Below are 72,089 nucleotides of genomic sequence, written 5' to 3' on the forward strand. Positions count from 1 at the left end.
TTAGAAATTGGCTACCAGAACCCAAATTCTGTGAAAGGAAGAAGAATGAGCACAGGCAAAATTGTCTGGACCAGTTATGAAGTAGTGCATCCTAAGATGCGCTGAAATTTGACGTAATAGTTCCAGGTTAATATCGTGTAATTGTTAACGCATAAACCGATTGTAACACACCGTTGGTTCGCTTCTTTCTTTTTTTTCCTGTTACCTTTTCCCTTTTTCACATTTCTTCCTTTTTACTTCCTCTGTTTTGTTTTCCTTTTTCTCTTTCAGAAGGATCCAAGAGCATTTGTGTACTATAGACATTCTATTTTTAATATCAGCAGCTTCACGCTCCATGTTGTTGATACTGTTTGTTGGCAACGATCGTTCTTCCTGTTTATAAAGAAGTTAATGATGAATAATATAAATATTTTAAAATGTATTCCATCTTAAATGTAAACTATTTAAATATTGATATTTTTTGCCCGGTATGAAATTGAAACTCACAGCAGATTCTTAACGTACATAAATCAGAATAGCTTTACAAGTATGAGTAGTGTTTTTATATGAATATACAGTTCAAATATAGGCATGAGTGTCTTGCTGTTCTTGTAAAAGTAATATGACAAAATAAACCATATTACATATCTGCATCCAAAAAATACCCTTAGAGCAAGATCTACTTTAAAAAGTTGTTAAGGTTTTCAGGAATTCATGCCTGTGCATTTTTTAACTCAATTGATAGAATCATTGATTTCTATTTGGACTAGCTTCAGAATGTTTAAACTGTTGTTTTCAATGGAAAAATAATACACAAATCTTCTTTTTATTTTAGGAGTATATATTTCATATAGTTGCATTTTTTTAATTGAAGTAACAATATGAAATAAAAATGGAACTTTTAGTACTTTCTTTTCCTAGGCTCATTATAATACTAGTCATAGTGGTATTATTCACACACAGAATTAATGTGGTAAATCTTCATTTCATCAAGATTTTCAAGTGCATTAATTTGCATGAAGTAAGAATAGTAACTGTAATCTCCTTTTCTCAGACAGATTCATCAATATTTGGGACTTCATAAGTGAAACCAGAAAAAGAAGACTGAATCAAAGGGACAAACAGTTTTACTGTAAGTTAATCTTAATAAGAAGTTGTCAATTCCTAATAATGTCATTTCCACTCTATTATTCATGCCTGTAGAGCATACCAAGAGTAAAGGTATTTTCAATTTTTTGTACCAGAATATTTCCTTTAATAGAAAGTAAATAATAATTTGTTGTCCAATGTATATAGTAAACATGCAGTGGCAGATAACTGATAGCTTAATGCTGGACAGAAGGACCTTGAACTAGATGCTTGAATAGCATCTAGTGTAGCTTATGATGTAAATCATTATTTTTTTTGTAGCGCAGTTAGCTTGATAAAAATGGTTAGTTCACAGAGGTATTTATGCATAAGAAAACTCACCTATAATAGATTTGATTAGGATTTGGAGCTGTCTGTTACACAGCATATCTGTAATTACACTTTAATTTGGTCTGAATCTGCCAAATATCATTCAAGACAATTAGATACCAAAACTTAGTTTGATGTTATTCAGCAGCTGTGGTTTGGTTCGGTTTAGTTTTAGTTTAGTTTAAAGTCTGCAGTACCTTTGGCACAGATTTCATTAAAAACTAAGTACAGTTTGGTTTTGTGTATTTGACTAGTATCACTGCGGGTGGTAAAGGAATGACACATTTTAAAATCTTGTCTAAGTGCTTCAACTTAGGACATTTTATGGACCTTTTAATGTAGCAAATAATTGTAATCTATTGCAGAGAACTCTACAAAGGATCTGAGCAAATTTGGTTATCCAACACTGAAAAACCTCATGAGTTTTATGAGTGTGTTGGCTAGTAATTTAGCTAGTATTGTATGACTCTTAATAGTCAATGACTTGCATTAAATATTAAAAGAAAAAAAACACAAAAGAAATTTAAAAGTCTTCTTTACTACTTTGTTTGAGACTTCTGGATGCTTACCTACAGACAGTGGTGCCACATAAATCAGAAGATTTTTTATAATTTTTATCTATTAAAATATTCTCACATCAAATTAAAAGAATTCAATCAACTCCAAAACACAAAACTGTAGGTAAAACATGAACAATGATTTTTTGATCCTTACATGTGTAGCAAGTCTGGTTTTTTTCTAGGGTATTACAACTATTTAAAATTCCAAATGTTTTTCATATGCCGAGTAGATTTCTTCGTAAATTTATACATGGGATTTTTTGATCTAAAAATAGCCATTTGATACTTTTAAAGGAACTTGTTGACTTAGCTCTAAAATGAAGCTTTATTTTCATTGGCATGTCTCTGTAGAACGGTTTAACACAGAATCATATCACTCCTGTATAAAAATAAATCATTCTGAAATTTGCATGTTTTTTTCTTTGATGTTTCTATGTTTGTTAGTGTCTCTTACTGTATGAAGTTTTCTAGGGCTTATGACAGCTCTAATTTGATATTGTTTTAAAGTCTACACGCTTTCACTTTTCAGATTGAAACTTAAGACCTGTAACCCACTCTATTATTCCCAAACTTGTGATGTCATTTATATAACATTCGTATCTCCAGACTCATAGAAACATGATAATAGAAACCAATACTTCATGGTTTCTGGTACACTTCCCAGAAATGAAGTTTTCCAGTACCGGGGACACTAGGTAGCATAGATGAGACTACAGGCATTTCAACTCATTCTAGTCTATTCAGCTCTTCAAGAGCATTCCAGAATCTTTTGTACACTTCTACGTTGCAAAGGTCATTTTTAAAAACTCATTTCTGAAAACTTGTAACAAAGTCTTTGCATCATATCAGGTCTTTTGCATTGAAGGAAACAATACGCAAAGAATACATAAAAATAATATTTTGTTGACTCAAGAGGCCATCCAGGGCTAAAGTGAAGTTGAGAGAAAACTTAGTCGATCTGATTTGGAAGGTGCAGTCAGAGAACAAGTGCATATGTGAATTACTCAGAATAATTTGCTTGTTGGCCACAGGTCAATAGCTTGAAATAGCATAATAAACAGCATAATAAAAGCATAATAAACAGTGTGAACAAAGCATATATTAAGCAAGGCACAGAACAAATATTACTATTATTTTACTTTAAAAGATCTTCAAAATTATTTTAAGAATGTTCTGAGGGCTCATTGCTTTTAACAGAGAAAATATCTTCATTCAACATAAAGAGCTTTATTTTCAGTGAATTTTGGTGAAAAATGTAATAATTTTTTTAATATAAACAGCATTAACGACAAGATATTTCAACTTTTTAGAGGAGTGAAACCCTCTCTTTTGCAACTTAATACCTGCTGGGTCTTTCTAGCTATCTTTTTCAGATGCATGAAAAGTAGTCCACAGATGACTCAATGTCCAAGGCAGTTACGTCTACCTGGAAGGAAAGATAGTATCTCAGGAGAAAGCAAGAAGTTACTGATCTTACATTAAATGATAACTCAAAAGGAACCTGGCCTTGTGACTAAGACAGCCATCTAGCTAGGCTTAAGTTCAAGCTGTGATCTTGCTCTGTAACTGTTCTGAACTGAATAGTTTTAATAATTATCAAATAAATTACAGGAATTTCAGACACAGGATGTCAAACAGAAGAGTTGCCTGGGCAGCCTGGAGAACTATTCAGCTCAGCCTAAAATAGACATAAACCCAAGATTCTGTTGCCTATTTGTGTGAACTATCATATTAGTCACTGTGAAGCCTCTAACTCCTATTCTAGAAGGATTTGTTTCTCAGAGCTCGAAGTCCAGAGTCATGTGTCTCAACCTTCCATATATGTCCTGATTACACTATGGCATGTGCAAATAGACTTAATAACTATTAATGCATAACCCAATCAAGTCCTAAAACTCACTTGAATATAATGGAGACTTAGAAATCTAGCGTACAAGGAGCTGTACACCTCCTTGCAGATATTTCCCCAAGGTTTTTAATCTAAAAATACAACCCAGCATTTTTCTGCTGACTTACTACAGCAAGATTCAGTTCCTAAACATAGGCCTCATAATTTTATGCTCTATGATGTATCCTATTTTTCTTCCAGTGAACGTTCCAGAAAGAAACATAGCCCATATATGACCTACATATAGTCCACTCCCATAAGACAGTCACAGGTGGAACCAACACCAGCCACTCACTCTCTCTCTGAGATCTTATTGTGCTGCATGTACTTTTCCTCAACAGATTAAATTCTCTGCTCGAATCTTCTATGCAATCTTGGACTCTTACTGGGGATTCTGGTCTGACTCCTAACCCTGTGACACAGGTGATTTTTTAAGTGAAACTGTTACTTTACTGGTTTCCTCTCTGGAAATATAACATTGCAGTTTAATGCACTCTCTGGTCAGAATATCAGAATGATACCTTTACTATATGCTATATAGTAAGGTTACTCTTATTTAAAATAAAACATGAAAGAGATCTAACCCTGGAGTTTAGTGTATTTTCTATTCAAGGACAACAATTATATTTGAATCACTTTCAGAGCACGAGAATCTGTACATAATTTCCAAGTACTGTCTCCAACATCGTCAAATTTGAAAGATTACTATGCTAGGGGATCTTTCGAATCTCAGAGACTATCCTTCTGCAAGTGATACTGCAGGAAATGATATCCATACAAGATTTATTCTTGCAATATTCATCAACTTGTCTCTCCCTCTATTCACAATATTTTATATCTACTTTTTTAAAAAAGGTAGATCTAGAAAAAAAAAGTTACCTGTTAACTCAACAGTCATTACTGCATAGTGTTAATAAGGCATCGTAGACTTTCCAGACTGTTAATCCTAAATACAGTAATTTGAGTCAGTTACGATAAAGTTGTGACAAATCTATGAAGACATCTGATGCATTTAAAAAAATACCTTAATTCAACTGGGCAAAAAGCTGAAATGATCAGCATAGGTAAGGCATACAAAGTTGACGGAGTCACTGAGCCAGAATACATTTACCTGGAAAAGATGAACAAAGAAATTTTATAGTCATTATAATCTCACTTTTACTGCTTTACAGGCTATTTTCACCAGGACTCTTTAGTATTACAGGCTGAAGAGGTAGAAATTTCATACATCTCTACTCTCTTTTAGTTCCTTTTTAGCACTATCACAGCCTGTTCTAAATCATACATCACTATCTGTAACAGCTGGCTATCAGTATCCCATGGAATTCCACACAGTACTCTAGCCTGGGGATAGTGAATCTGTTACTAATCTAAAATAGTTTTATTGTTATGTTTCAGGGCACAATGTAGGCATTTTTTGTACTCATCATCTCTCAAGACTCACTATCATTGTGACTAATAGAAATGCTCGTTTGGATGGATGATGAACAAATTCTTTAAGAAAAAAAAATCCTGCACTTTTTAACTGTAGTGCTTAAGAGTCACGATGGCTCAAGAAAGTGCTTCAAAGGCACCCTAAGACATGCATAACTGAATATAGTTTACCAACCAACTCTTATGAGCCCTTAGCTGCAAACAGACAGCAATGGAATGCCAACACGGCAACAAACCCTTTGAGAAGAAGCAGCATGCCTTCTAGTTTTTATTGAAAAATATGCAACATGACAAACCTGCAACAGTAGCAGCAGCCCAGGTCATTTCCCGCGTAGGGCTACACAATATTTCAAAAAAACCAGCTGAATGCACTCAGACTTCCACAGTCCTTCTCACATTTTCTTTGTTTTATTGAGTGTCACTATGGCACAATCATTGCCTGTCATGAGGGACTCATAATGATGACAAAAAATTTTGTCATGTGTGTGAAAACTGTCTTCTACTTCTGTTATGAAGAAAACAAAATTTTCCCGTAAAAGATTTATGCAGTCAATAAATTGACTATGAATAAATGAATGTAATCTCAATACCATTTCATATTTTCCTTCTTTTGTGTTCTTTCTCATCAGGTGATTTCTTCTTTGTGCAAGTGCACTATGAATTAGTGTCTAAAGGGAATATGCATATTCAATATAGTACCTCAACATCAACAGTGAATTTATGTTCAACTTATTTTGCATCTATTTGTCTGATAAATGCCTTCTACATGCTTCACACTTTCAGATATAATAACATATATGGTGTTCAGCTGATGGTTAGGGGTTCTTAGTTTCATTCTTCCAATAAGTGATGTGACACAAGCTTTTTCTTATCCTTAAATTTGTACTGTAATTTCAGACAATGACATTATTAAAAATGGAAAAAATCAAAGTAGTAAGAATCCCAATTATCTTTGAGTTAAGCAAGAAAAGGGAGAGTATACAAACTCATTTCCATACATATAAAAACAGTGGTTCTAGCCACAACTTGGCTAAATGAAAAGCCTCAAAGCACATCATTATTTTTTATTGCTAGTGCAAAGCACTGTTTATGCTCTGTATTTCTTTTATCTTTATGACTATTCTTTATGCAATTTGCATAGGTACTTCCAAAATGAAAAATGGTGCATCTGGTGGTAATTACACCTGGCTAACATTCAGAATGTATTTAAGTAAATTTATGTTCATTTACAATTACTTTCAAGGTATTATATATAGCACACTTACATGTAAACACCTGAAAATATCAGCATAGTTATGATAATAGATAGAAAAATAATTTCTGAAGTACAAGGTCAAACAATAACTACTTTGAATGAAAGGAATTTATTTTAAACATTCATAACCATTATCCTCCTTATTGTGAATAACTAAAAGGGTTGACTGCTGTATCTGATATAATTAGATCACTTTCTGGAGAGGGAGCAGTGAAAAAAACTGCAGTGGAAATTTCATGATTCACTTGTACACTGACACAACCATCTACCAAAACACACAATGGCTGAGTTGTAGTCAGGGTGAGGACCAACACCCCACTGGGGACTCTTTTTGAATAATCTGTTTTCAGTGGTTAAGGAGAAGCTTGATTCTCCTGGCAATGATCTTTTAAAATAGCTGCAGCAACTAAAGGAATAAGTAAGAAAGTGGGGAGTGGGAAACTCCTCTCAGCCTGAACATGTGGTAAATTAGCAAGTAATATTTTTTATCTTTTTTTTTTTAACTCATCATTAAATTAGAGATCATATCTATAAAGTGTAATTTACACATACTTGTATGGAAAGAAATCACTCTCTCAAAGTTTTGCGTTTCAGACTTTTAGTGACCCAATTAATAAAACTAGATGTGAATATATAAATTCTATTACTATTTTAATTATGTCCCATAGTGAATACTGGTATCAATAATGGCTTTATTTATTATATATATTATGGCTCTGATGTTCTGTAGTGGCAAATGTGTTCATGTATAGAGTTCCTTTTAGGTTTATCTTCAAGTGTAACAGGGCATTGTCATGTCTAGCTGCTCAATATAGATAACACCCAGAGACACAATACCAGAATACCTTTCTATAGCTGTAGCTGTATGTGTAATACTTTACAGTTGCTTTTATTATCATGGTCCAATCGAAATATTCCACAAGAAAATACCGGTTTATGTTGTTAAAAAATGTTATGATTAAACAAATATCCCTGATACATACATATACACACATACATATATATATATACACAGAGAAGATAACTGTCTCCAATTATAGTACTTATGTGCACATACACATATACACAAAAATTAAAAGTTGTACATAGGTATCCACTTATGTGTGCATAGTTATAGAATTAAATACATTAAATCATCTACACTTGACCACTACTTTGATTTATGCTGAACAATATATTTTTCTGTGGTACTTCCACTTTATATGAAAATTCATGGTTTATTTTAACTCAAACTGGAAATAGCTGTTTATATGTCATTGAAAACACTGACTTAACCATTTTTCTTCTTTTTTTTTTTTCCTTAATGTATGATAAATACCTACATTTTACATTCTAAATCAGTTAGATAACAAAGAAAATTTCCCTATGTCCGTTTTCAGATCCTCAGGGTTTGGCTAAGTAATGGGAAGAGTAGGCTTATGCCTAGCGCTATAGCTTCTGTAATTGTAACTTTAATAGAACTGTCTTACCTTCGCTGAAAATGTTGTAACATCTTGGGATTGCAAAAGTTTGAACTTCTAGTCAAGTACAGTATCAAAACTGTCTACGAACTGTAATTCATAATGCTTTATGAAAGATGTGCATGGATCAAGCCATTCGGATTCTAAGTCTGTAGCCATGCAACACAGTTCTGGAGAGATAAGCAAACAATTATTTCACCTTAGCTACTATTGGGTTCCCTATTTTTTTTTGGTAGTGGTGTTGTTGTTGAATGAAGTAGTTAAGTAGGGCTGCAGGTCTCCTTTTGATTTATAGGTCTGCAAACTTAAGGAGTACAGCCTACTAAGTGAGTCCTACTTACATAAACACAAATAGTTCTTCCTATTAAGAACCATAATGTATAAGTATTTTCCCAATTATTTTTATATTGATGTCATTTTAATATATATTTCAATATATATTTTACTGTGTGTTAATTCTTGTTCTTTATTTTTACTGAACTGCAAACATACTGCCCCAAATGGCCCTGGCTGCACACTAATTTTCTTACATCCTTTACAGTAATATCACTTCATCTGACCCTGCATAACACCCAAGCTATCCATGCAGCCTGAATCTTCTGTATTTGAGATACTGTCTTCAGAAATTCTGAAAGTAAAAGGATAAGATTTCATTTGGAGTTGTATAGTTACTTATTCTTGCACAAGAATTTAAAGTACTACGTAAATTCCTGTTATAGGCTTCTTTTTATCAGATAAAACTAGAAAAGTTGAATGTATGTGAAATTATATAGCAAAAAGTTGAGTGATACTTATATAGCATAGATTCTTATAACTATGGAACAATTTCTTCAGAATATCACATAGAAATGTTAATTGTATTAATTGGTACTTTTGTCATTTAAGCTTGTTTTATATGTGCTTTAAAGCTTAATGCTGTTAAAGCATGTCAATGTATTCAAACCACTCAAATCTACAATCGTTTTTTGCCTATAACCATAAGAATCCTTACTACCTTGAGTTACCTTGGTCTTCATTAGTGCCACCAAAAACCTTAAAAGACTTTTGGATAGGATTATTACAGAAATTGAACCTTAATTGGAACATAATCTCTGTAATTATGCATAATTAACCATGTTTATTACTCCTAGGATGAGCATGCATTTTTCTTTAGCTGTAAGGCAAAATGAGTTAAAGCTTCTAGAAACATTAGATAATATGATTTGTAAGCACTTCACTGACTTTATTAGGCTGTATAGTTTTAAAATTCAATTAAAAATGTGTTTTCACTCTTTGACTTCAGTAAGGAACATGAGTGGAGAAAAAAAAAGTACAAGTCTTGTTGGTAAGTGACAGCCTTTCATTTCATTTATTCCTTGAAACATGAGCCAAAAAATGATATAATTCTGTCCTTTGCATGACAAATTTCCATTCTGAAACATTCAAATGAACCAACATCCAAATACAAGAGAAAAGAAGGGCACATTTAATCCTACTGTATTATTTTTCAAAGATTAGTGTGTTTAAATCAGATTCACTTAGCTTCAGTCCTCACTTGGGTCTATTTAAACTACAAGCCATGTTGCCTGTCACCCCAGGGAGTAGATTTGTGATAACATAGCACAGTCATTTGTAAAACTATTCTTAATAACTAATGCAGCTTGCTTGGATGAGTTTTACCATTTGTAAAGAAACAGTCACATGCTGTGACTTCTATTTGTGCATTTGGAGTTCAATCTTTTAGAATTCAACAGTTGTGTTAGCAGATTTTATATTCAGTGGTCAACACCACATCAATTCTGTAAAATCACCTATGAGGTTAAATCCATTTACATTTAGAATCACAACTATCATTGTGCCTGCCTCAGAATTACTTACAGATATCCTGCTTGTGGTGCTCCAGGGGTAAGGAAATACTGCTGTGTAAAGTGTTGAAAATGCACTGCTATTCTGATTTCGTAGTAAAAAATTTATACAAGGAGAAACTAAGAGTCTCAAACTTTTTACTCAAATTACTTTAACAAGAAATTACGCTACCATTTATAAATATTAAACAGATGATAGTCCTAATAAGGGTTACAAAGCCAGTATTGTTCTCTTTTGTATGTTCCTATCAAATTAGCTACTGATTACCATTATAAACTCAAGCCTGATTTAACAGATTAAGTTTCATGATGAAAGGTGACAGTAATAAAACTGTATATATGTTATATATAGGTAATTTTTTTGTTACCTTTTACCAAGCTTATTTTTGTATTTTACATTGCTCAATAGTTAGATACAAGAAAATGAGAACAACATTAGAAACAAACATCCAGGATGCTGGATGTTTTTTTTTCCATGTGAAGACTCTCATCATTAAATTACTTGGTTACCATCTCTAGGTCAGACTTTTTATCAATACAGTGCTCAAGAGGAGTTGGGAATTTTCAAGTTTTTCTTGTAATTAGGAAGCTCTTAGGGTAGAAATGTACATGTAAATACTTCAGCCTGAGGAACTCTGGAGTTTGAATTTGCACTTATTTACCACTTCTGTAGCTCCTTAAGCTACAACGTAACAGCAGCTACCACTAAACTAATTACTAACAGAGTCCACTAACTAACAGCAAATCATGGTAACTAGGTCCCTCTAAGCATCTGTTAGAGGTTTCCTTAGTTTCTTCATCCCTACTGGGCTCCAGAAGAAAATGAGCGATGATTTGTAAAGACCTCTAGAAGATCAAGATTAGCTAGAAATCAAGGCCAGGCTAGATGGGGCCTTGGGCAGTCTGGTCTAGTGGGAGGTGCTCCTGCCCATGGCATGGGAGTTGGAACTAGATTATTTTTAATATCCCTTCCAACTCAAACCATTCTATGATTCTATGATCCTATGATACTATGAATTCTGACATTAAAGAAAACATTGTGAATTTTGCCCCAAGGGATTCAGGTGCCTTCTAAATATTTTCAGTTTTCATATAAAAAAATTATGAATTACAATTTCAAACATTTCAGCTTTGCTTTTGTTTTTCTCTTGGGACATTTGCACTTTATTAGGTATAGCCTTACAATTGTAATTAGAACCAAGGATACTGCCTGAGAGCCTGTTATTTGTTAAATAATTTTGTCTTTTTCAGCACATGAAAGTATCATTAATATATTTAACAAAATGAGCTATTACAAAATATTTAATGAAAACACTGTGCATATGAATAACCATCTGGGCAAAAGTATCGCTGGTTCTGTTAATTAACAACATTCACTGCAACCACTATGTAAAAAAAAAAGACAATTTTGTAGCATACATGATTACAAGTATCAGGTTGATTCATTAATATGAAGGCTATGGTAATAATTGCAAAGGTCTCCAGAATCTTACCTGGTGGTTACTGGGGGAGGAGGAAGTACAACACACACAAAAAAAAAAAAAAAAAAAAAAACTGATAAAAGAAAACAATCAAAAAAATCCCTTGTTTCTTTAATCTTTTTGTTTTCAAAACATGAGTTTCACTTTCGCTAACTTCCATAACAGATAAAAAAGGCTAGCTGCATTGACAGATAAAGAATATGGAAACGGTGTAAGAGCAAGATAAGTAGCAAAAAAAAAAAAAAATCTATCCAAAAGGACCTCTAAAACCCTATATGAGGACAATTCATGGTCTCAACTTCGTTTTGTTTCACCTTCACAACATGCACTAACATTATATTCAAATTTTCAGTCCGCAGCTAGGGATAAAAGATCTGATATTTATAATAGAAGCAATAATGGCTTACATGCAGCTCTGACTATGTGCTCATAATAATGACTTTTTCACTTCTGGAAAAAAAAAGTCCTCAGAGAACAAGGATCTTAGACACATAGAAGAAATGACTACATTAAAATTTCTTCCTATATAGTGGAATGACAAACAATCAAATTGACACAGCATTTAAGGTCCAGGGAATTAGGCAATCAAAGTGAGATTTAAATAGTTTTTCAATTAAATTCCTTTCATTGCATGTTATACCAAACACTTCTTATTCTTTCTTACTCAGAATTATGAGGTTTAAAACTCATCCAGCTTTCCATAGCTGTCAATTCTGTCAGCTCTGATATAAAAGACTTCATAATAACTTTCTTAAACATTTTTAGTGGGATTCATACAGAAGATACTTCTGTTTCAAAGCTCTTTATCTGTACAATGATGAATTTATTTTAAAAATTAATTTTTTTTTAAATAGTGGAGTAATATAATGGATAGATTCATAAATGAGGATGTTTATTTCTATGTTTCTACATGAGATAGCAAAATTAGTCTCAGAATTAGAACAAACCTAATGGCAATCTGTAGAATCTATGTAAGCATGTTGAATCATTTTTTAACTCTGGCTAATGTAAAAAGAACAATGCACTATTTGTGTTTTTCAAAAGTTTTATGTAAAAAAAAATTCACTAATACTGTTTTGGCAAAAATGTAATATATACTTTGTTTATGATACCTTAGCAATTAAATAACAGTTTTTCTTAAGGTTATTATATAATATAACTACCTAAGAGCTGATATAAAGAATCAGGAAATTATCATACCTTAGCTCCTCATAAAGCTATTTTTAATTATTATGTTATTTAAGTAAACAAATCAATTAGGATTCACAACATCCACTTTCCCAGTCTTCACTGTTTTCTTTCACAAGTTTTAAAAAAGTCAGCATACTAAAATTATTGAAGCCACACAAATTTACATGCAAATCTATTTCTACTGCCTGATAGCAGTTCAAAGCTGTAAGGAAAGATAAATAGCTTATCTAATTGCATTCTATTTCATGTTGATGATTTCACGATGCTGATTGGTTGGGTTTGTGTCATTAGAATCAAAAGATATGCATGACATATTTTTATTATCCTCATTAATGATATTAAGCTCAAGAAATACAGATATTAAGTTGCTATGGTGTAGCTTGCATATTAAGATTGGCAAAACCACATTCCTGTAGTGCTAACACTTTAAAATTTTAAGACATGCTATCAAAAGCAATAAAATCTAAGTCTGGTTCTTATGCTTTAATTATTATAATGTAACTGTAAGTAGTAGAACTGGAGATAAACTATATTTTCAGCTTTTTAATTTCATTTGACATATATGTGATATAGTTAATGTACAAAGTAGACTAATAGCTTGCAAGATTCATTTAGAAAAAAAGAAGTTCCAAATTTAGAATGTGATATACTGCAAGTTGCCCTCATGTACTCATGACCAGAAAGTGGATAGACGCTGTAAGTTTGTGCTATTGATGACTTCTTGTTTCCTACTTTTCAGTAGATATCAGTCTAATATTTGTAAAAGATCATAAATTTTTCCTCAAATGTTATAAATTTGTAAGCTTCTAGTCTTCAGAAAGCTATTTTAATTGTATGTTCTATTCAAGAAACAACAACAAAACATCATGCAGAATATCTACAATGAAATGTCAATAAATGGCTATTCTAAATATCCTTAGGAGTTACATATGTTATTGTTGGGCATGTCACAAACTGAATCAAGGCATCATCATACTGGAGAATGTGCATTATGGGAAATGATTATCCTTGCTTAGTTTTAATTTCAGGAGTGCTGCAAATAGCATACAAACAAATTCTCATGAGGAAAACTAGATTATTTGTATTAGAGGGGATTCTTGCGTGGTTATCTTTTAAGTTATCTTTTCCAAACGTTTCCACTTACAGTACTTAGTAAGTTAACTCAAATCACTCAGTTCCCAAAATCAGAGCACAACTAAAAATAAGCCATCTTTTAATGTATCTAGGAACTCTCTTAAATTTATCCTCAAGTCTTTACTAATTTTGCCACTGAGCTGTGTGGTTTCTAGTGCTACTAAAATTTCAAGAACAGGAGAGCATTTGGATTGAAATAATCTCAAAAGATTTGGGGCATCTGTAATATACATTCTTGAGCAAGATTATGCTTACAACTACCTAGACTAGGCTGGGAGCATTAAAGATGAGTTACTTCAAGTATAGGTACTAAGCAGTCCTAGTTTATATTGAAAAGAGTTGAATCCTCAAGCTCACTTCAATTTTCTCCAAAACTGTGTAGTGACTGAAAACATAGCACTGAAAATCACAGAAAAGTAATGGTGTAAAATCATAATTCGGCACAGTTATGATTTCATTAGTAATTTTACTTGGTTTTGGAATTCTATAAGTAAAAGTAGGCAAACACTTCACCAAATATTGTAAAAACTTTGCAGATATTCTCAAGGGTAACCTATTTAGCAAGTAATTCACCTGGAGAGGAATAATGACATTCATTGTAATAACTTTACTCAATAGAAAGATTTAACAGCTTCTGTCTCTCAATAATATTTTACATTCTGTCTCTCTCTAAGGAGAGGTAGAAAATTACTAGTAATTACGTGCATATAAACATTTCCTCTGGATGCTATTGAAAATCTCCAGAGAAACTCTATTAAGAGCTATGCTTAAAGAAGCAAATAGAAGTATTTCATAGGATAAGAAGATAATTTGGCTTGGGAGAGATCTAGGCCAATCTCTTGCTCAAACAAAGCAGGTTCATCTGTGAAGTCAAATTGACTTAGTCAAGTCAAGAACACCTCCAGAGTTGGAGACTGCGCAATCACTATGGACTGCATGAACCACTGCCTGACTGTGCTCTTAGGAAAAAAACCCTTTCTTCTTATACTCAGTCTAACTGCCTCTTGTTTCGACTTATGCTTGTTGCCTCTAATCCTCACATTATGCATGATGTGAAGAGCTTGAATGCAGCTCTTCTGTCAACTCCTTGTAGTTACAGGGGAGCTGTTGTTAGGTCCCCTCGAAGCTGTCTTTTCTCTATGCTGAATGAGTCCTTGTCAGTCACCCTCTGGATACGTTCTCCACACCTGGCAATCCTGGTAGCGTTCTGCTGAATTTAGTCCAGTTTTTTTATGATATTTCTGTATTCATCAGGCCTGAAGTTGAATGATTTTTTACAAATGTAGCCTAGTGAGTGCTGTGTAGTGTATGACTGTCATTTGGTCTGCTGGCTGTAATCCAGTTAACACAGTTCTAGATGCTGTTGACCATCTCTGCTGACATGACACAGTGGTTTTCCCTTTTCAGCTCTCGGTTCCCAAACACCCTAGTAGTTTTCCTGAGAGCTGTGCCCCAGTTCCTCAGGCTGTAAAAATGCCACCTGTCCCTTCCTAGGGGCAAGGACATTTGTCCTTGTTGGTTTTCCTTAATATCAGCTTATTTATTCAGTGTGTCAGTACAGACCCATGTGTGCAGACCTAGCACCTCTCTGCTAACGTAGTTGACTGCAGGTAGAGAGAATGATCTGTTAAGCACAGCCTTCTGAGCCTGATCATCCAACTCCTGTTTATATGGTTGTTTGCCCACACAGTCTTTAATTTAAACTTTTAATCATATAGGATAGTCAGGATGATTAGACATGATTTATACTTTACAAGGACTTCTACTGGACACACACACACAGAAGACAGAATTCTTCTGGAGAGATGTTTTCTCATTTTTATGTAGATTATGTAGCCTTTCAGAAGTCAGAAGTGAAATTACCATTGATCTGACATGGTCAAGGTTTCATCTGCATATCTATTCCTAGAATGTTAAAAAATACCTCAAATGGAAATATATATTGATTTTCTACAGGAAAGTTTGCTACAACAGAAAGATTTTGCAAAAATACAGGCATGTGTTTTCATAATTTATAGATGATCCCTCATACTTGGACAGGGGCTTGAGTTACTGCAAAGTCAAGTTATTACATTTCAAATATAGCACTAATGAACTGGGATTTTTCTTCCATCAATTCACCAGTTATTTAGAATGGCAAGTTACTATTCTGAACAAGCAGGAACACTGGGACTTGATAACTATTTGAAAATTAAATATAGCCTGCAATAATTACCTAGAGTATGAATAATTTATTATAATTTCAAAAACATAGAAAATAATTATCTAAGTCCAAATTCTCATAATCAAATTTTTTTATAGCAGTTAAATACATTTTTCCAGGATCCGATCCATCTCTTCTTAAACTAGTATGTAACATAAACAAGACTCTCACTCTCTGGTAGTGATTTTTTATTTCCACTGATTTTAAAGAAAGCATAAGGAGCTTAATTGTCTATGTTAGATGAGACTAATTCCTCCATTAGACTACTTGTATAATAAATGAAAAGAAGATATTCAATTCCAGAGGACAAGTCATAGTGTTTGTTATATATAGGCTATGATAATTTTTCCCATGGTGTTGCTCCTGTCCAGATTAAAAAGTGTGAGAAACCTGGTATGCTGGGGGCTAATGGGGTCCATCTATCAGAGAAGAGGAAGAGAGTCTTTGATTATAGGTTTGCCAAGCTGGTGAAACAGGCTTTAAAGTAAAGTTTCCAGAGGGAAAGCCCCAATCCACTGTCCTGGGTGGAGGTCAGCAGAAGAGCACCTGAAGAGAAGCACAAAGGAGTTCTGGTCACTCCAGCCAGTAAGTCATCTTCATCAGGGGCCCAATGTCTCAGTGCCTCTATGCATGGGGGCTAAACAAGAGGAGTTAGAGATATACTTACATCTGTAGGTCTGCGATCTTATCGGCATCATAGAGACATGGTGTTTGTGGTTGGCTGCTGTGACTGGAGTACTGAAGTACTGGAATGGAAGGAAAGACAAGCAGTAAACATGAGGAAGGGGTGTCGCCCTCTGTGTCAATGACTAGATGGAATACATAGAGATCAGCCCGGGGACGGATGAGGAGCCAGCCAAGGGCTCCATAACCTTGAGCAACCTCGTCTACTGGAAGGTAACCCTGTCTGTGGCAGGGGATTGGAACTAGATGATCTTTGATGTCCTTTCCAACCCAAACCATTCTGTGATTCTATGATGACAAAGCTACCTAAGCCTCCACATGCCACTAAAACAATGAGGTTGGAATTTCATTCTTATCATAGCCAACTCTGCAGCTCTGTCCTCTGTGATTCATGCTTACTATTTCCTCTCATTCGAATTCAACACAAGTGCATTGGGTCTGGCTAAAATGGAGTTAACTTTTTCAGAGTAACCGATGTGGCGCTGTGTGTTAGGTTTATGGCTTATCCCACTCTGTACCCTCAGCAAATAGGGCAGGGATGAGCAAGAATTTGGGAGGAGACCTAACTGAAACAGCTAACCCCAACTGGCCAAAAGGACATTTCATGCTTCACAATTTCTGGGATGCTTTTCATTTGGTTTCTTTCAGTGTGTCAGTGTGAAATACCAACATGTTAAAGTGCAGCTAGACATTATCTGGAACTTTTTGGAAATTTACTGCATAAATGATGAAGTAATTGCACACAAATATAAAATTCCTGCAATAATTTCAGCTGGCACTTCTCTGCTTTTACCCTGCACATTATCCATTCTACACAACAGAGAGGGTTTTTACAGTGGATTTAGATCTAAAATTCGGTGCATGAATGGATTCTTATAAAGGTACTATAGAAATACATGTGTATAATTATTAACATCATTTGAAAGCTGACACTAATATAATTAAAACCATAGTAACATACATCATAAAGTTCTACTTCCTTTTTTTTGGATGAAGTAGAAAAGATTTATGGAAACACCTTATCAATCTGATAGCATATATGTTAAACTAATACGCTCCCCTGTTTCATTTTGTCATAATAATTTTTAAACCTTATCTTTGCAAACCTAGAAGATTAAAATCAAGACATACCTACTGAATTTCAGATAATTTCCTTTCTGAATAACAGGTATTTAAGATGAAGGAAAAAATGAATACTGTGAATTATTTTATGCAGATGAAAACCATGTTTTCATTGAATTGCTAATATCTAAAATAAGAGAGATTTTTAAAGGAAATTCTACAGAAACAGATCATGCATTTTATTAATGCAGAACTAATCTGTTAAACATTCCCAAAACCATGAAATTAAGATGATCTAGATCTTGCCCCATTGCTTGGGACTTCAGATGAAAAGGCTGGTCAGAATCACACTACCCAAATCCTATCTTTTCCATCTTCATACAATTTCTAGATTGAATACAGAGTTTTCAGTAGACATGTAGTCATAGGTTCATGGCTTTACACCAAATATTGTGGTGCAATTTGTTCTAAATTTATAATGATCGTACTACTACTGTTAATCTACATATTGAAAATATGTATAATCCATACCAGCTTTCCTTAATGCTTTATATAGTCTTTATATTATGCAGCACTGTACATTGCAATATTATAAAGAAAAATGAAGAACATCTAATGGATTTTAATTAATTTGTATATTATGTTTTGAAAAAAATCCATATTACTATTAAAAAAAATATTACCCATTTTCTGCTTCTCTTGCTGGTAGTGAATGCTGCACTATGTCACACTTTAAAAACTGTATAACAGCAACTTAATTATCCTCAGAAGTATATGGTTTCAATATGGAAAACTCCAAGGGTAGGATTGAACTCCAGAATGTATCTACCTAAATCTGCACGTGTAAATGCCAGATTTACATCAAAGATAGATATCTGAGCTGCAATTATTGCCAACAGAACCTAAGAGGATTTTATCTAAAACAAAAGCCATATGGAATACCATAGGATTAAAAAAGCCATATAGAATACCATAGGAGACTTCTGCTTGAGGCTGTCAGATCTTTAGATGATCCCCATCTCCCTGCAGTGGCACCTGAAGAACAGTCCAGATACCATAAACTATTTCAAAAGTCACGTGTCTAAGGCTTAGGACCTGAATCAGTCCCTGTGTTTAGTCAGCAGAGGAGGTCTTAAAATTCCCCAAGGCTTGATTCAGTTGCACATGTTTAGACAACATTTTAGTACTGTTTGAACCATCATAAAGTGCTGTTCAGTTGCCTGAGCTTAGAAATCTAGTGTTATTTTAAAAGCATTAGACTGAACCACCTAACACCAGCTAGTTTGTTAAAACATTCATGTCTTCCATAAGTCCTGTTCTGTACTCTGCAGACTCATGAAGTGTGGACTCCATATTTTAAGATTTCTTAGAAGTCTTATGTTTCAGCAACTAAATAGTGACTTCTTGTCTATCTGCTCTATTTGCCTCCTTAGCACCTAAAATATCCTAGCAGAACTGATAGTTATGGCTAAGGACTTGTAAAAGACCAGTCTCCATCTCGAACATTTTAGGGAATCAAGCTGATATCCTAGGGCATGTGTGTAGCCATATTTAGATGTCACTATTCAACATATATAGTCTCAAGTTAAAAATGGCTTTTCTGAACATGAAAGTGAATAAAATTATTTCCTATTTCTTTATTTCTCAGAAAACTGAAGGATTCAAATAGCATGTAGCAGTAAAACAATAAATTGAGACTTTATAACGTATATGTTTACATGTGGGACTTTGACTTACTGGATGTTTGCTGGAAATACAACGCAGAAGAGAGGAAAGAGTCTAGGAGGTTTCTGGAGTTTATGGAAGGCAACTTGCTTATGCAGCTGGTAAGTGAACCTACCAGGGGAGGTGCCTCACTTTACTTGCATGACCCGAGGAATTGGTTGGGTAACCATCCGTGGAGGTGTTCAAAAGAAATTGTAGATGTGGCACTCCAGGACATGGTTTCATAGACATGGTGGTGTTGAGCTGAGGATTGGACTTGAACTTAGTTCTTTTCCAACTTTAGTGATTCTGTGACTCTATATACATTCATATTCCATATAATTTCGAGTTTAAGACCAAATAATGTCAGTAAGATGGCTCATGTTGCTGTAACTTTGAAAAGGAAATAGAATCTTAAACTAATTTTTAATTTACATAATTCATGGGGGGGAAAGACAAGTGAGGTAATGAATGATAGATTCATTAAGTTATATTTCTTTTCATGTAATTTTTCTTAGTTTACCACAAGGAAATCATAATTACACATGCATAATGATGCGTATGACACACAAAAGTATCTGATTCAATGGAAGTCTGCTGTAACATTAGACTGTTTGACAGAGGTTGTGTTGTGTTTTACGAATTAACCAGTGATATAGACTTGACAGTCTCAAGAATTATTCTACTGAACACTATTCAATTCTTTTATTCTATAGATTTCTGTGTGGAAACAGAAGTAAAACATTTGCAAAACTGTCACAATCACTCTTGTACTATACAAATATCACACTAAAGTCCTTCAATTATATTAATGTCCATTTTAAAAAGCAACTCTTTTTACCCACTACTGTGATTTAAAGTCTATTTCAGACCTAAGAAATTCTGAAGCTTGCTGAATATACACTTAAAATAAAATTAAACACTGGATTCTTTCTAAATTTTTCACCTAAGTTCGGTTTGTAAAGCCCCAGGAACCTACTGTCATAACTGAGGAGGCAATTTGCTGTGAGAACACAATTGCTTGTTGTTGAAGTGCAGGCAAAAGAAAATGTAAATTACTTTACTACTTAGAGATCCTAAGTCTAAAGGAAAAATATTCTGTGAGGAAAATTAAATGGAAGGAAGTAAAGATCAGGATGCATAAGAGCCTACAAATGATTAAAGCTTTCTGAGATGAAGTACCTTTATAAGGAAAACAACAACTACATGAACGTCTTAATTAGATTATCATCATTGCTTGGCTAGGGTTTTAACGAAAACAACTACAGCTAAGGAAAGCAATCAGAAGAATAAATTAAAATTAGAAGCAATTAAAAAACCTCAAAATATAGTTCATGAAATCCATGACAGAGATGGTTAAAAGTAAATTCTGTTTTTAATTCAGACAACAACGGTAAACTCAAAATTTTGTGCAAGATGCTGAGTCTCAAGCTTGTATTACCCATATTAATGGTTGGACTCGATGATCCAGTGGGTCCTTTCCAACCTGGTGATTCTGTGATACCCCACCGAACACTATAGTCATGTTGTTTTATATCACTGGTGGATGTGCCTTTAAACATATTTAGAAAGGAATGTATCTGCAAATATGAAGCTTAATCATTTTAACTGAGGTATGGCTTAGAAAATTTAGAACTGGTCAAAGATCACATATGTAATCTCTGTAACACTGCCTAAAGTATTTTACCATGAAAAAAACACTAAACAATTTACATGGAAGCTGACTGCATCACTTTTGAGGGTTTTTTGTTTTTTTTTTTTTTTTATATCAAGGAAATCATGCTTGCAATTTTCCAGCTTTTTTTTTTCTTTCAAAAAAATTAAAATACTACTATAAGTAATACTTAGAGGTAAATTATTTTTTCTTGCATAGCTTCCTCAGATTTATTCTTAGTTTTAATCTGGTTGTCTTAAGGTTCTGAAGTTAGTTATGTCAGACTAATTGCCCTGGATCAATTGCTTAAAACACATTACAGTGTGCTTTAGCACATTTAGTGTTTTACATTTCACCTTTCCTAAATAACAGGTCCTTAATTTTGCAATGCATTTACTTAGTTAGTCTACTAGGATATGAATTTGTTGAGTTTCAAAATAGTTCATCAAGCCTTCAGTGTAGCCAGCCTGAGGATGCAGATTTTATTTTCATCTTTTTGAATGATTCATTTAATCTTTTCCTTTGTATTAGGTATTTTTATTTCCACACCATTTAGTAGATGAGCAAATTTCAAATATATAATTTTATTTTTGTTTTTCAATGCTGGTAGAGGATATAAAAGCAGTTCTTGAAGTGGATGAAACGTTAATAAAATGCTTTGAAGTACTGCCTTACATAATTGCTGCACTTTATTATTCTCAGCATTTTGTATTTTTGAGCCATGAAAAGGCTCATTGCTATAGTTAATTTTGTAGAAGAACAGACTGTTTTCCGAGTCATTTGTGATTTCATAGTTTTAGCAAAGAAATATAATAATTTCAAAATTAACAAAGAGTCCTTTTGTTCTTTGGAACTGATAAACTCATGGTACTTCCCTGCTGCTGTCTTGGAATACCTTCAGGATCTCTGGTCTTTTCTGAGTTCATGGCCTGACCTTCTGGGGTGAGACATAGGTGTGCATCAAGACTCCTTCCTCTTTCTCCTGAAGTCTTGAATTGAGCACAAAAGAGTCTGGAACCTTATAAGATTTACCATCAGCTTCAGCTCATCTCTTTATCTGGAGTGTCCAGTCATATTCTGCATTTTCCTAAAAACATGTATGCACTTCCTTATAAAAAATGTCCAAATGTACAGTTATCTTCAGAAAACAGTTGTCAGACCTTGAAACTTACAATATTGTTATATGCTTCAAAATAAAACTTCTGGTTTTCTGTGTTTAAAAGTGACTCCAGTAGAAGCGTGGGATTGAAAAAGAAGAATTTGGAACCATTTTCCAGATTTTCTAGAGATCTCCACAAATCAATGTTTAATCATGCTTAAGTTCCTGTTGAAGGGACTTATTTATGTGAATTTTTTTTTTCTTGGTCTTTCATGACAGTAAGACACTTGAGTAGCACCATTAGGTCAAACAGGACATCATCTAATATCTCTGTTTTAAAAGAAAATAAAGACCACCTGATGAAAACAAGTTACTTTTACAGTTTGATTCTTCTTATTTTGAGTGGAATGCACTGCAATGAAAGAAACCCCAAATTACTTACCCCACCAATTTCCTGTGAAAGCATATTGCTGATCACCCCAGCATACTGATAACCTTATAGTCAACAGAGCTGATCTATAGTTATTAATTTTTTTCGTTGTTATTTTCTATGCCTGCTAGTAGAATTGTAACAATGCCTGCTGGCTGAAAAATTAATCTGCTGAACCCTTTCACATCTGTTTCTCAGTAAGCTAATGAGAAAATGGGTCTGACATCCTCACATCTCTTTTCTTGCTAAGCAGTCCCAGCAGTGGGAGAACAAGAAAATACAACCCTCTGTAGTCATTTCATTCCATTTTCCTTAACTTTGTTAGAGACGTATGGCAAGATAAAATAGATATTACTTCTAATTACACAAAATAATGCATTCATTTGAATGGAAGCTCCTGCTTCTAGAAGAATTTATGGAAACAAATTGAAAATTGACAATATAATAACCAGTGCTAACAATAAAAGTACATCTCTCTGTTGGCTTCTCTTTATATAATATAACAAATTGGAATGAATACTAGTCTTTTATTACTATTCTCTCCTTCATAAGTCATAAAAAAAATGACTTTTTCTATATCAGTGATTCCAACTGTTATTTTTCACTTAGATTATAAGCAGCATCCACAGCTTTCTTTTTATGCTGCCCTTAACAGTAAAGGAAGTACCTTGTAAACATCTAGCATGACCTCACTCCTTTGAGATACAAAATAAAAAAAAATCTACAATCTACTGTTTAGTATTATATCAAAATTTCCTTTCCATTTTTCATGAAATTCTAGCTTGTCTTTTTGTGTCTCCTTCTTCTCACATTTAAGTTCATGATACTCTGCAATTAAATACTGTCTGTTGTTGCTTTCCATTTACTGAGCACAAATCGCAGTAGTGGTTACTTGTAGACAGTGTTATTTGGTGCTAATAAAGTTAGTTATACGTAACAGAAAATTATGGAAATTCTAAATAAGCAGTAAACATATTTCATTTATTACTCACAAATACTTATTAAAATACTGAGTGCCATCTGTCAATTATATGCATACTTATTTCTGTACCCATGCTGAAGAAAATGCAATATATTTACTATACATTTAGGATTAACGGGTTCATGTGTTCTGCATTGCTGAACTAGAAGCGAAGACGAATTTTGGTTAAGAACATTTAAACAAGATTGCCACATTGTTTCAAGCTCTAACTCAGTCAAGAATGTTTTAAAATAGACTGCACTATTTAGAGCTTCCTCATAAGAATGGATAAAGCAGAAGTAAAAAGTATTCCAGGGCTCACTCAGGACGTTTTGGAGGGTCTTATTTTATACTCAATTGGTTTTTTTATTCACTGGGAAAAAGTGAGATAGTCTACTGATTGCTTCTGGCCTTAAAGTCTATCTACTTAAAAACCTAAAAGGTGATTTATGATCCAGAATAACACACATTTTGGAGTATACTTGGTTTCTAAGGGTAGATATTTGTGTGGTTAAATATACGTGAAAATGCATTTCATGTGGTTCATGATTGTGACACAAATAAGTATCTAAAGTCTTTTCAACAGTAATGCCTATATCACCTATAAATGCAAATGGAGTTTCCAGTATCACTAGATCAATATTTTAAAATATGCTTGGAAAAGAAAAATAGAACTAATTTCAATTACAAATATGCAATTTTTCCCCTTAAAAATCTTCCAATATAAATAACTTATAATTGTTTTTTCAGGAAAAAATAGTTCAGCAAAACTGCTGTAAACTCCCTACATTTTGTTTCAATCTTATAACAAAAAAAAGAAAAAAAGAAAGAAAGAGAATGCAATTCATACTATAGGCTATTCAATCTTTCCAATTATGTTTCATAAAAGAGACTCCTCCAGCTACTGCTTTTGTGTGAAACATATTCTCCCGGAAGACATGTAAATACACACAAAAATAATCAATAGAATGTGCATGATCATACCATATAAACTCATACAAATGTAAACAATACAGTGAACATAACTGATTTGACAGGCATACAATTTCAGATTCAACACCAATTAGGAGATTCAGACGAAATATGTAAACAAAGAAAATAAGATGTAGAGAAGAATCTCAATGCCAAACCTCAATTTTGTTACGGTAGTGATGAGTAAGACAACCGTCTAATGCTCATGTTCATCACATAACCGTATATTAGGATGCAGCAGTAAATATTTCATCACATTGCAATGATTTGGAACAACTGATACTTAATCTCTCTTAAAATTGAAAAAAAATCTAAGTGTTTTCACTGGGATCCCTGAATACAACAAAGACCTCAGTTACCACAAGTCTCAGAACACCCAATTTGCTTTACTGGTTTCTTACATTGGGACCGATATTCCTACTTGTCTTCCACAATATACATTGGGACTCACCTCTGTCCTACCTTCAGCTGCTGCTACCAAATTTTAAACTTAACCTCAGCACAGGGAAGATAAAAAAGGCTGTAACCTTTTTACTGCCTAACCTAGTATAAAAATTCCTGCCTGTCTTGTTGGATTGACTGATCTGGGACAGAGGAATGGAAGTTGAAAAATCTGTTCTAGCAGTTGCAATGATGCTTTCTCTAGCACTCTAACTTGTGGCAATTAAGTGTTTCTAAATATTATAAAGTCCTCATATACTGTAAAATCTTTCTCTTTATTTAATCTCTTAGTATATGAATTTATTTCCTGTTTCTCTCATGCAATTTTTCTGTAAATCATTATCATCTCCCTTAGTTCCTTAAATGGTTCTGCTTCTAACTTTGATTTGACCTAGTTGTAAGCTGGAACTAAATTCTCACATACTTAATGTTAGCTTTGTGCCTTATTCAATTAGTTTCTGGATCAATTTTTAACAAAGTGGAAAAGCAGTTCTCCTCACTGTTTCCTGAAAGATAGCTGAGACAGTAGATCGGTTTTTATCTGGAAAGGCTGCCATCAAGTGACAACTGCAGGTGAGCCATAGCTACATAAGTTAGACAAATTTAAAAGATCAACCTGGGAAAGGCTTCCTATGAAAATTGTTTCAGAATCTGTGGAATAAAATAGAATTTTCAAGTAATTTACTGTAGACAGATCTACTTAGCCACAAGAAAAACAATCCCTTGCATATGCAATTTTATGTCAGGAGAAGAGAAGAATCTAGGCTGGATGTTTAATGAAGCAGTTTTTTTAATGGAAATTACAAGGCAAACTCCCATGAATATTCTTTAGCCAGTAAACAGAAACATTGCAGAAAAAAAACCAAAATAGAAATGTTTAATTTTTTTCTTCTATTTTCAACATTTATAAACCGTTCAATATTTAACTGGCATCTTGGTGACATAATGTTCTGCCGCATTTGAGACTTGCAGAGGTAAAGACTTGGATTTATAATGCTAGTTATGTGTATAGCTCCCATCAGTTCAGAGGATGATTCTTCCCCTACGTAATTTGTTCTAAATGAGTAAGGAAATGAGCTACAGGTCTCTGCTTGGTCTTGCATCATTTCAGGATGAGACAACTGAAGATCAAAGAAAAAGTAGTATACTGTCATCTTCCAGCTAGAGGTTGTAGAAAAATGCTCAAGAAACCTACACAGTAGGTACAGGAATGGTCTTTGTTGGTTTAGAATCTTTGTAGTGAGCAAAGAATGTCAAAGAGTACAAAACATCTCAGGATGGCCTGACATGAGGAAATGTCTAGAAACAACTTCTTTCTAAGGGCAAGTCCTATGAATATATTTAGAGTCAGAATAAAAATATTTCCTATACAGACACTTTTTTTGATACTTGTTTTTTTTTTTTTTTACTGGCAAACGACTCATTAGTCGCACAAGACTTCAGACAAGTTTATTGACAAAAAAAAGCCTAGATTCATTCATAGAACTGGAGATTATATTGGTCACTCCTTTTGTCGGTGTGCTGATAGCAACGCTGAAATTACTGTTGTATCACTGTGCCTCTTTTTAATGATAGGTTGCACGCACTTTTGTCACCTTATCTGCAGTTTCACATTCGATGATTGTCAGATATCTCAAGCAGATGACGTACAACCCTGATGACTTACTGCCATCTGAATTATCTGTTTGATCAAATGCTTTCTACATAATTCAAACTGATGTAATTTCTCTGACCTATCTTCTAGAAAGGGTATAACCTCTATGGGAATATACATAAGACAAATCCAAAGAGCCTACAGAGCCTTCCTTCTACAGACTTCTGATCTCCAATTGTCACTTCTACAGTACAGCAACTGGTCTATTACTCATAAGCTATTATGAACTGCTGTTCAATACAAATTGAAATTACTTTTAAACTTGGAAAATTGACCATACCTGAGCTCTATTTTTTTTCATGTTTGCTTGTTTCTTTGTTTTTAATTTAGAAAAAAAAATAAAATTGCAAGTACTCTTTAAACATATCTGAGAGCTTCAACTTTTGAAAACGGAACTCTAGTGCCATTCCTTTACTCATTAGCCATGCAAATTTATCTCCTTTTGAATGACACATTATGAAGATGCTTACACTAATCTTCAAAAAAGCCCAGCAAAACGGTTTGCAGAGGTGAAGACAAGACTATACAAATATTACAGTAATTTAAAGAACAGAAACTTTATTTGCTATTACAATTTCCTTACCACTATGAATTTGATTGCTAATTATTATTTAATTATAGTGCATCGTTACTGACTGAAAAAAAAAAAAGAGAAGCTGTTTTTCTGTGAGAACTGTGATTAATATTTAACTGTTATCGATAGAGTTCTTGCAATACTGATATATCTGAAAGGACTCCAAATCTTGGTATTTACTTTTTCTCATTTCTTTTTTCTTTCTTTCTTTTTTTTTTTTTGATGACAGTTTTGTAATGTGACAGAAGGAAGTTAATATATTTGCTTTAGAAACTCCTTCCATTGTGATAAGAAGTATAATAATGTACTTGGGCTCTTGCCTATACTGTTGAGCTGCTGAGTAAGTTGAATAACACTGGCCAAAGCCATTCCTCTCTTCCCATCTCTAAAAGACTGGACAGTTACTGTCTGTTTTTGTAAGGCATACAGATACTTACTGATAGAAATTGCTGTCAGTAGTGCATAGAAGACATTTTAAATCCTTAGCACAAAGGGCAGTGAAAACAACAGTTTCTTGTAAAAAAGACACATCAGATATACCAGGACAGGTTTTATGTATACATTTTATTTCTCTGTGAGTGATTCAGGGGACTTTGGCATTGTCTCCATTTGTTTGAAAGAGAAGTAGCTGGGATTGGTGGGAGCTTTACTCTAAGGGAAAACTAAGAATTCTAAGTGTAACAGTTAGACAGAACAGTAGCAATTCATTGCGTGATGAGACCTGCACTTTTAGTTGTCCAAGAAAAAGGGAATTAATGTTGTTTTAAATCATTCTATCATTTCCAGTACCCAAATGAGGCTTCATGCAAGCGTAAATTAGACTTATAAACCCGTCTCTCTTGCTCCAGCAATACATCTGAAAAGTTTCATAAAATATTGGAAGACCAACTTCAACTCAGAAAGAAATCAAAACCTGCATTTCATCTATCAAAGGTGAATTTAATGTATATTCTATTTAGGGTATGGCTCACCTCATCATGGCTGAACAACTCATTTCCTCCTGTCAGATCCTCTGTTTCACAGGGAAACAGTGGATAGCAGTCTGGCAACGTACTGCAGTGCAGCATTCTGAATAGAGTGCTTTGTCTTTTCACCCACAGCATACCGGGATATAACTCCATACTGGTATTCTTCTTGACAGAACAGCACAGTTCAATGAGTTTGGGTGTTACTAGTTTGTCTTCAGTTAGGTTTTTTCCACACATTGGATGGAGTCTCAAACTGCCCGTACTTAGAAGAATGCTTGTGTTTTAAAACGAGTTATTTTAAGCAGAGCTGGAAGGATGTGATGTGATGCACAGCGAAGAAGCTAATCTGCTGTGGTCCTAAGTTTGGCAGCTTTTATATTGAGTAAGAAAATAAGTGCAAACAATGGTGTAATACACACATCGAACTTTTATACTTGGGTTAATTTTACTTTATTTTAAGCAATTACCATTGGAATCTTTCTGGATTTCTAGAGTTCAATCTCCTCACTACATTCCAGCCTCCTGAAAGCTATTAACGTACAACCCCTTATTATATCGTCATTTTCACAAATATGATACTGATATGTTTATTGGGAAATGTACTGTATGGCACATGCATCTGACTCAGATGGATGAGAACCAGTTGCGTGGGGGGAAGCCAAACAAATGTAGACACTGTCTGATTTCCAAATATTTGAACTGTTTCCCCAAAGTTTTTGACCTCTTTGGTCAAACAGAGGACAAAGGACAAACAGAGCCTGACAAAAAGAGGATCTCAGCTTTTCCTAGGATAAAGCGCTCAGTGTCCTAATGTAAGGGCATGAATTAATTCCTTATATATTTTGCTTTCTTTAGATGGTACTTATGTCAGGCATCGCCTCTTTTTTCAGACAAATAAGAAAGACTTCTCCAAAGGGTAATTCGTGTTGTAGTTAGACAGAGTCACTAGAAGTTGTGTTTCTGCCTGTGACTCTTAAGGGAGTAAACTAGTGATATAAATTTTGGCCAATTTGAGCATGTAGTTCCTAATATGAAATTATTTTCCTACTCCCTTCTCAAAATGATGGAACTTTATTGTTGCTTTCAGTTCATGGTTCCACATTTTCTTTTTGTTCCTAAGGTCTACATTTCAAAAGACAACACGGAGTGTAAAGGAATAGAGAGATTTGTGAACTAGTATCAGACATGAAGATAAAGATCTTAAAGCATGAGTTGAAGAGAAAAAATAACATCAATAATTTTTTAATTATTTTTCAAATGGACAAGTTTTCACCGTTTAAAGTAATCTGATGCTTTCTGTGAATATTGTGAATTTAACTAGAATTTAACTACAGTCCTATCCTGAACCTAGAATTTAACCAATAAATACACTGACACTGTTTCTCAGGTGGTAGTTCAAACAGCAGAATTTTCAGAAGGCGACCAAAATATTTTGTAAATGCTGTTCCTCTAGAGACCTTAGAGACTTTTATCAAGTTAAGACTTAATGTCCCCAAGCTACATACTCCCTGTCATGCCCTGGGTAGACAACTATGACTACTGTCTGAAAGAAGAGCAGGGCAGTGGTGAATGAGCAGACTAACAACATTCGTATTTTGTTTTCAAGGTTAGTTGTAGAATCTTTGACTTTTTGATGTAATGGCCTAATTAGGCACTGGATGGGATTTGGTCCTCTTAACTTTAGGGACCTATAACACAAAAGTCTATGTGTAAGCAGTGCCATTAAACTTGCTGGAGATCAAAGGCTTTTTTTCAGTTACCTTTACAGCAGTGTCTAACCTCACCTCTGGCATTGATAATTGTGAATGTCTGGGGAAAAATTTGCCTTCTTAAGTAATAGCTTGCATTGACTACAGATGACAAGTTTTTTTGGGGGAGGGGAGACTGCTAGGGCAGTCTCCGTGAGAAAAGGCCTGGGCTGCCCCATGCCAGACACAGCTGGTTCCAGTCATCTCCAAAGGATCCACTGCAGGGCACAGCTGAGCCCCTCAGCTGAGATGTCACCTCTGAAGAAATCAGAAGATTATGTCATCCCTTTTACCTCTTGTGATAATTGCTAAGCAATCTTTCTGTCTTTATCTCAACCCAAGAGATTTTTTTTTTTCTTGTTCTTCCTATTTTTTGTCCCTCTCCCCATTCCAGTGTGGAAAGGGAGTAACCAAGTGGATGGTAAACTACCACACAGCCCAGGGTAGAGGCAGGACAGGACAGCCTACGACACTTCAAAAGATGCTAGATACCCCTTGTGAGAGACTAAATTAATGTTTTAATTGTTACAATCAGTGATGTCTATAGATTTGCTTAGATTACCAAATAACATCAAGTTTAAACTGGGATTATTTTAGAGCATTACATTCAGGCAACTGAATCACACTCTTACACTGTATAAACCTAAAATTAGTGGAACAAAATCCTGTCTTCCATGTGATTTAGTATAGTAATGAATGTCAGTCTTATCCCAGATGACTGAGCTTGATTTCACTCTGTTGGGTATTCTGGAATAAGATATTTTCAGTGTCTGCTTCTAAACCTGTCCTTTTTGTATTAGTTAATTTGAATATCAATTACATCCAATTGTGCAGAACAGAGAGAAAAAGATTAACTTTAAATCCTATTAGGATGGTTGTCCTATAGCAGATCTGTGTTCAAATCTACTGGCGTAAGAAAGTGAAATGACAGATTTCTACTTCCCAAAAATATTGTATATTTAATTAGCTACAACAAATTATGTTTTCAATTTTCTTCATGATAAAATATAGCCTAAGGTTTAGTGTCTGGGTACAAGAGAATATTTTTGGCTGGTAGACTCAAAAATTTAATTATTACTTGTGTATCACCCTGATTTTTCCACTTCTTTCCATTTCTCATTTTTTTTCTTATTCAGTTCTCCACTCAGTAACTGTTTCTGTGAATTCCTTCTTTTCAGTCTGTGTCATGCAAACACTGAAGGAAACAGTACAATCATATCTTTCTGTGCTGTCTGCTGCTTCCATGTGTTTACAGCTATTAAATAAGCAAGTGAAGTCAGTTACTGATCCTTGTAAATGCTTGTAGAATAGCAGTCCTCAAAGACTTCAGGACAGGAAAGTTGTTGCAGAAGAATCTAGTTGACAGAAGAGATAAAAATGATCCTCTTTATTCTTACTACCTCTTAAATTGTCATAACGTCAGGAGTTCACAGTGCATAAGGGATCGTTACCATAACTCCGTATCTGTAAGATTCTTTTCATTTTTAGATGCAGAAGTTTATTGTTAAAAAATAAAAAGCATATTCATATTTCCATTATAAGATATGAACAAATATTATTCATTTACTCATGGTCTTCAGAGAGAATTTAGGAGTAAAGCAAGTTTCTAATTTGTTGAGATTATTTTCTAGCAATTTCTCACAATTCTCTTTTCCAAGTCCTTCTACAGTATAGAACAACCAAGAGCGTGGGACTGTAATTAAACAGTGTTTCATGCTTTCCATTTAAACATTGATTAAGAAAAAGAAGTTTGGTTAATGTTACTGTATAGCTCCCTTCAGTTATAACTAAAGTAGAAGATACTATTTGTGACTGAATTTAGATAACCATAACCTTATATTGCACTCTCTAGAGTGGAACAACATTATTGGAGTTTACAATATAAGCAATTTAATTTTATTCTCCCTTTGTGAGTGGTTGACCTTGGCCAGCTGCTAGATAACTAGTCAGCTGCTCTGTCACTCCTCATCCCAGACAGGACAGGAGGGAAAAATACAATGAAAGCACTAATGGGCCAAGATAAAAACAGGCACATGATTTGCCACTTATGATCACAAGAAAAACAGACTCAGTTTTGAGAAAAATATTTTTATTGATTGCAAATTAAAATAGGGTTGGATGATGAGAAACAAAGAAAGAAAAATAAAATGTCTTCATCTTATCACACTCCTTTTTTCTTTAAACTCAATTTCACTCTTTCCCTCCTGAGTCTTTGTCCATCTTTAGCCCCAGCTCAGCTCAACTGGCAGCTAAATTTGAGATGTGGTGGTCCCAGTTCCCTTCTCACCATCAAGCCATGAGAAAGGGGAAAGGGAAATCAGAGGAAAAGACTTGTGGATTGGAAACTGAAACTAAAACTTAAAGAGCTTTAATAAAGCAACAACAATAATAAGGACAATACTATTAATAAGAAAAATAATAAAATATCTACAAATGCACCAAATTGCCCCCTTCCTCAATGATTACATAGCCACAGATGCTGCAGCATAAGCAAGGCACAGGGAAAAGTTCCCAGGCTGGAATCAGTGGCAGGAAGGAGCTAGAATCAGGAACTGGGTTCAGGAATGCACGGATCTGGGATTAGGCAAAAGAGACAGATTAGGTGCCCACTGGAGGCTGACCATCAAAGAAGAGAGATTGACCCTTGTGATACCTTAGTTTTATACCAGGTATGATGTATATGGGATGGAATACTCATGGTCAGTTTTTGGTCACCTATCCTGTCTCCTCCTCCCTGCGGGTAAGACCTTTTTTTGCCCCTTTGACTTATGTCATTCCACCGGCACGAGGACGGCCTTGGTTTAGGTAGGAATAAGTATAAATGATGGACTTTCTGCATACCAATGACCTGTGTTATCACTTTAGAGAGAATTGCTGCCTGAAAATCATGTAGTTAACTTTTGGAAAATTAAGTTACTTAAATGAAGTTTAGCTGAAGTTAGAAAACTGGTTCTACTTCAGTTCAAACCAGAACAGTCCTCTATCTCTTCTCCCCCCATCAGTACAGGAGGGATGGGGAATGGGGATTGTGGTGAGACCATAATGCTTCATCTCAGCTGTTCCTTATTGTCACATTTTACTCTCCTCCAGCATAGATCATTCTCACAGGCTGCAATTCCTTCAGGAAAAAATATCTTTCAGCATGGGCTCACCATGTGCCACAATTCTGTCAGGGCATATCCATCTGCTCCAGTGTAGTGCCCTCCAGAAGCTGCAGGGAAATCCTTGCAGAGGCACCTGTATACTGCCTTTTTCTCTCACCTCGGTGTCTGTTTCTTGGCTGTTTCTTGGCTTCTTCTCTCACCTTGGCTGTTTCTTACAATTTTTTTCTTCACTCATCACTGCCCAAGTGATATTTTCTCCCCTTTTTAACCTATTTTCCCCAAGACATTTCTGTCTTATCTGAGGGGCTCAGCCATTCCCTGTGGTGGGTCAGTTGGAGCTGGCTGGAACCAACTGTGTTTGGCACAGGGCAGCTCTAGCCTTTCCTCAATAAGGTTGTCCCTGAAGCTCCCCCCCACTACCAATGCCTGGATATGTACCTCAAATGTATCTTTTTTAAAAAAGAATTTGAATTAATACAGTTTTTCCAAAAGTAGCTAAAAAGGTGAACAGTTCAGGAAGGCACATTATACTTTAACAGGAAATTGTCAAAATAGGTGTTTACATGTAAAACACAGTGTAATTTGACATTAATGAAATGTGAACCCAAGCCACCTAAAAAACCTTCACTGTTTCATTATTATTTCTGTAAATCTAACACTCTTTAAGATCTATATAATTTTTTTAAAAAAAAATCTTTTCATGTGTTTAATTTCCTGTCAATATCTACAAAAGAATATAATTCTACTTAACATATTTATTGATGGGAAAACTTTAAATGGATTTTGAGTTTCAGCTGAATAACCTTACCAAACCAAGGATGGCTATGAAAATTGTTGAAACCTACTTAGCCTAAGTGCACTGTGACAACCAAATGAGAACTAGTAGTTACTATTTTAAAGTAAACACATTGAAAAGATTTTTCTAGGCCAAGACGAGAAGAAAGTGATAAAGTAATCCTCCTTGATCACCTTATGGATTATATTAGCTGTCCAAGCAGGTGTTTTCACTTTGAAGAAATTATGGGGGTTTTTATAGTGCTATGTGTTTGAGCACTCCTTTGTTACGTGGTTTGTACTCTACAAAATTAGACAGCATTAAATAAAGTTATTCCCTGAAATAACATAATGGTAAAGTTCTTTTATGATCTCGACTAAGTAGCTTCTGGCACAGAAAAAAAGGTTATTAACCTCTCTAAGGCATGTATGCCAGGTATGTCATGTATCATCAAACAATCTCAAGCCCTTGACATCAATGGGAAATTCTGGAACAAGAGAGACTTACCCTCAAAGGAGGAGGATCAGATTAGGGAGTATTTAAACAAACTGAACATATATAAACCCACTAGACCTGCAAGTGCTAAGGGAGCTGGCTGATGTCACTGTGAGGACTCTCGATTATCTTTGAAAGGTCATAGCAATCAGAGGAACCTCCTGAGGAGTGAAAGAAAGCAAACATCATTTCTATAATAGAGAAGGTCAAGAAGGAGGATTCAGGAAGGTACAGTCAGCCGCAGCTTGCTCTCTTTACAGATGATGGAAGAACTAATAAAAAGGGAAAGAATTTCTGGCCAATCTGGTAGCCTTCTAAAAGAAACTGGCTTGCTTGGTGGTGAAGGAACAGCAGTAGATGTTGCGTATCTTGACATTAGTAAGTCTTTTGTCAACATGACCTGGACGTTGTACTCATACAATATGACCTCATCAAGTACACAGATGAGATACAAAGCTGAGAGAGGTATTTGGTACAGCATATGGCTGTGGAAGATGCTGCCATTCACATGGACCTCAGCAGGCCAGAGAGGAATTTAATGAAGTTGAAGAAAAGGAAATGCCAAGCCCTGCTCCTGAGGAGTTGTCATGTCAACCTCCTGGTAAGCAACTTTACTGAAAAAGCAAGGGAATCCTGAAGGAAAATAAGTAAGACAGCAAGGAAAGGCTGAGGAGGGATCTTCTACGTGTATACATGAGGGAGTAAAGAAGACAGAGCCAAAGTCTTTTTCATTTGTGCCTGATGAAAAGACAGGGGGCAACAAGTACAAACTGAAACACAGTAAAATCCATTGAAAAATAGAAAAATTAAAATCCATTGAAAAAAATCCATTTTTAATTAAAATCCATTGTAAAAAAATCCATTTTTAATTAAAACCCATTGAAAAGTAAGAAAAAATTATTTTACTTTGAAGATTATCACATACAGGAACAGATTACTAAGAGAGATGCTGAAGTCTCCATCCCTGGAGATATTCAAATCCTGACTGGACACGGGTCTAAGCAAAGTTCTGACCTGACCTTGTTCTGACCATATGTTTAGACTAGACGATCATGTGAAGTAGCTTCCTACTTCAGCCATACTGATATTCTGTGTGACTTTTTGTTCACGAACCTGTTCCATCGTACCTTTAACATATATGTTATCATTAAAACCACAGAGACTAACAATTTCTTGTAGAGTTGTGAGATGCCTAACTTAATATTCCGATTTCCTTGGTGCCTCATGATAAAACAACAGATTAAAGGATAACATTAATGTTAGTGTTAGTTAACATTTGAAACAATACTACTGTGCTTTCCCCATTACCAGAGAATACATGACCTTTTGTATCACCTTTAAAATCTTTAATTTATCCACATATTACTGTGTTTTCTTCAGAAAAGTAGACTATATGGCATCTAGACTACATAGATGACACTAAACTGGGAGGAAGTGTCAATCTGCTTGAGGGTAAGGAGATTCTGCAAAGGGATCTGAACAGACTGGATTGATGGAGTGAGGCCAACAGGATGAGGTTTGACAAGGCCAAGTGCATAGTCCTCCACTATTGGGACATAATAACCCCATGCAGTGCTACAGGCTTGGGGAGGAGTGGCTAGAAAGATGCCTGGTGGAGAAGGAGCTGGGACTGTTGGTTGACAGAGACTGAACATGAGCCCACAGTGTGCCCAGGTGCCCAAGAAGGCCAATAGCATCTTGGCCCGTATCAGAAACAGTGTTTCCAGCAGGACCAAGGAAGTGATTTTACCCCGTACTCTTCATTGGTTAAGCCACATCTTGAATACTGAGTTCAGTTTTGAGTCCCTCACTACAAGAAAGACTTTGAAGTCCTGGAGTGTGTCCAGAGAAGGGTAACAAAGCTGCTGAAGGGGTTAGAGCACAAGTCTTATCAGGAGTGGCTGAGGGAACTGGAGTTGTTTGGCCTGGAGAAGAGGAGGCTGAGGACAGAACTTATCAATGTCTAGAACTACCTGAAAGGCGGTTTTAGCAAGGTGGGTGTTGGTCTCTTCTCACAAGTGACAGGCAACAGGACAAGAAGGAACAGTATCAAGCTACACCAGGGAAGATTTAGATTGGACATTAGGGAAAACTTCACTGAAAAGGTTATCAAGCACAGGAACAGGCTCCCCGGGTTGCTGATAGAGTCACCATCCCTGGAGGTATTTAGAAGATGGGTAGATGAGGTGCTTAGTGATATGATTTAGTAATGGACAAGTATGGTTGGACTCGATGATTTCAAAGGTCTTTTCCAACCTAGTGATTCTATGATATACTTCATGACTCAAGTAACAGTGGAAGAATTTGAAACAATGATTTTGAAATGAATCCATAAAAATATATATATTTACGTATTATTAGTTTGGTTTCTTTCAGAAGTAACAGTCTCTGCTTCTTTGTTTGAATGTATGTCTATGTAGTTAATAATTTTTAATTTTTTTCACTGAACTAACTTAGATAATTCCACTGGATAGTTCTGTGTTGTACAGTGGTAAATTTTAGGGTTTGTGTATAACATCTAAATTTGAGAGAGATGTAGAAGTCTTAAAATTATTACAGTCCTACAAGCTTAATTAAAATAAATTTTGGCTAGATAAGTGTCCCGTTCAATATTCCAGCTGTGCACTATATGATTATATCTAGTTAAATATTAGATAAAACACAAGGAAAAGAGGCATTTTAGCCAGACTTCCTGCAAAGCAAGACTAATATTATTGGCTCTCTGTGAATGCAAGTATCTCATTCTTAATCACAGGTTTTGGGTCCACTAAATGATTTCAGTCTAATGTAGCAAAACAATTGATGTCTCTGAGATATTCACATTTCTGGAAGTTTTACAGCAGATGACTAGAAAAGGAGAAAAAGCACTAATAACTTACCTTGCTGGTTTCACAGTGGAACACAGCAGTCTGCATGGCTCTGACAGGATACGCAGCAGACAGAGACTGTGGGTATATGCAGAGCTAACAGTAAATAATAATCTAATTCAGTTAAGAGATCAATCAGCCAAGAGATGGAAATGATGTTAAACTAGCCTTTAGTAGATTCAGATTAAAAAGCGACTCATTTAGTATATGAAATAAAATATTTTTGTAACATTCACTACATATTTAATAAAGGAATCGTCATTTTCTCATGGATTAATCAACATGTTAAATCTACTGTAGATACTATTATTTTGTGAGAGAATTTGGGAACAAATGTTTTTATAATATTAGAGTTTTTTATTTCAGAAGTTGTGCATGACATCTAAATTACATTTTAGTATTCTTTATTTATCTCACAAGGAATTAAACTATTCAAGCTGTTTTTTTTATTATTTAAGGACAAAGAATGGACAATAGAGGAAAAATGGACCTTTGGATACATATATTTGATTCTCATTTCTGTCATCCTACTTGGTCTTATGTAAGTTATCTTATTCACTATACTTATGGGTACAGCTTCACAGAAATGCAAATCAAACAGACTGTGAATGTGACCTAACTAAAAATAGGAAGCAATGAAATAAAGAATAAAATAATTTGGGTAGAGCTACCAAATTTCTAGATCCAAATTGGTGTTAAAAAAACGAAGGATTACTTGCTTTGTCTATAGTGCTAAATGACGTCTTTGGGGGCAATAGGCAATCTTGAAACTAAGTGTATAAACTAGACCACTTGTTTGTTTTCGTCAATTTTTATACCTGTCCAATATGTTTGATGACTCTTTTTATATTTTATCTTATTTTATTTTTTTTTGTAGCTCATTAGGGCAGTTAACTCATTAGGGGGTCTTTCTGCAACATCAACTTAAGGGATATATTGAATACTCTGGTGTGTGACAGGAGGGTCCATGATTGTCCTTGAAGATACAAGATTGGAGACTAGTAAGTACTAGAGGATTTCCCAGGACAGAGAGAATCATCTAGACGTGTTCTCATTCACAGTGCCTTCTGAGAGCTGGTTCACTGAAGAACTTTCTCCAGGATAGCACTTGCATTTTGTATCAGTTAGAGGAGGTAAAACAGGACCAAGAAAAGAGTTAACATACAAACAAGGTGGAAAGTCAAGGGTCCATCTTTTATTTAGCAAGTTAGGCGGATTTTAAAGCCTGGTGAGATTAGTGGAAATGAGTAACTTGGCTTCAGAAATAGTGAAAAGCCCTAAGAGTCCATGGAAGGGACTGCAAACCGATTAATTGAATTGAATCCTGGAACAAAACAGCTGCCTTCCAAGAACATGTTGTCCAGAGAAGCCGTGGAGTTTCCGTTCCTGCAGATATTCAAAAACTGTCTGGAAATAGTCCTGGACAAACAGGATTTGTGTCCCTGCTTGAGCAGGGAATCGGGACCAGACAATCTCCAGAGTTCCAATCCAGCCTCAAGCATTCCATGAGTCTAGCATAAGGTTAGTTATTAGAGCTTCTTCCCACCCGTCCTCTACATTTTCTGTGATTAATCATTCTGAATTATCTCTTAAAATTTAATTATTCATGTTCATGCTCTAATATATGCATGATCCCTATATAATAAAAAATTTTAATAGTCTCTTTTTTAGAATGTATAGTTGTGGAGAAAATTCACTACGCTTTATTTTTTTCTTAGAAGCATGTTTAAATGTTTGAATATTTCTGGATGCCTAAATTTTTTTCTTAGAAGCATGTTTAAATGTTTGAATATTTCTGGATGCCTAAAAGAAGTGTACTGATTTTTTCTTTTTTTTTTTTTTTTTCTGAGCCAATCTAATGAATTTAAGATAAGAAGTTAAAAATATATATCCAAAAGTATGTTTTGCCTCATGGATAGATTATATTTGACTAGATAACAAGTTCTTAATTCAACTCTATTTCCTTCAGCTCCTTAATACTTCTTTATAGTCTTAATTTTAACTGATCTATGTGACTGTGATCAGTTTTAGAATTTTATCAGTTGGCTAGTTACTCTGTTTATTCCATGTGGTCTCCTATCTCTTCATCATTTTCTGTGTTAAAACTGTACGTTACTTCTTGTTACATAAATGACTTCCCTACTAACATCTTTTGAGGGAAAAGGAGTAAACTGCCATTTGTAAAAATGAGTCCTCTGATCCATTTCTTCTTAATGCAGTATTCAATTATTTTTATCTTCATTTTTTTATATAACTTTGTCTCCAAAGACTTTGGTGACTTGATGATATTTGGAAGTTTAAAAAACAATAAAAATGTGTATTTTCTTTGATTTGCTAAATTTAAAATATTATTTATTAAAAAAATTAATTTTTATGTATATATTTATAAACTATCAGTATTTGAATATAGAATAATTCTGTATTTTTTCCAATATTTTTTCAATTCTTGGCCAGTTTCATCTGAATTTCACAAAAACTTCTATGATATTAAGTACAATAGTATTGGTACCATCAAAAAATATGAGAAATAGTGACACAAGTAAAAAATGTGAAGAGGGCATTGGAAACACAGTTAGGTTTCCAGTCAAACAGCAATCTTCTGTTGAAATGTTGTATGTAAAAGCTTCTCCAGAATATACTTATTTTAAAGAAATTTCAAATAATAACTAGAATGTACACCAACATACACAAACAAACACAATACTGTGAAATTCTTAGCACTCATATATGCTGCTGTATTTCACACTATAACTCACATTTACTTAGGAATTTCCAAACTAGAAATACATAGATAAATAGATAAATAGATAAATATCCCCTTTTTTTACACTCTGTGACTCTCTGGTTAACAACACTAATCTGCAATTATGTTATATTCAGGGTCAAATTCAAAATTTCCATTTTACAGTATATAAATAAATGTGTGCTTCTCTTTTGTCATCTTACAAAAATAATTTCTTAAACAACATTGTCTTGTTGCCAGTGACTCCTTTACAGTGTTCTGCCAAATGTCTTGCAAGTATAGAGTTCACTAAATAGAAATTACCTGCAAGGATTAGGTAATGCAGTCTGAGGACTCACATGTAAAAAATGTTATTCTTACATTAATGAAGCTGAATTATATTTTATTTTGCTATGACTTTTTGAATACACTAGGAGGTTTCTACGCCTTTATTAAAGACTAGCAAATAAAGAGGGTGTGAGAGGAAAGTATATTGTACGGTGCCTAGAATCTTTATCCTGTTAAGAAAGAAGAAAACACAAAGGCAAAATATACCTTCAAAATGAAAGAAGTCGAACTATGTTCAGTTCATTTCTTCACATCTCAAATCCTTTCACCTAGTGCATTAACATTTGTGGGTTGCTATTGCAGTCCTGTGTTTTTCTGGACACCATGAAAAACAGAATTTGTTAGCATATTTCCAGAATGGACAGGCAATATAATATGAATGCTACATTGCAAAACTATCTCTGAAGAGACAATTTTCTTCATAGGGCAGAGTTAAAGCAGGTGCATAGGTAAAATGAGTATAGGAGTACTTTCTGCATGTCATCTAGTGGTTCATTTCCACTAACAGAGATGTGCACTTGTCACAAATTCAAAATTTGAAGAAATTATGAGACTTCAAAAGGGGAGTTTACAAATCCGTTTAGTCTTTTAACCAACAGTGTCCCAAGGGCAAAAATACCTATATCACCCAGCCTGTCATCCATAGTAATTAATGAGCAACAATGCGAGGATAATCACCACCCAGTTTGCTCTACAAACCTTTTCACTTTAGATCCTTATCAACTATTCTGCAGAGACAATCAGTTTTGTCTAGCTTGTTGAGTTTGAATCAGAGACTCCCTTTAAGACCCTCCTGACAACTACAAAAGACAGCTGTGACTTGTAAAAACAAGGCAATTTTATTAAGAATAATTGATTATAACAACTTGTGGCTTAATAAGGTTCAATGGTGACCATTGATAGATACCATTTGTGAAACTGCATCAAAAAAAACCCAATATAAACCCCCAACAAATGGACACATACAAGAACACAACAAGCAATGATGTGTGTATAACAATAAGAGCTATACGTAAGTAAATGTAACATGTAGATTGAAGAAATGTACTTAAGGTTAAAGTACAGAAAGATAGTGATAGCTAGCATGAGATTAGGAATTAGTGCACATGTACTGCATATGTACTGGAGGCATCCCCAATTGAGAGGATAAACAGATGAATTCATCAGTTGATCCCAGGAAAGGATTCTCCCAACAACTCCCATTTTCCATTGGATTTGTATAATAATTGGTGAAATTTTAGGTGGAGTTTGAGTGGCTGAAGTCATTACATCAAACCCTGCTGATTGGTGGGAAAGGAATTCTTGCTTGGTGTGCTAAAACTTAAATGCACATGACCAGTAGGCATGGTTTTGTGAGTGGTTTGCCTCAGAAGAGAGGGTGGGTAGCCTCAGGTGTGAAGGTGTGTTTTAGTATTATAACGATATCACAGTGATATTACAGGTCAACCGGAGGGCTAGATTATCAGCAACAGCTGCAACATATCTTCCTGTAAAAACAACTGATTTCTGCCCTTGCAGGTGTCATGCTGATTAGCCAGAGTGGACTATACCTGCTCCTAGACATCTCATCCCCTGCATTCAGACAGCAAGTTGCCCTTGGTGCTTATCTGCTCCTGTACGTGCTGCTTTCTTCACTGACGTTGCTTTTGAAATCCTTGTACTGAGCCCATGGCTGGGTGGGGTGGAGGAAGGAGAAGCACTCAGTCCCGTTTCTCCCCACATTCAGCCCCATCCCTGCATTAAGATTTATTCCCACAACAATAGATATTAAGAAAATATTTTATTAGATAAATTTAAACCACAAGCAACACCTATTCAGAGGTTTTCTTAAATATTTTCTCCAAGCCTACTTCTAGATGGCTCTAGTGTCCAAAGTATGATTTTTCTTTTAAGATCTAAACAAGATTACTGTCTGAGCAATGCATATCTCTTTCCAAAGTAAATTTTGTGCAGCAGAGGAAAAGAGAGTAAATATAAATTACCTTCTGGGATCCATCTAGACAGAACATATATACTGTTTTTAATGTATTGCCCTGTGCATTCTACAATATTTAATATAACCCAGATAAAAGAAGCAGAGTTCAACCAATAGTAGTTGCTTTTAATCAAGGTTCATGAAAAGAACATTTGCATTTCCTGTTCCTTTACACAGAAGTGACTGTCTTCGGATGGAGAGTATGTCTTTACATTTCTTCTCTTCTTTCACTGCTTTTACTCAATGTAGGTATCTGCAGTGTCATATTAACTCACTTTTCTCCCAAGAATTTCCAAATAAAAATATAAGCACACTAGATTTTCAGTCACGTGAATATATAATTTAACACATCCACAAGAATAATTGCTGGTTTAGTCTTAACAGAGGACAAGGCAGCACTGGAACAAAGAGCCTACATAGCCTTTCAGGTGGGGTTAAATGCTTCCTTCTCCTCTGAAGTGCTGGAAGCCTACTGACACTGCTCAGCATAGCCACGTGCAGTGAGCAAGGGGAAATGTTCAGTCAGAGAATGTTTGTGGCTATCTTGAGTATCATAGCAATGCAGAAGAGCAGGAGATACAAGACTGCTACTTCCCTGAGGCTATAGAAGAACTTTTAGATTAGCTTGTACACATATTTCTTGGTGTTTACTGAATACCCAGAGGAGCTAATGAATTTGAGGACGGGAATAACCTCACTTCTTCAATTACTCTGTTCTGCTAAATTCTTGTGATATGTAGCCATACATCTGCCCATACATAGGGCTTTTAGATGTCTTAATTTCTTCCAGAATATTTGTCTTCAAAAAGGCACTTCCACCCACAGAAATGTAGTGTCTTTTATCTGTTAAGTTTGTCTTTTATTTCTAATCTAAATCTCTGACCACTCAATATCATAGGCAGTGTCTTTTCTTCCCAATCTATAGTACATTTTGCTCAAATTGGGCACACTGTGCTTTAAATTTCAGTTCTAAATGATCTGTCTATGTATTAAAGTTGCATTTAAGCACTTTGTAGTGCTGGATAATTGATGCCTTAAGTTCTGACTGCCTTTTTACCAGTAGCTTCATAGGGTTCATTTGAAGGTAAAGCACCATCCGTGAGAGGTAATTGGGGTGTGTTGGCTAAGAGTTGAGCCTAATGTAATTCACAAAATCTATTGCTCTAAAATTCTGAATACATTCCCAGGAGGTTCTGCCAGAGTAACTAATATGTAGTCTTACTATGGGTGCTAAGAAGTTCAGCTCTTATGTTAAAATTTCCATAAATATAAAGAACATACATACATAATTCAGGAATAGTAACTATTTCTCAATTAAATAAATGCTAGGAGTTGCAATTTCCACATACTGTGGCCACAGGAAACCAACAAGAAAACATTAATCCTTTTAAGCAATTAGTGATAGAAAGATGTTGACATTTGTTGTATAGTAGCACTGAAAGCCTGTTTAAGATACGTGTGTATCTTAAAATGCATCTTAGATTGACATTCTGTAGCTATAACCATTAAGCATCATTATAACATAGGAATTGCTACAGTACTGTATAAATTACTATACAGTTACATTGGGGCTGCAATCTCTTTCTATTAATAAGAGAAGCCTGATGAAGTTCAAATGTTTCCTGCTACCTTCTGTAGACAATAAATAAATCTCCTGGTAATAATCAAAGAGAAAAAAAAAATGTCTCTCTGGAAGTGATACAATTCTCCAAACTTAAACCTCTAGTTTCTTTCCAGATCTGAGATATCCATGTCAGGTTAACAACTATGATTCAAGGTCCCTGACTTTCTAGAGTGGCAGATAAAGGCCAGGCTGTTGTATTCTGGGGTATCTCAAATGACAGCACTTTGTCTGCTAGTGGAACTTGATACACCTGAGATATCCACAGGTTTCTGTGTGCAGTGATCATCAGGCTAATGCACTATGTTCCTCAGGCTTTATTGGTGACTCCATCCATCCAATGACAGTTCAACCTGATTTTTTTGTAATTTAGCTGGTTTCTAAATATTTATTTAAGAAAGAAATGTGTATTTTTAACACTATAGAAGCCCTAGTGGACTACTGCAAGAAGAATATCCAGTAGGAAAAGGCAAATCTTGTTTTATTGATTTTGTAATCCTATATATATCTCATTGTCCATCTGGTAATGCTTAATTAGGTAAATTTACTTGCTTTAAATTTATCAATGAGAGTTTTTAAATATTATTTTTTTTTTAAAAAAAAAAAATCTACTGTCCCCCTGCATAATCCCACATGGAGAAGAACTACATGACATAATGACAAAATGCCTGTTTCCATTATGCACTCTTGGCATTCTGACTATCAGAACAGCTGCATTAGCAAATCATTGGTGAAAAAGCTTTATTAAAATCCCCCAAGCACAAGGCCTAATCTCCTGTTTTAGTGTGTGATTGTTTGTTTGTCTTTTAAATTAAGTTGGAACAGTAGATGGTAGATGGAAAAACAGAGGAATCACAAGAAGTATTTTCTTCACAGCTCATCTCAGAGATGAAAACCTGATCTTAGAAATGTGTAGAAATATTCACATTTTAAGTATTCTATTAAATTGTTTGAGAGAAATTTACTAACTGCTTACGTGCAAAAGTAGAGATAGAGATCACATTTAACTGAATGAGTGGAAATACTGATTTGTTAAAATCAACAGAGTCTGGTTCAGTTTTGAAATCTGAACTGATCTTCTTCCATGCTTGGAACAGTGGAAATCTGCTTGTGTATTAAACGTCTTAACAGCCATTTTATAGTAGTTAACCCATTACATAATTTAAACATATTCCCAATTCTATCCTGAAATTCCATTCAGGTGTCCTGTCTTGATTTTTTTTTTCCTTACTGAGACTACTAATAACATTAAAATCATATCACAAAAACAGAGAAAAGGCAAAGAAATTGGCTAACAGCAAATGTAATAAAGATTAAGTGCTCAGCAGTATTCCCCTTCAGGTTTTCTGTTAGCAAGCATGTACATGCAATAGGCATAAAACCCCAAGTTTCCTTGTGTTGCACCCCTTATTTTGGCTGAAAAAAAATGCAGTGAGAGAGATCTGAGAAACTATGCAGATGCCGATTTCTGCAGCATCTGTCATCGGCTGTTTTCTAAGTCTGGCAAGACCAGCAGATGCAAATTGTAGAGAATTTGTTCTACATAGTCACACAGGATAGGCAACCAGCCCTTTAACTGATAGACAGATGGCTAGAGAGGGTACTAATCCAGCAAAGACCTTCACGATGAATAGCTGTGCCTAGGATTGTGTGGCAAATTTTTCAGTAACTCCTCATGCCTTTTTCTTTACATTAATAATAAAAGAGCCATTTGATATAAAGGAGAAAAAAGTAGATTGACTCATAGAACTTCTAATTCAGACACGAGTTCCACAGTTATGGAAAAAAAAGGCTATGTAGGCTTTCTAAACTGGTTTGTTTAAGTTCTCATATAGTGAAATGTTCCAGAAATTTTCTGGAAATTGTATGTCTAAGAAAAATTCAATTTCCTCAATTTCCATTGTATATTTGTTAGTGCTTTATGATGTTGTATGCATGTATTTTTGCTATACCCATACCTTTTAACAGCATTTTTGCTTATGAATTTGTTCCATTGTACACATTATCCTGTTGTTACTCTGTAGCTGAAGAGTACAGAAAGATGTATATTTTAGACTCATGTTCTCCACAGTGTGTTAACTTAGATATCACTTTTTCATTGTGCTATTACAGAACATTGTTTTAATGAAAATGTTGCTTCCTTAAACATTTTAGTCATAACCCAGACACTGAAAAGCTGAGGGTAACCTTCTGCTAAACCTTTGCAAAGATCAAACAAGGAAAGGGTCAGAAAAAAATCTCTGTAATGTTCACCTAGGGAAAAAATAAACCTTTACTATGAGAGTTGTGGTTAGTAACTGTATGAATGCAATGAATCCATTGTATTTAAAATTACAATTATGGCACCATTGAGCTAATGCTGTGTGTGGTATTTTATAGTGGATTTTATTACATTTCTTAAATATAGAATCAAAGAATGGTCTGGATTAGAAAGGATCTTTAAAGATAATCTAGTCCACAGTGCTTGTTATAAACATAGATACCTTGCAACAGACTGGGTTGCTCAAAGTCCCATCCAACTTCACCTTGAACACTTCTAGGAATGGGACATTCTCAGCTTCTCTGGACCACGTCTGGGCAATAAAAATCTAAACCTATCCTGCATGTGATTGGGAAAAAACAACATGGATTCACTAGGGGCAGATCACGCTTGACAAATCTGATTGTCTTCCACAGCAAAGTGATCCAATGTGTTGATGTGAGTGAGCAGTGGATACTGCCTACCTGAAGTTCTCCAAGGCTTTGACACAGATCCTCAAAGCCTCCTCTCAGAGAAACTAATACAGTATGGCCCAGACAAGTGATCTGTGCAGTAGGTGAAGAACGGAGTGACAGGCTGTACCCAGAGGGTGGTGATAAAAATCTTTTTCTCAAACTGGCAACCAGTCAGAAGTGGGGCCCTACAGGGACTGGTACTGGGCCCAATGCTGTTTAATAGCTTAAGTGACCTGGATGTTGGGATCAAGAGCATTCTGATGAAATTTGCAGATGACACCAAGTTCAGTGGGGAGGTTGACACTAAAGGGAAGAGCTACCCTCCAGGAAGACCTGGACAAGCTGGAGGAGTTGACTAGCAGGAACTTTATGAAGTTCAATGGAGATAAGCATAAGGTCTTGCACCTGGGAATAAATAACCTTGGACAGCAGCTCAGTCTGGGTTCCATCTGGCTGGAGAGCATCTGGCTGGAGAACCACCCGGGGATCTTGATAGACAACAGACTCAACATGAGTGAATAGCATACTGCAGCAGCAAAGAAGACCAATAGGATTATGGAGTACATCAAAAAGCCATCATCAGAAAAAGAGAAGTCATTATCCCATTTACTCAGTATTTGTCAGGCTGCACTTGGAGTACTGTGTCCAGTTTTGGTCCCTGCTATAAAAAAAGATGCAGACAGGCTGGAGAGGGTCCAGAGAAGGGGTCACTAGGATGATCAAAGGACTAGGAAACCTACTGTACAAAGTAAGGTTGAGAGAAGTGAGTTTGTTCAGCTTTGAGAGGAGAAAGCTTAGGGGAGGCTCTATTACCATGTACCAGTACATAAAGGGTGTCTACCAAGATGATGGAGACACCCTTTTTACCAGAGGTCACATAGAAGATACAAGGGGTAATTGGTGTAAATTGCTCTTGGGGAGATTCCGATTGGATTCCAGAAGAAAATTTTTCACCATGAGAATAGTTAAATGATGGAATAATCTTCCCAGGGAGGTGGTAGATTCCTATACACTGGACACTTTTAAGGCTCAACTTGACAGGGTGCTGGGCAATCTCATTTAAACTATACATCACCTAAAAAGGTTGGACCAGATAACCCTAGATGTGTCTTCCAACCTAGCATTCTATGATTCTGTGATTCAATGCAATGGAGACAATAGAGGATATTGTGGGAATAAATTAAAAGTCTAATACAAATCAATAACTCCCCAAACTTATAGTGATAGTTTATGCATTTAATTGAATATATAACTCTGAATACAGGTCTATATATTACACTGGCTGAATATGAACCAGTACTGTGCCTAAGTGGCCAAGGCCGATGGCATCTTGGCCTGTGTCAGAAACAACACAGTCAGCAGGAACAGGGAAGTAATTTTGCCCCTGTACTAAGCATTAGTAAGGCCACATCCTGAATACTGTGTGCAGTTTTAGGCCCCTCACTACAAGAAAGACATTGAGATTCTGGAGTGCATCCGGAGAAGGGCAACAAAGCTGGTGAAGGTGCTGGAGAACAAGTCTTATCAGGAGCGACTAAGGGAACTGGAGTTGTTTAGCCTGGAGAAGAGGAGGCTGAGGGGAGACCTTATCTCTGTCTACAACTACCTGAAAGGAGGTTGTAGTGAGGTGGGTGTTGGTCTCTTTTCCTGAGTCACAGGCAATAGGATGAGGGGAAATGACCTCAAGTTACACCAAGGGAAGTTCAGATTAGATGTTAGGAAAAATTTCTTCACCAAAATAGTTATTGGGCACTGCAACAGGCTGCCCAGGGAAGTGGCTGAGTTACCATCCTTGAAGGTATTTAAAAGATGGGTAGATGGCTCAGGAATGTGCTTTAGTAGTGGACAGGTACAGTTGAACTCAATGATCTTGAAGGTCTTTTCCAAACAAACAATGCTGTGACTCAGGCTAGATCTCTGACATTTAAATATCTAATGGTAGACAAGATGATTCTTACTCTCAGGAAACATGTAAGGATGAAAAATAAACAGATCGCACAGCATGATTTCCTTGCACAGTGTACCCCTTCTAATAGCTATTCAAGTTAATTAGTGGATTTGTTTTGACTTTGATAGGAATTACAAGAAATCTGACCTCTGAAAAAAATCCTTAAAGAAAAAGATAATGAACATATAATGAACAGCAGTATGAATGCTGCAGCATGGTTCACCATATGCTATGACAGATTGAGAAAAAAACATTGTTAAAGGGAAAAGAAAAACCAAAAAGCAAAAAACCCTACAGTATTAAAACCTGTTGTCTTCCATGCTCTTTAATCACCTCATCAGATTTAATTGAAATTTTGGTAAAAGCAGGTGACAAGCAAAGCAAGCAGCATTAATTCTTGTTAGTACAGACATGACTTTCAGAACTGCAACAGTATAAAAAATTATTGAAACACTCATGAAAAACAGAACAATTTATTTTCCTCATCAATATTTGTCTTTTAAGTGATAATATTATTTCATTTGATGCAATAATTTCCCACACTTCGTTCTCCTTTGGAAACACCAGAAGTTTTTATTATCCTGTGTTATACACTGGAAAGTATTGTTTCTAATAATCTATGGAAAGATTAGGTTTTGTCTGTCTTTAATTTAGGTTTCTCTGAAGTCCAATTTTATTCTATGTTACTGAATGCTTATAGACTTACAAGTGTGACACTAATTGCCTCTACAGCCAAAAGCAACTGTGTCTTTCTGCTATACTCACTAGAGTTGCAATATATGTGCTAAAAGAAATGTCTTAATCCTAAACAGTAATAGGTTAACTTTATTATTAATATGCAGTTCTACCTCCGTTACTAGGGAATTTCCACTGATATTTAGGTGATAGATATTATCTATGCATCATATCTCTGATAAAGTTTAAACTTTCAGTTCCTGTAGCTCCTGGATTAATTTAAAATCATATTTCAACAAGAGGTTTGCACAAAGAAGGGTAAATTCATGTAGCAAGTCATATAAAAATCTGTGAAAGTGTACAGAAATATATATACTGGGCGGAAAGCAGTACCTGGGAATAATTCAAAGTATCTCAGAGTCTGTTAGAAAATCAATGTTAGATGTCATAAATAAAGATGAAAAAGGATTCTATGATGTAAAGATTCCTTCTTATTGGGGTGGGCATAGCACTGCTGGATGATGATATTTTCAGCTAAATTTAACTTTTTTAATGTGGTGAAGAGGATCAAGATTAATTCAGATAAGAAAGAATAAGGATGATTTTTGGAACCAAAACACACGCAAGAGTAGTCTGATTATGAAGTTCGGTCTCTGGTAAAGAGCTTTAAGATACCACAGTACAAGAGTCATGTGTTTCTGACACTTTGAGACAAAAATGAGATAAAAATTAACCATGCAGAGGCATGGTCATGCCCTAAGAGAGTAGTAGCAGTGCTGGAAATGAGAAAATATCGGAGGAAGAGGGGGTATATCTTATTACAAAGAATAGACAACATAACAAAAATATAAAACTAATGATCCTGTAACATAACTGGAAATGTATTTCTGCTAGAAACTGCCTGTTTGACGGAAAGGTAATGAGTTCTCACCTGGAGCATAAAGTCTGTTTTAGTTACACTGTTGTGTTATCTTAAGCTGTTTTAGTTTCAGAAGCAAGATATTAATAGTATAAACACCATCCAGGTTCTTCATGGAGCCCATGGAAGTAGCTTAGTAAGATTAATAAATCACAAAATTTTGATCATAAAAATAGCCCACTACCCTATCTTAGATACCTAACATTCACTGACTAAATGTAAATGACATAAATGATCATAATTAAGATAGATTAACTCAAATAGCTGAAAAAAAAACCAAAAAACCTCACCCAAATCTAAAAAAAAGAAAAAATCATAATAAAAGAAAATATATAGGGATTAAAAAAAACAAATCCAACAAACGACCACCACCACCACCAAAAAATATCTCAGTCCAAAGTTTTTATCAAAATAGTTGTTTAGTTAGGTCACCTAACTCTAACACCCCTGCCATGGGCAGCTACAACTTCCAGTAGATCAGGTTGTTCAAAGCCTCAAGGAATCTGGCCTTGAACATCTCCAGATCTGTTTTCCTTTTTTTTTTTGTTTTTTAAAAAAGATATATTTTCATGTCATATTGTTTTTCTTGTTACAAGAAAATGAGGAAACATTAAGTAGGATCTAAATTAGAGGAAAATAAATTAAAAAAATAATTTAAGAAATCCTCTGGTTTTCTTGATTTGTCTTGGTTTATTTTTCAAGGCTTTGTTAGTCAAAAATTCTCTGTATACTCAGAACAGTCCCATACTTGTCTCTTACATGGCAGGATAGTCATTATTGGCATAGTGGAGAAACAACTGAACCCAGCCAAGATATAGGTTTTCAGTGCATTGAAACTTAACATTTGGTGCAACACTTGAAAAGTATAAGGAAAAATTGTGCTGTCTGTAAAATCATCAATGACCTATTTTCTGCTACAGAAATTATGGAAGGTCAGTGTGCAGAGGTGAACTGATTCACTGAAGGAATTAGATCAGTGCTGTGTAATTTCTTGTATGGCCCTCTGTTGAAGAGAGAATAGATGGGATATTGGAAAAGTAACGAGGAAACATGAATACATCCTTTAACACTGCATGCACCTAGACTCAGAAAGGAGAAGATGCACCTGAGTTAGATGGTAGGAAAGACAAACTCTGGAAAGACTGTTGAAAAGAACAGAGAAGAGGCTGGAGACAAGCAAGGAGGAATAAAGGAGAGAGAAATCAGTAAGTCTAACATGGAGAAAACCCAGTCAGGATTGGAAGACAAAAAGATTGGACTGGGAACCCAAATAAGGAACAACATAACCTTGATACCTTATCATTCTGATATGATATTTAATTTCAGACCTTTTTCATGCCTCACCCTCATCTCATTCGGATAGGAAGGACAGCGACTCAGGGTACTTCAGCTATTCAATGATTTGTTTCATCCTCGTTGTTCTGTGTGTGTCCCTAGGCATTATTAACTGCATGCTATTGAAACCGCTCTCTGTTTACAGAATTATTAATTTCCTTATAGATTCACTCCAACCTTCACTTCAGCTGATTCAGCTCTTAGTGATATTCTGTCCCTGCCCATTAACTAAAATGTACCTACTAATTTACTCTTTTCCCAGCTCTCCCCCTCAAATCATTCTTTCAGCCCCACTAAATAGTTCACAGAGACTAGAGCTGCTGACTCCTGGGGCTCCAAAGGAGTGAGCCTTTTTATTTAGTTAATGTTCACTAATGGGTTTATTAATGCTCAGTAGGTATTCCATTTCATTGGTTTATGTTTCCTCTTAAGAGCACACACTGTCCTCCTGCACTGTGCTTTATTTTGTATTGGCTGGCTAGTGAAGAATTTCATTTGTCCTGTGCCGTTACTGCCATCTGCCTTGTCAGGCCTTTCTTGAAAATGAAATTGTGTCTCCACCACTTTGCCCTTGGTTAAATAAACAAGCCATAACTGCAGCTGTAACATCATTATCTGAGTATGCATCTGAAGGTCTTAGGATTTATTAGGGTGATGCAGCCATTACCATTGCAACTTGGCTTTATTGTATTCACCTTGCTGCATAACAGCATACGTGCAGCACTTCTGCTATTACTGGGAAAAGGCTCTACAACTCCAACTCTATTCTAAGAAGATTCTCTCCCATCCGTACTTACATAAAAATACCCCTTTAGTGCTCCTTTTTTTCTAATCTTTGTCCTTGGATTATTTCTTTTGTCTATTCAAGCTCTTTTCAGCTCTCTGACTTTCAAAGAGAAAACAGTGAAAGATGCTAAATGTGGTGTATGCAATGACAACACAGATGGTATTTCTGAAAACAGAAATTAAGGATGCAGGACTTTATAACAGTCATCTAGTGCTAGCATCACTTGGAAGAAGAGGAAATACATTCTCAATTGATAGAATTATGATAGTTTGTTTCATGTCAATGAGTCTTTAAAACAATTATTATATCATCTGCATTGTCAAGTTTAACTGTAGGACTCAAAGCCCTCAAGAAGGAACGGCAAACATTGATAATAACTACTTTGCATTTAATTTCCATGCACTATATGTTGACCTAACATTGTACAATACAGATATAGTGAGATTCCTTGCCTTGAATGCAATACATTTCTAATTCTGTGCATGAACTGTTTTATTCATAGTTTAGCTTCTGCATTAAAACAAAAATAATCTACAAAAAATACTGTCTGTGTAAAATGAAAGTAAAACTGTAAATCCTTTGGGGAACTTGCGTCTAGAGAAAAAATCAAACTCTGAAAATAAGGGAGTCCAGAGTTATGTACATGGTAACTTAAGCCTAGTTGTGGTCTTTGAGCAAAGTCCCAGTGCGTACATTACACACATTCAGCTCTTGAAGATTCCATGAACCCTACGGGACTAACTCACATTTCTGCCAGAACAGTTTTTCCACCTTCCTTTTGCTAGCTGGAATTTGTGTTGAGGTGAGAGCATTTTTATACTAAGCAAGTGGTGTAGACTTCTGGTATGTGTTGAAACATTGGATTTACTTTATGGGAAAAAAAAAAAAAAAGAAATTTACAGTATGTTTTAATGAATGTTATGAAGCAATTTAGTTTTGTTCTGGTTTTATTCTTTTTCATTAGTCCTATGAAACATGTTTTAAATTATAAATCAAAATATTAATTCCTTATCAGAAACTCTAGATAATACTCACAAAGCTTTAACAGAAACATTATACATTTGTATAATTAAGCAAAGTAAAAAACTAAACAACCATGATATTTGAAAAGTCATGGCAGTCAGAAGTCCCTGGTGACTGGAAGAAGGGTAACATTATGCCCATTTTTAAAAGATTTAAAAAGACGACCCTGAGGACTACCAACCTGTCAGCCCCACCTCTGTGCCTGGGAAGATCATGGAACAGATCCTCCTAGAAGCTACGCTAAAGCACATGAAGGACAGGGAGATGATTAATGGCAGTCAGCATGGCTTCACCAGGGGCAAATCCTGTCTGACTGACCTAGTGGCTCTCTGTGATGGGGTAACTGCAGCATTGGACGTGGGTAAACCAATGGATGCGATCTACTGGACTTCTGTAAAGCCTTTGACACAGTCCCCCACAACATCCTTCTCTCTAAATTGAAGAGATATGCATTTGATGAGTGGACGGTACAGTGGATAAGGAACTGGTTGGATGATCATATTCAAAGAGTAATGGTCAATGGCTCAAAGTCCGGATGGAGATCCATGACTAGTGGTGTCCCTCAAGAGTCTGTACTAGGACCAGTGCTGTTTAATATCTTCATCAATGATATTGATAGTGAGATTGAATGCACCCTCAGCAAGTTTGCGGATGACACAAAGCTGAGTGGTGTAGTTGCCACAGTGGAAAGACGGGATGATGTGATTGAGAGCAGCCCTGCAGAGAAGGACTCAAGGGTGCTGGTCGATGAGAAGCTCAACATGAGCCAGCAATGTGCACTCGCAGCCCAGAAGGCCAACTGTATCCTGGGTTGCATCAAAAGAAGCGTGGCCAGCAGGTCGAGGGAAGTGATTCTGCCCCTCTATTCCTCTCTTGTGAGACCTCATCTGGAACACTGCATCTGGTTCTGGAATCCTCAACCTATGAAGGATATGGAGCTGTTGGAACGGGTCCAGAGGAGGGCTACAGAGATGATCGGAGGACTGGAGCTTGTTCCATGCAAGGACAGGATGAAAGAGTTGGGCTTGTTCAGCCTGGAGAAGAGGAGGCTCTGAGGATACCTTATAGCGACCTTCCAGTACCTGAAGGGGCCTACAGGAAAGCTGGGGAGGGGCTAGTCACAAAAGCTTGTGGGGATATGACGAGGGGGAAAGGGTATAAACTGGAGAGGGTCAGATTTAGACTAGACATTAGGAAGAATTTTTTCACCATGAGAGTGGTGAGACACTGGAACAGGTTGCCAAGGGAAGCTGGGTCTCCCTATCCCTGGAGGTGTTCAAGGCCAGGTTGGATGAGGCCTTGAGCAGCCTGGTTTAGTGGGATGTTCCTGCCCATGGCAGAGGGATTGGAACTAGATGATCTTTAAGGTTCCTTCCAACCCTAACTATTCTATGATTCTATTATTCTGTGATTCTGTGATTCTATGATTCTATGATTCTATGAGTAGAGGAAATATTAGTGGAATGTGACCATAGATAATTTTTAGACATACTCCTTTTATGAGGTTTGAAAATTCTGTGCCCTTATGTGAATATGATTTAATATTGAACCCTATGGTTTCTCAATCCACACGAATCATCCAGCTAGTCTTCTAAATTCTAAAAACTTTATGGAAATCTCTTTAAACTAAATCGTATTATAAAGAGCATATCTGTTAGAAATTATAAAACCAGGCTGCATTTGTTTTCTTATTCCTCACGGAAATTTTTTCTCACAATATTCCTGCTTCTCTAACCTAACAAAATCATGTTCCAGCTCCTGCTTTGTTTTTCAGACTCAGATGTCCTTTGCCTTTCCTTTTCCACATATATTTATTCTTTTAAGTATGCAATAAATATTGTGACTATATTTTCTTCTTTAATTCATCTATTTGCCTTCTAGAATTTTCTTCCCCTGATGATTCAGATGAAGGTATTTTTTATAATCAGTTGCCCCTGTCTTTACCACTTGCTTGGTCCAATGAGTCTTTCTTCTCAAATTGAAAATAAATTATACTCTTTGCAATCTTAGAAAATTACATCTATATTCTTTTTCTATTTCAATTCTTTTTTTTTCATAACTGAATGCTTTGTCGTAGTGTCCATGCTAGAGTTTCTTTTGTTCAGTCATATCTGCTTTCTTCCCAGAAGAAAATTCTATACCTTACATTTTAATCAAGTTATGCTGTCCACTGTAATTTTTCATTTAGTTATTGCTTTCTAATTTCAAGTACTCTATCCTTCCCTTTCCTGGCTACTGGCCTTCAACCTTGTTAAATTTGCTTTTATTGAAATATAGCCCCTGTTTTTGTTTCCATGACTGTATTTCTTCCTGTTTCTTCCACTGCCTAATTGTTCTTTAAACTTGTTCTTCAGAGAATCCTCTTCTTTCTCTCCATCCATTAAACAATTATCTCTTTCTTATCCTACAAATATGTTTTCCACATTCATGCATATATTTATGCATCAATCCAAATTCCTCATTGTTTAAACAGAGACCTTAATAACTCTTTCTCTATTCATACCATTGTAATGTTTTCTGCTGACCTACTGATGGATTATCTTCTGATGCTTAGGTTGTTGATAATGACGGTAAGAAGCGTCAGTTCCAATATTAATGTCTAAAGAATGTCCAGGTGCTGATGTTAGGCTGATTGACTACCCTAGATTCCTTTTTTGTTACTCTTGGAGATGTGTGCAACATTTTCATTTTTCAAGTCACCAGGATGCTTTTTCAAAGATTACAGAGAATGGTCTTGCAATGATTTTAGAAAAGTCTTCTCTCAGAACCCATGGCTTTACCCTATTAGATGCACGTCAGAGCATAAGGTCTCATTTAGATGTCAAATTTATTTACAATTCCAACGTTTATATTTGCATTTCTTTATTGTCAGCTCTTCGTATTCAAATCATAGTAGTTAATCTTAGTTTTCTGGGTTTTTTTTCTTAATGATCTGGCAGTTATTTATGTATTTATTTTTCATAATTAAAAGTGAATTGAGCAATTAAATAATTTTCTGATACTGCTAGACTTAGCTTCTTAGGCAAGAACAGGTTTTATGCTCTAGATCAAACACAATAACTTAATAGAAACAACATATGCTTTTCACAGTGATGGCCCTGCTGTTTGTAACATATTTTTATATTCAGTGTTTAGCTAAACCGAGAGAATGGTCACTTGAAGTTTTTCCTATAATCAGTGGAAAACAGTGGAAATTTTAAAAGGTTAATTTAGTGGGCAGAATCATCCTCTGGATTGCTTGTGTATCTTCATTGATTGCAAATGACATTGAGAACACCAGGCCCTCTTGTTTAAAGCGTTTCATTTGAAAAATTAAGAAATTTTAGGTGTCAAAACTATGACTGAGGGATCTAAATATCATCACAATAGTTAAATCTTTTGGACCTATCTTTTTGGCAAAGCCACTTATATAGCAATAAATAAATAAAAAGGTAGGAAATATTTCTTGTACCTTTATTTAACTGATTATTAATTTTAGAGCTAATGAAATTTTATGTATTTGGATGAATTCCATGTTTGCAATGCCACTTTTTAATGCATCTTTATGTGTTCTAAAATTAAAATATTTATATCACATCTGTTATTTTATTTCATAAATATGTTAAATATTGAATGACTCTATAGCACAGAAACTCCTTGAACACATTCTGTCCACATGCACAAGGAATTTATCACATAGATATTCATATTAAATAGCTAAACAAATAAAGAATTGCCCCAGAGACACATATCATAACACTGAATTGCCATAGTTCATTTGTTGTTATATAATTACAGAGAATGTTTATCTATTCTTGCTCTATTTTTCTAACACCATCTTCTGTAATGTTTGGGGTCACAGAGGGAGAACTGTGTTTCTAGAATATTTTTCATGTTAACTGAGGAAAATGGCCTTTCCGAACTGATTTTTTTTTAAAAAAGTTCCCTTGTAAAGTGGAAATTACATTCCAAGTGGAGGTGTTAGTACATGTACTATTATCACTAATGGGATGACTTTTACTTTCTATGAATCACAGTTAGGATTTTTGGCATGAATTAAATTCTATTTAGCATCAGTTTTCTTATTAGTTTAAGTTCTGTTTTAATATTACCAATGTCATATTTACTCCCTTTTTAATCTTCACATGTAAGTATTTCAAAGGTATGTGAAATGTCTGAAGTTATATTCATTTTCTTGGAGCAACTTCCACAAGAACAATAAATTTACTTTTCATATTTTTCAGAACAGAATATGTGTAGTAATTATGATACAGAATAGTTTTAATTTCTTAAGAACTTTAAAAAGGGTAGGACTGAAGGTCCATTTAGTCTAGCATTTTGTCTTTGATGTGGCAGCTAAAACCAAATACCTAAGTAAGAGTACAAGAAAAGGACAAGGTTCTATGACCCTTCTGTATAAATGCCCTCTTAAATTCCAGCCATTTCTAGATGGTGTTTTCATATAACTATCAGTAACTTTAGCATCTCACTACTGGGTAGCAGCTTAGAGTTAGTATTTTTTAAAGAGGTGTGAAGTTTAAATATGACATTGGGAATCCCTCTTGCCATGCACTTCACTTTACACGTGGTAATAACTTCACTTGTTATTAAGTCTACCACAACATTGTCAACAAATGCAGTCTGAGCAAGAGCAGTGCATGTATCTTCATTCTGCTTTTGGATCATATTTCAGGGAATAGGTATCAAGTAAGTACCATGCCCATTTGTTTTTTGACCTTTCTGCCTGAAAGAATATTGTATATTACATGGATGACTATTACATTTAATAATGGTTTGGGTTGTTTGTTTATTTTTTTTCCTTTTGATATGTTTTTCTGTACAGTGACAACAGAACTGAGATGAAAATTTATATATATACATATATAGAGAGTGACCATTTGTAGTATTTTATACATATAGAAAATCTGTATCTCTTCATATACCTTGTTGGTGAGGTGTTTAGTGCCACCTGATGTGTCATTGTTAGTGTGAGCACACAGGATAAGGCAACTAAAGATCCTATAGTATATCTCATTAAACTGGTTCCTGCTGTCATAGCTTCATTCCAGCATGGGTAATTGTGTTCTGCCTACCCACATTTCCTGGAGTTTCAGTAGGTCATATTATTCTTCTAGACCTGGTGCTTTAATTTGTTATGCAATGTTCATGTGTGTTGTTGAGTACTTTCTGCGTTTCAGTGGTATTACTAATTTGATTAGCTCCTACCACTCTCACAGGCTGAATGAACAAGTCCTGTACAGCGCTTAGAGTTCCAATGATGAGAGATGCTATAGAAGTGAAGAGCATATATCATTATCTTGTCCTTGATCTTGATCTCTGTCAGTGTTCAAAGTTCATAGTGGAAGTATGTGAGTCATACGATGTTAAATATTTTCTTTTCAATAAAATACTTTGACATGCTGTAAAGGGCCTGTAAATTAAGTAAATAATATGTGGTCCGACACCAAAAAAAATCCAAGACTAATCCTATAGCTCAGAAATCAAGAGTGGGAAAGGAGAGACAAAGAAATAGTTATAGAGCTTCTTCTAATCTCTTAGAGTAAGACAAGGCTCAACTCTATCGCTTCACCCAGTACAAGTGGATGTGTGTTCAAACATAGATGTTTTCTTACTGTTGGCTGGGAAACGTCAATGTGCAGGAGGGAACAGCGAGTTAACAGCAAGTTTCACATGAAAGTGAAGAAATCCGTGACAAAAACATTTCAATTATTGACTGAAGCTTACAGTGAAGAGATCCCAAGGATCAAGTCGGTGCTCAAAGGAACCTATTTTTTGTCAGTAAGTGATGTGAAAGCAAAAATGAGGGATATCCTCAATAGCCTTTCGAAGAATGATGTGCAGCATTACTTTCAACGTTGACAGCATTGCCAGCAGCTGTGTGTCAACTCTGAATGGAATGGAGACTCAGCCTGGATTTGGGCTAGTTCTGGAATCCCCAATATAAGGAGGGTATGGAACTGTTTGAACTGGTCCAGAGGAGGGCTAAAAGGATGATCAGAGGGCTGGAGCACCTCTGCTAAGAGGACCGGCTGAGAGATTCAGGGTTGTTCAGCCTGGAGAAGAGAAGGTTCTGGGAAGACCTTATAGAGGCCTTCCAGTACATGAAGAGGAGCTAAAAGAAAGCTGGGGAGGGACTCTTTACAAGGGCATGGAGTGATGAGATGAAGGGGAATGGCTTTAAATTGAAAGATGGATCACATAGAGTAGACATTAGGAAGAAATCCTCCACAATGAGAGCTGTGAGTCACTGGAACAGGCTGCCCAGGGAAGGTGTGGATGCTCCCTCCCTGGAAGTGTTTGAGGCCAGGTTGGATGGGGTCTTGAGTGGCCTGGTCGGGTGGAAGGTGTCCATGTCCATAGCAGAGTGGTTGGAACTAGGTGATCTTTAACGTCCCTTCCAATCCAAACCTTTCTATGATATTAAGACTCTGTGATTCTAAGATTCTATTTCAAAGGTGATTTTCACAGTCAATTTTCTTGATTTGTTAAATAAAAAGAGGTACAGGCACAATCTCAGGTTGTTGGGTTTTTTCTGTCAGATTTCATATATAAAAAAGACAGTATAAACAGTATTTTAATGCAATACAGATGAAATGTGATACAATAGAATTCTTTAAAAGGTTGTATTTGCTGAGTTTAGAACAAATACATATTACCTGATTATTTATTTAAATAAAATTAATTTATTTCCCTAATAAACAGAATAATAAACAGTTTGTTAGATTTGGGCTGATTTAACTATTCCTTTTACTGAAGATATTAATAATTTATCATTTTTGGAAACAGCACACTGGACCAGCTGGAAAAAAATTACTTTAACAGGATCTTAGAATGTAAGTTCAGTGGGACTTTTAATTTATTTAGACATCACAAGACCATGCACCTAGTTTAACAAATTGACAACAATATTTGTTTGGATTCCAAATTCTTAAGTTGTGTGAAAGTGAACCACAGGAAGCCAGAGGCTCTATTTGCTTCTAAGAGGTAAATGCTTTGATGCTTTAGACTGCTATAATAGCCTGTTAAGTTTCTATTAGAATGTTAACACGAGAGCACCAGCATGTATTTTCTTCACTGAGAAACGCACTGGTACACTTTCCTCCTCTACTCAGATACTAAGCATTACCTAAACTTAAGAAAATATTCTATTTCCCTCCAGAAACCTCAACATAATTCCTGTGCCAGTAGTTAAAGATTCAAGATATTTGTGACCAGGCTCTTGTACACTATACAAACTGCCAGATACAGTAAAATTTTTGAGCTCATACTATCCTCTTTGGACAAGTCCTCATCACATATTCTCCAACACACCTACATGAGTGCTTTCATCATCAATTTTTTCTCTCTCCTTACTGCATCCCCCACAGGTATATTTCTTTCTGTTTCCTCAGGTACACTCATGGCAAGGAACTATGACACTCTTCTTTTTACATGGACAATTATGGGATCAGAATCTAGGAGTTCATATCAGGAACCTAGTAGTATAAATACAGCACAAAGTGATCTTAATTTGTCTTTGACACAAAGAGTTCACCGTAACCACATATGATCACCATTATGGGAAATAGAAAACATTGGTCCAAATTTTTAGTTTACTATAAGGCAAAGAAATAATGAAGAGTGAAAAAAATACGGGAATCACAGGATGGAAAATTGGAGGAATAGTCACTGTCTCATTACAAAAATTGGAAAAAAATAGTTTCTTTTTCTGTGTGTGTGACATTTGTAGTGCCATAGGGATTTAACATTATCTCAAAAGACACTGAATCCTCTGAAACAGTTCTGAATTAGAACAGTAACATTGGCTACAAAGTCTTTGTTAAAAAAAAAAAAAAAAGCAAACCCAGAGGTATGAGAAAGAGTTTTAGCTTAATTTACTTTAATCTCATCATTCAATATTCAAACAAAAACAGCAAGAAATATGAAAATCAGTAATCTTATCTCTGCATCACATACAGAATTTGTCTACATAAAATTATTTTGAAATCTGTGTTTCAAATAAGACGCTGACCATATCAAGTCGATGAGTGTTCCTGAGCCATTTTATCAGAAGATCTTACTTCATATAGAGGTGAAGTTATAGGGTTTACAGCACAAGGTGCAGCAATTTTTCTCAAGAGTATCTCAATGTCCTTTTTACTAAATGCACTACAGGCAATGCTGACCACTTTAATCTTTCAGAGAAAACCTTATAGTCAGCCACACTTAGTAAAGTTCTTTATGTAAGTCTTATCCTCTGGGCCCGAAGTCTTCAAACTAGAGCATGACCTACAGTAGAGTGTAGTCTGCTTTAGCTCTGTCCCTTCCTCCAGGCACAGATGAATGGGAGATGGTTAAAATGGGTCACATTAAGCTGGAAAAACTTTCTGTAAATTGTCTATGGCTGAACCCAGTTTTGCAGACTTCTAAAGGTATATGGAATAAATCTCACACAGGCTATCCATGAAGTAAAATAAACAGGTTTATGTCTTTTTCACAACTCCCTCCACAGACACTAAGTTAACCAAAAATTCTTTCCCAGAATACTGGTGTGATGAGCTATAATTTACAGTGATATGTAATAAGTGAAGAAAAACTGGTCTTTTGTGTTTTACAAGTGGCACCAAACTCCTTCTAAAACTCTTTAGGTATCTTGAGAAGACAACAAAAGAGAAAAACATAGGTGTACACAGTCCAATGCCTCAGTTTCCCTACACTCTCCATTCAAAGGTGAGAGGAATTCAGGGATTACTATACCTTCCTTCTTTTTTCATAGAATCACTAGGTTGGAAAGGACCCACTGGATCATTGAGTCCAACCATTCCTAACACTCCCTAAAACATGCCCCTCAGCACCTCATTCATCTGTCCCTTAAACACCTCCAGGGAAGGTGACTTGACCACCTCCCTGGGCAGCCTGTTCCAGTGCCCAATGACCCTTTCCATGAAATTCTTTTTCCTGATGTCCAGCCTGAACCTCCCCTGGTGGAGCTTGAGTCCTTTCCCTCTTGTCCTGTCCTCTGTCACTTGGGAGAAGAGGCCAGCTCCCTCCTCTCCACAACCTCCTTTCAGGTAGTTGTAGAGAACAATAAGGTCTCCCCTCAGCCTCCTCTCCTCCAGGCTAAACAATCCCAGCTCTCTCAGCCGCTCCTCGTAAGACTTGTTCTCCAGCCCCCTCACCAGCTTCATTGCTCTTCTCTGGACGCGCTCCAGAGCCTCAACATCCTTCTTGTGGTGAGGAGCCCAGAACTGAACACAGTACTCAAGGTGTGGTCTCACCAGTGCAGAGTACAGAGGGAGAATCACCTCCCTGGACCTGCTGGTCACTCCGTTTCTGATACAAGCCAAGATGCCAGTGGCCTTCTTGGCCACCTGGGCACACTGCTGGCTCATGTTCAGTCGGCTGTCAACCAACACCCCCAGGTCCTTCTCCTCTAGGCAGCTTTCTAGCCAGACTTTTCCGGGCCTGTAGTACTGCATAGGGTTGTTGTGCTCCAAGTGCAGGACCCAGCATTTGGCCTTGTTAAACCTCATGCCGTTGGACTCGGCCCAGCGGTCCAGCCTGTTCAGATCCCATCCAGTTTAGTGTCATCTGCAGACTTGCTGAGGGTGCACTCAATGCCTTCATCCAGGTCATTGATAAAGACATTGAACAGAGCTGGACCCAGTACTGAGCCCTGAGGAACCCCACTTGTCACTGGCTTCCAGCTGGAGTTAACTCCATTGACCACCACTCTCTGGGCCCGGCCATCCAACCATCTACCATCAACTCTGGAAAATGCCTTGCATTACAATTCTTCTCAGCTCAAACTGAAATGTAGTGCTCAGTCTGTAACTATGCTAAACATCAGATTTTTTTACACTAATGTCTAGAAATAATTTCAAAGACAAATATAGATGTTATAGCACTAACTTCATGCTCTTTAATACAAGTCTTAAGCAAATTATCTACAAAGGGACAAGTCAAACCTTTTCGAGTATAGAATTTGTTCAGAAAAACAAGAGATTTTTTCAAATGAGCACAATTTTAGATTCATAATCACAGAATAAAATATGAAAACAATGAATGCATTGAACCCATGAACAAAAAAATGTATAACAAAGTTAATGATTTTGTATAGTACTGCTAAGAGAAAAATAGATTGGAGCTTTTTAATGAATTGTAGGAATAGGCTCTTTCATGATAAGAAAAATAAACATAATAGGCTGTGCAAATTCAGATAACAAGAATACTTCTTACATTAAAAGGTAGGTTCATTTGAGGATTCATTTAAAATTAATAGGATCAATAAGCAAACACTAAGTGGTCTAGGTTGTTATGTAAGGTAATTTAAAAAATGCCATGAGGAATTGTTTTAAAAAGTTCAACCAAAAGAAGTTGTAATTTCACCGTACCCAAGTGGAATGACTTCCTGCTTTGAAAACAGATGTAAAATACAGTATGTTTAGACAGAAATGCATATTTTGTTCTAATTTTTAGTGCAGTAAAACCCAGTAGAATAATTACTTTGACTTTTTATTTCACTTTCGTTCATTTTTCAGGTAGCCATATGTGAATTAAATCTCACAGTCAACACACAAGCTACTTCTTACAATATGACGAAGCATATTTCAGGAATATATTAGAGAAAAGTGTTTGAGAATAACATGGAAGTTGGTAACCGGTGAACAGACTTATTTACAATCTATATAAATGATTTGCTTTCTACTTCTGTCAGCTCAAACACATTTGATATAGGCAGTTAGTATCTGTTTCAACTGTCTTTATTATCTAAACCCCCAGAGAGTCTAAGGAGCAGGAAGGTAAGTGGGATGTCCAGCTAGTCAAACAACAGAATACTACAAAGATCAGTGTAGAAGTAACTGTTATAATACATAGAATATATGAGGCAATAAAATTATCGTACCTCAGTTCTGTGATGATGATTAAAACTAAGAGCAAGTGGCACACTTGCAAAAAGAAATAATATTAAGTTTAAACAACTCTAGATCACTGCAGATGCAGTATTCATAATACAAATCTATCCTTTCTGATAAATGAGATACAGGAATTAGTATCTGCCATTGTAAATGTTCAGAGGAGGAAGAATTCCCCACTAGAGTTTTAGGCTTTCAGTCTCACAGGAGGTGATACAGCCTGTTTAATCTAACTGAACAAATTCTTTACACAGTCAATGAACAGGCAGACAACTCTGGTGATATGAAGGGGTAAATAAATCAATCCACATAATCTTGATGCTTTGTCTTTCCACTGAATATACCTGTTCTCTCAATGTCTTCAGAGAATTCTGCTTCTGTTTGATGTCTGCTTCTTCCACTTAAAAGTACAGGGAATCCCAGGAAATGATAAATAGATTAATCCATTTGGGATACCAGCCCTCCTAGATGATAGGCACAGAATAGACAAGCACAACTCCTTTTGTTTCTTTCATAACATTTGCAGAGTGAAAGCATACACTCATGGAGTAAGAGTCTAGCTTCTAATCTCTGAGGCGGTGAAAGACTCAGTTTAACTCTCCTGTTCCACAGATGAAGATCTTCTGAATTATATCATGGATAACATAGGTAGAAATACCTATAGTGCACCCTAGGATGAAAGTATCAGAGGTACTTAGAAGCATCAAGACTAATAAAAGGCAAATTTTACCAGAGGATTTATCTGGAAGAGAGGGAGATTTAAAATTCTGAATCCATGCCTGCAATTGTGTTTGCTTACTGTTCAATAATGTTCTTATAGAAAACAGATGCACAAATCTCCTAATATTTGCCCTTTCCTGTGGCATTACGTTCAAGTAGCCTCAGCCTGAGGTCACAGTCTGTCTTCCTCAGATGGCTGGTTACACTGAGTGCCCTGAGTGGAAGACAATCATTTTTGGTGAGGGTTTCTTTCCCTTCAATATTAGGTCCTCTCAGAGTTACTTTCTATGTTTTCAAGCAGTCTACTGTTGACATGCTTTGCCTGTTGGTCCAAGGCTTTAATGATACAATAGTTACTGATTTGTTAAATCTTTATCACTTACAGCATATTTTTAGGGTAAAACCAGATAATTGCACAAAGCTAACGTACAGCTAAAATCAAGATAAGCATTTGTCAACTGCTCATTAGATCACTTTGTTCCCTCAAGAACTGACAATCCAAAAAAAAAAAAAAAACCCTGCAGTCAGTGTTTTTAAACATATGTAAAGATTGTGACTGTCATTAGTAATAACAACACATGGCCATGGGCCTGTAGAAATCTGGGCAGACTCATGCCTTTTTGACTTCTTTCTCTACTGCATCTAAACAGAATAACCTGTGCAATGACAAAACAGTCTGAACTTCCACGAGTTTCAGTATGGGATTTAGCTGGATGTGGGAGGATTTAAGCCATGCATGTTTTCTAATGCAACTGTAGAGTACCTAGGATGTAAAACTGCAAGAGATCACAAGTGTATAACAATAACTATAATAACATGCTTTCAAATTGATGTTCATCTGAATATATCCTTAGTAGAGATGAAAGCCTGTTTCTTAGCTAGCACCTCAGGATCCAACCTGATCTTTCATATGAACCTCAGTTCTCCTTTACTGAGATGCTTTAGGAAACCTTATATCCATGCACAGGCTGTTTGCAGTAAAACTGACTTTGCTGTAATGCCTCCAGCTATAATGATGTAATACTTCTAAATTAGGTGTTAGTTGTTTTAATAGTGAAAAATCATTACTTCAGGAGACCTACTTATTACCGTTATCTCCCAAATTCAGTCTGCTACTGTTTAGTCTATGAGTGAGTCTGCAGAATTATCTCCCTTCCATCCCAGTTACTTTCACAGCTCTGCTGTGCTCCCTTGTTTTTTTTCTGAAAATAATCTGTTGCGTGTCTACAGTCTGTCCATCAGAAATTGTCTTTCAGAAACATCAATAACAACCCTCATAATACATAAAACCCACGACTGACTTTATCTGTGTCAATTGTGTTCCATGTCTTCAGATATTTTAGTGTCTTTGAACTGTATCTTGTACCCTGTCACAGATGAATGTACATATATTCCTATCATTTTCTATGCATTCAGATTATATAAACTTTCTGAAATGGGCTAGACTAAATTAAGCCGTTTGATTCTTAGCGTACCTCTAAGTAAATCTCAGCTGCTGACAGGCTAGTTTTATGGTCCTGTGTAGCTTTTATCTGTGTACGGATTTATGGTTTTGAAGTGCTACATTAGTATCTAATGAAAGATACTCCTTCATTCCAGGTCATGCTAAATTGGTCTCTAAATGAGGCTCTCGAACAGTGCTGTGTGCTTTGTTCAGAAATAATATCTCATCTTGTTTCTACTGCTATTGGTTTCATCTTTTGCCAAAAATGGATCATACTTTCTACTTGAAATTTTCAAATTTTGGAGTCTATTTGAACCTCTAACTGCTCTAATGTTGTATATTTTTTTCATTTTTCTTTTTTTTTTTTTCCTTGAAGGTACTTGACCCTTGCTCTTTTCAATCCATTGTAACTCAGTCTTTGCTGCATTTTTCCGTTCCCAGCTTCCTTTCCATCTAGTCTGGGCTGAATGTTTCCTTCCAGAGTTGTCATTGTAGCCTCAAATATTTCTAAAGGTTGACATAATGTAAAAGTTTTGGGAGTGCTACTTTATCTGGAGGTTTTTTCTGTGATTTTGATTCTTTGATTCCAATCGCTAGCACATGGAATGTACTACAGCAGAACCTTTCAAACAGCATTATTCAGTGCATCAAATTAATTTTTCTCCACCTGATTCTTTGAAATTTGACTTTTCTTAAGAAGATAATGTTATAGCAGAAGCTTCTGTTATTACACCATTAAAGAAAAACTCTAGCATGTTTCCATTCTCTTAAAGTCCAGGATTTTTATACAGATGTTAAAACCTTCCTTTAATATATTTCCTCACAGGGTTCAGTAACATTATAAGCAAATTTTACATGTCTAAGGGTTTTTTGCGTGTTTCAGTCTTGGTTCTTTTTCTCTCGCTCTTTGCTTGCTCACTTCTTTTGATGCAGCCCAGGATACAGTTGAATTTCTGGGGTTCAAGAGCACATTGCTGACTCATGTTGAGCTTCTCATCCACCAGCACCCCCAAGTCTTTCTCTTCTGGGCTACTCTCAATCCATTCTCCTCCCAGCCTGTATTTTGTGCTTGAGACTGTCCCAATCCAGGTGCAGGACCCTACGCTTGGCCTTGTTGAACTTCATTAGTTCACAAAGACCCACCTCTCAAGCCTGTCAAGATCCCTCTGGATGGCATCCCTTCCCTCCAGCAGATTGACCACCCCACACAGGTTGGTGTCCTCAGTAAACTTGCTGAGGGTACACTCAATCCCACTGACCATGTCTCCAACAAAGATGTTAAACAACGCTGGTCCCAATACCGACACCTGAAGAATGCTACTTGTCACTGGTCTCCACTTAGACATTGAGTCATTGACCACAACTCTTTTTGAGTGTGACCATCCAGCCAATTCCATATCCACCAAGTGGCCCATCCATCAAATCCATCTCTCTGCAATTCAGAGATAAAAATGTTGTGGGGAACAGTGTCAGATGCCAAAATATATATTTATGAATGGTTTATATAATGTCTTTGCCCTCAAACACAGCATTAAAGAGCAACTATCTTCCCTATTACATATCTGACTCGAACTTCCATTGCAGTTATCATGTGAATTCTCAGTTATTCAGCGTTAGATCTCTGCTTAGCTGTCCTCTAGAGTGAATATACAATGCTTTATCAAGTATAGCTCTAGTTGTATTTGAAAGATGTTTGTTGTCAGATTTTATGGAAGGTTTTATTGCCCTGTAGTGTCCACATACAACACTATCAAAATTCTTAATACTAGCCCATAGGATAAAGTTAATTTGTTATTGGGACTTTTCACCTGAACTTTGTATGTAAGAGCAAAGTGATATAAATGGAATAATTAGATATGTTTTATTATCCATGTACATAGCAGCTCACTATTCTCTTATTCCTAATGTTAATAGTACTGAGAATGCAACTCATTTTTCTTAAATAAAGTTTGTATTCTGGAGTGACATTCTTTATATAAATAATTTTGAAAAGCATAATGATGTTTAATGTACAGGTTTCTACTTTATTTTTTTGAATTAACAAGTGAAGTTAGTAAACAGAATTATAAAGTATTTGAAAAGAAGGATTGATTTAAATAAAACTGCAGCTATCATTTTCTTTTACAGGGCAATGCACAAATTCTTAACAACTCTATTTCCCTTTTTTTAAAAAGTCAAACATAAATGTTATGATGGTGATCTTCAAGGCACTTCTGGGAAGGAAATAATATACAATGTAGGAAAACAAATAAGCAAGAATAGTTTCTTCCCTTCATTCTTTTTGTCCTTAACATAACCTTGAGATGACCTCAGATTTTTTTTAAAAATAGCTAGTTTAGAAATAATAGTGTATAGCAGATTAAGTGTTTTAAGTAAAGAATAATACTGGTTATATGCAATCACAAGTTTTTAATGCATCTTGGGTGCATTAAATTACATGATTAGATGATTCATATTTCTTGAAAGGTGGAGAAAGCTTATCTGTGGAAAAGATATCAAAGTATATTTCTAATGACTGTAAACTGGGAGTGCTATAACAAAAGCAGCAGCAAACATTGGAAAATGTAGGGAGGATATCTGATCTATTATTATAGAGGGAAACAGTCAAACAGAAGAACAATTGGAGTTAATCTTTCATGTAGGTTAATAAACCTGCACCTTACAGATTAAATCAATGTTATTACTGTTGCTATATGAGGGAGATATTTCTTTTTTCCTTTTTTTTTTTTTTTTTTCTTTTCAGTTGAATCCAACTTCAACTTCTGTTTAAAGCAAACTTTTATATCCTGGATAAAAATGACAATCCATGCCCATTCAAACAATCTCTCTCTCCATCTGGAGTGAAATTCTTACTCATAATGCATAATTTACATTTCCAATTTGCTTATGACTAATAAATATTCTTTCTTGTTATTTTTTGATGGAGTGCATTGGTCCTCAGAGGAAATATTTACTAATAAACTGTTAAATAACTTGGTATCTAAGACCAGATAATAATACTTATTCTTAAGTCAAAATAACATACATTATGCTCCTAATTGGATTATATCAAATACCAGCCCATCCATATGAACACTCTAGTCTAGCTATTATGAATATAGTTCAATATACTCAATAAGTGAATCTAGATTTCCCAATAAATTTAATAAAACATGATTTAATAAATTATCATAATCATAATTAGACCTAGTCTACTTTTAGGCAATGTCTTAACACAAAACTCCACTCCTTCACTATCAGTTTGTTGTTGTTGTTATTAATCAAGCTGTCAAAATACAAACTTCAGTACATGACCATTTTTGGCTTAATGAAACTTCTCCACACTTGAAAAATTTTTGATGGACAGAAGCAAAACATAAATAACTTACTGAAAATGAGATCTAACTTTTGAATGCAAATCAGAATAAACCACAGAGGTATTATTAAAATATTCTGCTTTCCAGAGAGGACAGCTACTTGTCCTGTAACCATTTCTAAGAATTGTTGTATTTTTAACAACCATACCATCAATAATCATGATATATTATGCAAAGAAAATTACTGACTTATAATATTCATCATTATAAAAACGGGACTTTAAGAAATGAAAAAAATAATTAAATTTAAAAAAAACCTCCACGATTATTCACAAAGTAGGATAACAGAAGTCAAAACAAGAATCTAGTAACATACATTATTTTTTAAATGCTGAATGCAGGTTTCCTTCTGAGGACAAGGAAATCTCTACTACACTGAGAAGCTGCACAGACAAATAGATATGAGCATAGAATCTGGATTCTTATTAGTAGCTAGAATGGTCAATTCACAGAAAGATGTATGGGAAGAAACATTATTCAGATTTGAAGTGCAAAAATGCTCATGTGATGAAAAATACATATTGTTCACTACAAAGGTGTAACTAGGAGGGAAGTAATAACTCTACTTAGCTCTAGCATTGTTAATAAAAGTGGTAAATGACTCATTCTGGTAGCTGCCTGTATCGGAGAATTTTTGTAGTACACAAAAAATACATCAGCAGCCCAAAATTCTATGAGTTTATAAGAAAAAGATCCTGTTGTCCAGGATGAAATAATAATTGAACACAGTGCTTTACCTTGCTTTTTAGGCATCATATATTATTAATATTTTTGCTCAGATTTGCTTCCTGACAGTGAATATTTCATTAAAACACATCTTCTGTCTATGCCTAATCCTGTTCTAGTAAACTCTAGATGCAATGGGCCAGTATAGTACTACTTGACATTAAGCTATGAGAGCTTTTAATTACACACAGTTCAAGTAGATTCTCTTCTGCTTAGCTTTTTACTTTTTTTTCCCCATAAGTCCTAGGATGGTAGGTTAATTATTGTTTGGCTTTAGCACAGTACATTTGAAAGCATTTTTTTTTTTTTTAAATTAAGTTTCTCTTTTAGACTTAAACCTAGAGATAAAAAATAATAATTATATTAATAAAATAAGTATTTTTTTAAAAATTTTGAAAACCTTTTAAAAAACTTTGTTATGTTTCAGGTCAGAGAGAGATTTCCCTTCTGCTCACACTGGATATAGGGGACATCACTTTTCAGGTTTCTCGGAAAAAAGTATTTTTATGATTTAATATTTTTTTTTATTACCTAATGTGGGAGTTGCTCTGCTAGAAGTCAATATTAGCAGATATGATAGCATTAAAAATTTGAGCCCTATTATTAAAAAATTAAAACAAAAAATATAAAAATGTCTTATTATTTAAATTATAGTGATTTCCTGTATTTAACAAGTTTGTAAAGTCAAAACAACAAAAAAAATATGTAGTGTAAAAAGACTGAGAGTGTTTTTAAGGGAGCAAAAACCAATAGCAGGAAAAAGCTTACTTTATACAGAATATATACTTTCCTGTTTCAAAATCTCTTCCTATAACATGTAAACTGTAACTGTTTAAATTTCTTTAGATATCAGTTCTTAGTACATGGGATATAGCAGAAAAGCAGGATAGTCTTATTTTTTACTCTCCTGATTGATCTTAAACTCTTTCCTGCAGTTTCTATCACATTCTTTTGTGTTTTAATGCAGCAACATCCACTTTCCCAGTTTTTTTCAGGTAGGAACTGTTTTAGGAGTTACTATAGTAGTATAATCATTCATATCTAATCCGACCATCATTAAGGAAGGCCTACTATCTTGTGTTGCCACAATGAAAACTGAGTGCATAAGAGAAATTTGGTAGTAACGAATCCCATCCAGCTATTTAAAGGACAGCTTCAGCCAAAATATAACTAACAGGAGCATAAAACATGCTTACTTCCAGAAGGCAAATATCTCCTCTGTTCTAGGATAGAGAAGATAAACACTAGAAGCACAATCTAACACTAGATCTTCACAGTATCCATTCGAAATCCCGGACAGTCTAATGAAGAGTATCCAGTTTATAATATTATTTATACACAGTCTTGTGCTCAGAACACAGTTCCTTCTATGAAGAGCGGCTGGAATGGTAGTGCTGCGATGATCCATCCCAAAGATGAGAATTACAAAAGTACGAAAATACATTGTCTTTTGTTGAATAAATAAAAGATAGTAGAAAAAAGTTAATAAGCTTTCAGTATACAAGTCCTTCTTCAGATTTGAAATATAAACTTCAAGATAAGAATGACTGTCTTTAGTTTCATTTGATTATATTAAATTAGAGAATTTGAGAGAAAGACTGGTAGAATGCGTAGGGAATTTTGTTTGCACCACATCCTCTTTGTAAGCAAAACATTAGTTCTTGAAATGCAAACTAGTTTATCATCTTTGTAACACAGAAGAAGAAGCTTACACTTGCTTATGAAGAAAATTATTGTGTTGTACAACCATTTTTTTATTAACCCTTTGTTTTTAATGTCTTCTGAAGTTATGAATTTAACT

Source organism: Cuculus canorus, chromosome 1, assembly GCF_017976375.1.
Source record: "Cuculus canorus isolate bCucCan1 chromosome 1, bCucCan1.pri, whole genome shotgun sequence".
In the NCBI taxonomy this organism is placed as follows: domain Eukaryota; kingdom Metazoa; phylum Chordata; class Aves; order Cuculiformes; family Cuculidae; genus Cuculus; species Cuculus canorus.